The sequence below is a fragment of the Azolla caroliniana genome, unplaced genomic scaffold (assembly GCF_043228905.1).
Source record: "Azolla caroliniana isolate FFs.n. ecotype wild unplaced genomic scaffold, voAzoCaro1.0.p SCAF_97, whole genome shotgun sequence".
NCBI lineage: Eukaryota > Viridiplantae > Streptophyta > Polypodiopsida > Salviniales > Salviniaceae > Azolla > Azolla caroliniana.
The window spans coordinates 14,986-86,773 of record NW_028230532.1 but is presented as its reverse complement, the minus strand read 5'-3'; the positions used below and the strand labels follow the sequence as shown (position 1 = coordinate 86,773).

At 45.9% G+C, this 71,788-nt stretch overlaps 2 long non-coding RNA genes, 6 other non-coding genes and 1 pseudogene across 8 annotated transcripts; 5 read left to right on the top strand and 4 right to left on the bottom strand.

The window, feature by feature from the left end:
- Positions 1-24,602: 24,602 nt before the first annotated feature.
- Positions 24,603-24,689, top strand: TRNAS-GGA (transfer RNA serine (anticodon GGA)). The gene has a single exon. It is a non-coding gene; the product is annotated as a tRNA-Ser (tRNA).
- A 3,014-nt stretch (positions 24,690-27,703) lies between these two features.
- TRNAF-GAA (transfer RNA phenylalanine (anticodon GAA)) lies at positions 27,704-27,777 on the top strand. Its single transcript has one exon. It is a non-coding gene; the product is annotated as a tRNA-Phe (tRNA).
- A 5,402-nt stretch (positions 27,778-33,179) lies between these two features.
- Positions 33,180-33,252, bottom strand: TRNAK-UUU (transfer RNA lysine (anticodon UUU)). Its single transcript has one exon. It is a non-coding gene; the product is annotated as a tRNA-Lys (tRNA).
- Positions 33,253-34,052: 800 nt separating this feature from the next.
- TRNAD-GUC (transfer RNA aspartic acid (anticodon GUC)) lies at positions 34,053-34,126 on the bottom strand. The gene has a single exon. It is a non-coding gene; the product is annotated as a tRNA-Asp (tRNA).
- A 2,084-nt stretch (positions 34,127-36,210) lies between these two features.
- On the bottom strand, positions 36,211-36,284 carry TRNAP-UGG (transfer RNA proline (anticodon UGG)). The gene has a single exon. It is a non-coding gene; the product is annotated as a tRNA-Pro (tRNA).
- A 644-nt stretch (positions 36,285-36,928) lies between these two features.
- On the bottom strand, positions 36,929-38,750 carry LOC147849264 (18S ribosomal RNA; annotated as a pseudogene).
- A 6,055-nt stretch (positions 38,751-44,805) lies between these two features.
- On the top strand, positions 44,806-50,091 carry LOC147849263 (uncharacterized). Its single transcript, XR_015531816.1, has 2 exons — positions 44,806-46,022; positions 46,126-50,091. It is a non-coding gene; the product is annotated as an uncharacterized LOC147849263 (long non-coding RNA).
- TRNAR-UCU (transfer RNA arginine (anticodon UCU)) lies at positions 50,092-50,165 on the top strand. Its single transcript has one exon. It is a non-coding gene; the product is annotated as a tRNA-Arg (tRNA).
- Positions 50,166-64,655: 14,490 nt separating this feature from the next.
- Positions 64,656-66,792, top strand: LOC147849261 (uncharacterized). Its single transcript, XR_015531815.1, has 2 exons — positions 64,656-65,303; positions 65,788-66,792. It is a non-coding gene; the product is annotated as an uncharacterized LOC147849261 (long non-coding RNA).
- Positions 66,793-71,788: the final 4,996 nt, after the last annotated feature.

The following is a 71,788-nucleotide window of genomic DNA, read 5'->3' as shown; positions in this document are numbered from 1 at the left end:
TAGGTCTTCCCTCTCTGGTCAGAACCACACGTGCAAGTTTCCCCGCATGTGGCTCGTTTGTGATGACTTCTGCTGGAGATTTACGGGAACAAGCGAACCTTTCAAATCGAACACTGGTTTATGTGTTCAGAGTACGTGGCTTAGTTGCCTGAATTCAAGTTCTATTTACTATGTCTAGACGCGAGTTCGCTTCAAAATTACCAACCGACCTTGCTTGTGTCCTTCATTCAGCAAAAGTTTCACCCACGCCCTTCACTCTACGAAAGAAGGCCGAAGGTCCGTATTTTGAACCAAAGATTCCCGGACGATTATTTGACTACGGAAGTCCCGCTGGCTCCATTTGGCTTTCAGCGAGTTCGGGTCTCTGGAAGGCTAGCCGTGTTGCTTTACCATACCGCACTACTCTAGGACTTATAGTGAGGCTCGTCAGGGGGGAATCCAGTCGCAATGCATCTTGCTCAGCGAGTCAAGCGTAGCTATCCACTTCTTTCTTGCTTGTTGGGGGAAGTATAGAATGTCTATTGTTGTGTGTCCAGGGCTTACGTTTAGGACAATCCTGGCTTGGCTTGGCTTGGCTTGGCTTGGCTTGGCTGGAGAAGTTTTGTTTGCGAGCGGCTCGACTTGCTAGTCTGACTACAAGAGTGACCTACTTACCACCACTGTATAGGTCGGAGAGCAAGTTCCGGAGCGTATATTCTCTATGACTCACAGGAGTAGGTATCTCCATTTCGCCCATTCCATTTGCTAAGGTTCCATCGTCCGCCGGTTCCTCGGCTGTAGAAGTAGCCAGCCCCAAAGCAGCAAGCAGCTTACTCCAGTTGTCTCATATGAGATTCGGTCGGGAAATTTCCCAGTCTGTCAACTGCATTCTCCTAATTCGCTTATCCCACCACGTACGATTTCTTTCTTTTTCGCTAGGTGTAGTACACCTGTCGGGGACGCTTCTGCGTGTCCGTTTACAGAATATCACACTATCATCTACCTCCCTTTCCTCGGAGCTCTTCATGGGGGCATTGTCGCATGCTCGACTTGGGTTGCCTGGTGTAATTTCCGGAGTACATTACGACAGGATCTTTCACCCGTACGGGCCAGCAAAGCCTCGATCTTTAAGGATTGGGCGGCTATGCTCTACTTATATTGAAGTCAATCTTTATAGAGTCCATTCGGGTGATCCCTAGGTTGCGCGTCTGGTAGTTGACTCGCCGTTTGGTACTGCGTACACAGAACCTGCTTATTACAGTTACTCTCGGAGGGTTGGTCGCACATGAATAATAGCGTTCGGACTCAAGTGCCTCCCGGAACATTCTACAAACTGGGGGAGTTACCTTGCTCCTGTTGCGTACGACTAGCCCTGCGGCGAGCGGATAGTCCCCATGCTATGGTTTTTGGCAGCAGTCCGATCCCTGCCAGTTAGGGAGTCCATCCGAGCGATGGCTTTCAACCCCCGCATCCCAGAACGTGCCTTCCTAGGCACATAACACTAGGTAAACCGAGCCAACCCACGTTACATACTAGCAGTAGATAATCATATTATTTGAAAGTACTAAACAAAACTCCATGAATGGGCAAAATAATAGTTGCGTTAACAGGAAAGATCTCTAGAAGAAGCGCGAAAGAATCATGCTCAAATATTCCTTTCAACGACTTCTAAGTCTGTTCGGTTTTTTCCCTTTTTCTCTCTCCTCCATATGCATGGGAGTTAAAGGTTGGTTCTTCAACAAGTCGCAGCAATGCAATGCAATGCAATGCAATGAAGGCCTTCGCTTTGTCTCGTCGACCGCAAACAAAGCGGCGATGGGCTGGCTTTCCGCGTTTCCGTAAAGAAAATCGAAAGAACTCTGATTGATTCTTATTCGTAGTTGGGATGCAGGGATAGATTTATTTCTTCCTCGAAGAACCGTACGAACGATTAGGCCGCTGCGATTTCCACACGCAGACACGCGGATTCAGCATGAAGGGCGGGCGATTTATTCCCCGATCGAACGAATGAATGAATGAATGAATAGGGTGTCGTTCGCAATGACAAGGAACGTTAGCTGGAAACGCGGTCAACTAACGGGCACAAGTGCAATATTTTCATTTTGGTGTGACTCTTGGTTGGAGAAGGCCACACCACAGTTGGTCTCTTCTCCATAAGCCGGACCGCCAACGTCAAGGCGAGATCACATTGGTCCAGTCCCCGCATAGCCAGTGGAAGGGTGAGGTGCATCCACTCAGATAGCATGGGGAGGTCGAATGACTGCGGCCACGTCAATCCGCTTCTTTTCTTTTCTTGTTGGGCCGCTAGCAATTGTCTAGCTTCTGCTACCAACTCCCCCATCGGGCCGTCTGACTTTACCGTAGCCGATAAGTAGCGTTAATCGTCTTCATCGCGCTGATGAAGCAGCGGGTTCATCCACCACCTTGGTTCTTCCCCGCAAGCAACTTCCGCCGTATTATCCATAGCTGTTCATCAAGAAGGCCTAGAGTTAGTTTTCCGATAAGATTCAAGCTACAATTTCAAACAGCACCTTTTCTTCATGAAGCGCAAGAAAACTGCACTGCGGAAGAAGAAGAAGCGGTAAAAAGTGTAATATAAATGGCTACCAAAGTTCTTCTTTTGAACTTTCAAGAAGGCCTGAATATTCATGGATTATTATACGATAATCTTTAATGCGGCTCAGATTGCGGAAAGAATTGAATGCTGGAATTTCGAAATTCCGTTGGTAAAATTCAGAAGGATCATGCAAGAAGGCAATATCATCTTCTGGCCATAATCTGCGAATCCAGCAAAGCAAAGCAAAGCAGCACTTTTCTTTTCACTTTAAACCGAGCCGGCGGCAATCTTGATGAATCACTGGCAAGAAGATGCTTTGCACTTTTCTTTCCACTTTAAAGCAGCAATCTTTGAACTCGGAAATGGCACTTTTCCCTGCAAGCCTGAAACGCACGCCTTCCCCAAAAGAAAAGCGGAACCACCTAACGAGTATTTTAAACAGCAAGCATGATGAACCGGCATGTTCATCAAACCAAACAGGTTCTTCATGCATGCATGAAGGCCTTCATGATGATGAAAACCGCTTCATTGGAATGTCACCGTCTCATTGACAACACGAATGATAACGAATTGACAATATGAATAGTCACGTTAGTTTCCCATTCTTAAGCATGGATTATTATACAATAATCTTCATTTGCTTTTTTACTGTTGACAACATGTAGTGCGGGGGCAGGGTTTGAACCCGCAGTCTTCAGGTCATGAGCCTGACGAGTTGGCCATTTACTCCACCCCGCAAGCAAGCAAGCAATTGATCTCTCTCTAGCGAATCGGAATTTATTTTAGAAAAAAAGAAGCCGGCCAACTCCTATTCAATCTACTTGTGCGGGGGAATGTTTGCTTGCCCGCAGACCCAACTCCACGTGTTATTGATCGCATTTCCCGCTGTCCGTCCAAATGAACTTGCACTACTGGTTATTAAAGCAGCATTGATGTTACCTTAAAAGCAGCAAGCGCGCAAGAAAAGAAAAGAAAAGAAGCAAAAACTAGCACTCCCTTACCGGCTAGGTCTCTCCCGGCAGGCCACTGCCGCATTCCCAAAAAGCAATGTATGGGTTTCTTCCATCACGTCACTGTCGCATCGCTCGTGCTTCGCACTCGCTCGGAGGAAATGGGATTCGAACCCATGATACAAGAAGATTGTATGTTGATTTAGCAAACCAATGCCTTAAGCCGCTCAGCCATACCTCCGGTTGGGATGGGGGATTCATCAAGCCCCCATCCCGAAGTGCGTGCGTGCGTGCGTGCGTGCGTGCGTGCCTACTTGGGCCAGCATGCACCTATTCTTTCTTTCTTTATCATCTTTATTTCCCAGATCTACAAGGGTATCCCTCTTCTCACCTGCATCTTATTTTTTGGGTTTCCTATTTGTGCGTGCTGCTTTAAGTAGTTTCATCTATCCACTTCTCCAGACACAGTATCTTAAGTACCAATGATGGTGGCCACATCTGCTGGCATGTGATTTTTGAACGTAAAGTCAGGTCCTTGTAAATAGGCGAAGCCAGGTGCTCTTATTTTACAACAATAAAGACGATTAGTTCCATTACTGACTGAGAACACACCAGATTCTCCTTTAAGTACTTCAGCTACAGTATAGATAGAAAAAGCTGGTACAGAAAACCCTTCTGTATAAGGTTTGAAATGGTGAATTGGAGATTCCATAGATTATTTCATTTAAGGTCATGATGAAGGACATGGCTTACGATCATCGGCTTTAATCGTGCCGCTGAGCATTTAATTAGGACGTTATACGATGATTCAAATACTTTATCACGTCTCTTCAATGCGAATACAATAACGATCGTGGCGATCTCCCCTGGTACCCACTAGTACATCGGAATCCGATTAGTCATGAACATCGTGAGGTGCTGCTTTTCACAAATCCCAGCATACTCCCGGTTGGGATAGGTAGGCCCCTTCTAGGGCTTTCCCCCCCTCTGAGCCGTACGTGAAAGTTTCCCTTCATACGGCTCGAATGCATTCCCAGAGGCCCGCCCCTGTAACGCGTCTGCAGGCACTTGGAGATGAAGGGCATTCCTGGTTCATGCGTGAGCGTCCATAGCACCAGATTTTGGATTGATTGGCGGCGATCCGGCTGGCTCATTTTCCGCCAGCACAAACAGAAAAATCTTTTTGCTTGCCTCAGGCCACTTACCGCGTGGCCCGCGGCGGGCGGAGAGCGACCGTGACCAGTGGAGTCAGAACGCGCGCTACATCCGTAGCAAACAAACAAACAAACAAACAAACAAAAGGGATGTAGTTCCGACGCGCGCGTAGGTTGAGGGCTTTCATCGTGCGTGCGTGCGTGCGTGCGTGCGTGCGTGCTAGGTTGTTGGCCAAGACTAGTTACTAGTCCGCCAATTTCTTTCTAGATCTCCATACTTCCGTACCGTCACAATCTTATGAAAAAAGGCGGCAGGTTGTTCATCTTTCTTAGAGCGCTGCTTTGCCCCTCTGTGCTGCTGCTTAAAGCCTTTATGCTTCCCTCAATTAATCGATTTGTGCCACTTTACCACCTTTCAATTCAATTTGATTCAAAAAGTCAGGTCACGTACTCTTATCTAAGCAGGCTCGGCCCTTGCTTTTCGGGTCTTTCTCCACCCATACCTCGTTACATGCCTAGCCCTTACGGACGCACAGATGAATATGGGCTTACCATGTTCCATCAATGGCATCTAACCTATGCCGATTTCGGCGGACTGTGCTCTACCCCGGTGAACCCATGCGGTTTCGACGTGCCCAGAGGCCAAAGGCGAATCCGTTCACGGTCCGTCAGACTAACCAGTCGAAGATGGCCCTAGCCTTGCCTCGGTCATGCTTTACTAGGCTTATACACATTTGCTTACGCTGTCCCCTCTTCAGCTCACCCCAGCCCCCATCTTGAGGGACGTTGCCCTCAAGGCTTCACACCAAGTCTTTACAGTCAAAGCGTGCTTGAGCAAGGTCAGGCAGAACCGTTGCCCGATGGGAACCTCCCCCATATTGCTATCGATGTCTTCATGTCGCACAACCTCTTAACATTACACCACTGAATCCCCGATCCAAAGCTTACTATGCAGTGACGGTACCGATATCCACTAATCATTATTTCCAGATACGGTTGTTGGTCGGCGTTTCCTCCGATTCGTCAATACGAGAAGCAAATTACTATGTGAATGAAAAAGTGTCTCCACTCAAGCCCAGAGGCAGATCTTATGCCACTCCACCTAGTCATATATAACTAGCGTACATCCTAGCTCCCGAGACCCTTTCATAGGATTCCAAAAGTTTTTCTCGCTCTTCAGAAGCCCACGGAGACAGAGTTGATGCTCCCACGTCCATGACATAAATAGTTAAAGCAGGTAAATAATTTGGGATTCAAGTTGTTTCACAAAATAACACTCATATATATTAAGCTCATAACGGTACCTCACAATTGCAAGGTCTCTCTACAGCTGAAGGATAAGCGTGTTCTTAGGCCATCATGGGAACGTAGATAGGGTTGAAAGTTACTCGATGCCAGCTGTGCTGCTGCTGTGTTGCACACGTTCACTCGCATCACATACACAAGTGCTCTCTGAACCGTGCGGGATGGTCACCCATCACACGGCTCTCCAACTTGAGTTACCCGAAGCGTTATCATGGTTTAGTTTCCGCCTCGCCAAAGAACTCCTGCCCATGAGCATTTAGATGACATCAGGACTAGAGCCTTCGTTTGTGAAGTCAACAAAAAAGCAGCGAACGTGGGTCGAAGGCCCGAAGGGCTGGGGAGAGTGCGGGGCGCGGCAAGCGCTTCTTTACCTCGCAAACAGCAGAATTGGGAGGGAGATAAAGCGGTTCATCAAACCCGCCAACCCCTTTTTCATCCGGTTCATCATGAAGGCGCTGAGCCGTGCTCTGGCCAGGACGGAAGGACCCTGGAAGTCATTCTGGCAACATCTTCGAAGGGTGTGGGGTTGACTGGCCAATTCCCGTTCCGACTGGCACAAACTCTGCCGGATGATGAAAACCGCTTCTTCGGCCGCTTCCCCCGGCGCTGCTCAAGTGTGCGGCGTCGGTCTGTCCGCCAATTTAGGCCCCTTCCCTTCCCTTCCCTTCCCTTCCCTTCCCTTCCCTTCCCTTCTGCGACACTAGCAGCACCCTATGCTTACACGGTTCCCGAAGCAGAAGGTAGGCAGGTACTATGAGCCCTCTGTCCCACACATCTATCCGGAAGTGCGGTTCACCGGTTTCACCGAATGCTCCTATTTCTCTAGCGGTTCATCCGGGTGAAGCGGCAAAGGTCGTGTGAGTGTGTGGTTACGCTTCAGATGTTTGCTATGCCCATATTGAATCCCAGTTTCCCTTATCCCCGGTGCACTCGCTTTGGATCCTCAACACACAGGGAGAGACGCGGTAGGGAGAAAGCCCGGCGCTGCCCAACACGTCCGGCTGATCGTTCCGCTGGCATCTCGCATTCACGATACTCCCCGTTCAACTGCCACTCAAGAGTGTAGTTGGAGATACGCTAAGAGTTGGCTATTCCCGGTTATCTCCTTTTATGACATGCTGTTGCCGTCGTCATATCCTATACGTCGATTAGTAATATCCGCTCTGCCGTGGGTTTTTGCAGTGCCCACAGGAGGACTTCATTCGGTGACTTTTCACGGTCGCCCTCCAAACGATCAGAATGAGGTAAAGCTTAGAAATACGTTTTATACTCGATTAATTTTTCCGTGCCCCTAGTTGGGTAGGCGTCGGTCCCTCGCTGGCCGGATCCCCCCAACGGAACCGTACGTGCAAGTCTCCCCGCATACGGCTCGCGCCATTTTTTATAGGTCAGGTGGGGTTCAGCGGCCCAGCGTTCATTCGCTGGTGAAACGTATCTCGTTTGGTAGCTTATGCGCGTACGATTGGATTGCTGCCCGCCCCCTTGTTTCGTAACTCTCTTCCAGGGTCCCTCTGTTGGTTGTTAAAGAGGATACTTCCCTTGGAGGGAGGGGGAAAGCAAATTATCCTCCCTGTGGGCAGCGCCCGCCGCCTGTCGTCGCACCGTAAACCCGCCAAGGCCCTGGCCTTGGGCCCGGAGGAACCAACCCGTGGGCCTAGCCACGGCGGTAAGGCCGGCTCCTCATTCTCACTCCTTTCTCCAGCAGGCAGCTTGAACAGAAGAAATCGGCCTCCTCATTCCCGTCAAATGACCCGGCCCTCCCGGCTCGACCGCTTGCTTGGTTACGTTTCTGTAGTTTCGTCGGTTCCCGTCCCGGCTTTTCTTGTATGCTTTCGGCAAGCAAAAAAAACGCTAGCGGGCCTACCACGCTTCGCGCCTGCGTCTTTGCCAGACAGTATTTGCCAGTAGTGCCATCCCACCCGACCTGAGGATTTAGTTTGTCCCTTGCTAAAATATCTTTGAAGAACTTGTACTGATTTTCCAGGTCGGTCCTCGCGAGCGGATATGGGCCCTAGAGGATGGTGTAGAAACTCTCTGCCCGTAAGTCGTGCCTGAAAGCGGTTCATCCGGGTGAAGCCGGCGGCGAGGAATTGACTGGTGCTGCGTTCACTGCTTGCTCGAAGGCCCGTATCCGCGCAGGCAGTAAGCAACAGATTGGTTCGTAACAAAAACAGCTTAGAAAAGAAAAAGAATAAAGTTATTTCCTATTAAACTAGTGATTGTAAAGAAAAAAATCCTTCACAACGCCAAGGTATTTTAGCAAGACACTACATAAGACTTTCGCCCTGGATGATATATGGGTTCTCATGAGAAAGAATGGTCGGTTTCCTTTTAATGAAGTAAAATCCACACCTTGACGCCCGGAATCCCGTAACGAGTGAATGTTTATTAGGAACCGAACTGATGGGCTTTCCCTAAAGTAACACCAAAAGTCTACCTCCTTTCGTGCGTCCTTCGCCTCCTCCTAAATAAATTCACTTTCTCTAAAGTAGCCCAATGGATTGTTAACAAGTTCTACGATATACTTATCTTCAAGCCAACCAAGTACTTTAGCACCTTATTGCATACATGTTCGAACTCAACTCCAGGTCGCGTATAATCACTCTCATTGCAATCAACCATGGCTACTCCAATATTAATTAATTTTGGCTTTCTTTCTATAAACTTTCGTTCCAGCCAGGGAAACGGTGAAGGATAGTGATTTACGGCATGACTGTACAGTTTAGCCGTCACCACTTGTAATTTGAGTCGATAGCCAAACACGGATTATGCCCTCTACGCAGACAGAGAACCGCCCAACCTAGCTGCGCAAATTGCTTGCTTGCTTGCTTGCTTGCTTGCCCCCTTCTTGCGGATGCGGAAGAACTTGCTTGCTGCTAAGTTTTATTAGCGCAGGTGAAGGCCTTTCCGCTGTCTGTGAGGCGGATAACGGGCAATCTCACTCATTGCGCTGTTTTATTGACTTCGCCACGGCACCACTTTTTTGGCGGATAAACGGCCTTCATGCTGCCGTTAGTCGAGGCGGCCCGATGAACCAGTGCAGCAGAAAAGAATTTCGGTTATAGAATGGCCGGTCTCTTTCACTTGCTTCTGATCAAAGGCCGGCAGAGAAGTAGCCGTACAGATAGCATAGGCTGCGGCCTATTCTTGCAGAGAAAACAACTTCGAGAATGATAACCCGTAGGTACCGGTGGGTTCGATCAGTCCCTGGAGTTCGCTAGGTGATATCTATACGGCAAGGAGGATATGAAGCTATCCCTACGGAATCCAATCCCTGTGGTCCTAGATCGGTCCCGAAGCACTAGTCCGGTACCTGCTGCAATCAGTCCCTATGGTACTTGCTGCAACCAGTCCCGAACCCAAAGGTTTGCTACGCTGCCGCTGTAGGCATAGTTGGTACCGATGTTCACTGAGATTGGGAATCCCCGCTTCGTGCTGATCGTATCGTATTCTCTTCGCTTATTGCAGCTGTGGTAATCGAGGCTTTGCTTTGTATTCTCGAAGTACGAACGCTAGCTGATCGCTTCGTATCCTTTCAACCGTTGAGGAGCTGCAACTGCTTGGCGTTGTCTATGGCCATGATTGTATCGCGGTTGGTTCGGGCGGGAATCAATCAAATCGCCACTTTTCACGCGCCCGCCGGTTCATCCCGGAGGAACCGCACAGGAGTAATTCAGACTGTTTCTCTAGTCAATTTCGCGTGACCGTAAGACGCAATTCTGCAAGCGGAAAAAGGGACTCGAACCCTCAACTCCAGCCTTGGCAAGGCTATACTCTACCATTAAGCTATTTCCGCCAGCGGAACCAGAGCCGAGTGCGGTTCTTCCCCCGTAGAGAAAGCGCTATAGCTTTCGGGGGAAGAACCGCAATGAAGACTTCATTGCGGTTCCCTTGGAACTATTGACTTGAGACTTCGATGACTCATCGATAGGTCCATGCCCGGAGAGATTCGAACTATCCCGGATTCGAAGTTTGGTGCTCGAGCTACAGGCACAAGTTGACCTTACAGACCGAACAGAGGCTAGTAAAATCTAACGCTTAGCTTAGAAGGTCGTAAGATCAGACCAGACTTCGCCCGGAAAACGAACGTAAAGCATTGAAAGAGCGTTGCTTAGTGGCTGGCTTTGGCCGCCTTTACGACCCAAAGACGAATCTCCGGGTCCCAGCTTATTATCCTGCAATGTTACGGATTGACTGTTACTGGTGCTAGGTAAGGAGTTTCAGTTTTGGGCGTCACTTTCGAAATATCTCGAGTAATGGGTTCATGTGAGTGCATGAACAATCCAACTACTCTACTAGGCTGCTTCCCGCCCTGTTTCGCAGCTTGCTCCCCTTCGGCGGCACGGCACGGCACGGCACGGCACGGCACGGCACGGCACGCACGCACCTGTCTTCCCGCATTCCGTCCGCTGAGCGCAAAGCGTCGACAAAGAAAGCAGCTACCTTTTCATTATTATACTGTAATCCCAGCGCAAACAAAAAAACTGCCATGAATATCGAGAACGGAACAAGAAGCCACAACGAAATCAAGTCAAGTCTACGGAAGCTTAATCCGTTTGTTCTTCGTAAACAATTGGATACAAAGTCAGTACTAACCCATAAGGCTCTGTTTCAGATTCAAAACTAGGGTTCAGCTATGAGATTTGACTCTAGGTCACGCCTTCGGTTTGTGTTTTCCGCTTGAAACATAATATCACTCGTTGTACCGGAACGGATCCCTGAAAAGTTACTTAATCCGCTGTTAGCGTCAAAAATTGTAAACCCCCTGAAGTTCTGCTTAACTCTGTTTGTTTGTGAAATCAACAATTGCGGCTTACATCCGACACGGGTCCCGCCCATTCTCCCATCTGGCACCCTCTCATAATGTATCACTCTTGGCATGCCCACGGCCGGGTAGGCGCGAATTCTTCCAGTCTATGCCGCCGCCCTATCATATAGTCTGTTACATATATATAGGTGAATGCTCGCGGGAAACAGCGGCGTTCTCTGCCCAAGCACTATGAACAAACTGCCATGAGTACCGAGGACGGAAAGGTAATGGACAGAAACAGATATGTTGGCATCAGGATCCAAAATTCGTCGTTAGATGAGAGAAAACGTTTGGCATAAAAAACTCAATCCGAGAAAGAGAGCCCTTATTCGGGAGTGGGGATTTCCCTTTATTTGAAAAGAGAGGCTTTTGACAAAATCGTGGAAAAGAGGGAAATCTGGGAATCTGGCCGACCTAATTCTGGGGTTCTCCTCTTCCCGAAAGGAGCTCCGGAAAAGACCATTCGAAAGATGAAAATCTGAAGATTTCTCTGAAAAATCACATGCTTCGTGAAAGTCGTCCCTCTCTTACGGATTACCCATGAAAGGAAAGATATAGAGGCTCGAACCGTTACTAAAAACTATTAAAGAGAAACACATCAATCTTTTACCCTTTCTAGAAAAAAGATTGGACGTTATTCCGGTTTGCATTCCCTTTCGCGAACATATTCTCTAAGCCAGATAGCCAATAAATCATAAACATATTTATGCCAATCCCAAAGTAGTCAATATTCTCGGTTCCACGGTACCCTGCGGTGATCTTACACCCATTAAAGAAGCTTCTTGAGATCTTACCAAACTAAACATAGTGTAATGCAGAGGAAAAAAAGAATGAATTAGAAAATCGATAGAATAACTGAAATAAAGAAAATGATCTCTTTCAAGGCCTCTCTCCTATCTCTTCATTCATAAAGATTCTTCCTATTATCCTTCCAGTCACAAAGGTTATTGGATACCTGAGAAGTATCCTCTTTTCTGAAAAAAAACTTCTCTTTTTTCTTTTCATTGTCTAGACTATTACTACCCACATTATCTGGAGGTTGAGTATGAAAAACCTAATGTTGTGGTATTCCCCGAACCTCACCATAATTATCTGAAACTTTCCTATAAGAATAAAATAGAGAAACACTGTCTTCCCCAAAACAGGAAAACAAAGTAGCTCGAATAGATCTTGTAAATCATTCATTGGCGGAGCAATTTAATTGCTAACTCCTATTGTTCCCTCTCAATACATATGTGATCAGTACTGTGTATGTGATATTTCAATTCACACACAATAGATTATTTGCCTCGCCGGCAAGGCGGCTATTCGCCTCAAACGCCGCCGGCGAGGCAAACGCCGCTTTCTTTGCGCCTGCCGTGAAATGGGCGTTCAGAAAGAAATTAGTCTAGGTCACTCAGAGCTGGAATCGGTCAAGTGCCCTTCCCCTGCAGTTCCAAACGTCAAGTTCCATGCCAAGGGTAGACCAATATGTTAGGGAATGCAAGAGAGAGATAAGCAATCTTGAGAAGAACTTATTGAAAGAAATGAAAGGGTTGTCCTATCAATCACAAATTGAATCAATTCGTGAGAAGTGGGACACTATAAAGGAAGAAGGTGCGGTGGTGGATTCTGCCTACTCAAATAATGTCAATGTTGGGCGGAGTGAGACTGATGAGGACCTACCCAATGATCAGTGCGTGAGAAAAGGAATAGAGCGCAAAGAGAAGGGTAAAGGGACCGAATAACCACGCCTAGATACTGAGACCATAGCGCCACCTGACTGAGAGGGGGAACCCCTATAGAAAGAGAAGCCCTGGAGGGCCGGCCGGCCGGCCTGAGAGCCGCCGTTCGGGTCCGGGATGGCCAACTGACTGAAGAGAGCATCCTCATTCTCCGCCGCTAGCAACCTTGGGCCGGTTCGTTAGGCCTAGCAAAGAGTTTTTCATCACCATACCATTTTTCACGAGAAATGAGAAGAGAGGAGCCCGCAAGTGATATGAAGACGACCAGCCGCCCGCGCTACATGATTCTAAGACTGATGGGCAAGGACACATGGAGAGGCTGGAAACGGCGGAAAACCACCTTATCATTCAGCAATGTGCATTGAAGAATACGTCCGGGAATATACAGAAAGCAAATGGATCAACAGGAAAAATGAAAAAAGAGGTCGACGCAACAACTTCTTTATTGCTGCAGCAGAAAGATGCTTTGCTGCATTGGGCTCATAAAACAAAGCACGAAAGCCACCCATTCCCCTTTGGTTTCCGGTGGGAGAGATAGGAGGCGGCACCCAACAGATAGAAGGGCCAAGGCCTAGCTCTGTGCTTGGCTTTTTAACAGGATGGCGGAAAGGAAGGAAGTTATTGGATTTGAGGAGGAAAAGTAGAGCCGGGAGCCAAGGATTTGTGATAGTAAATATCGCAGCACGCCCAACGAATCTTAGCAGGGTCCCTCGGTTCCGCGATGCTCTAGATGTTAAGAAGATAAGTTCCTCGAGTTTGGGAGTAAAGTCTCTTCCGGGGCTGGTGTTAGATTTCATTCTTTTGCTCTTCGGAGAAGTCCTTCATTTAAGTAAGCTTGCCCTCTAACTCATTTCCTAGTGGAATCGCGCGCGGAGAATCTCGAGTTGACCCGGGCCGCCTATCCAGTCGTTAGGCTGAGCTTCCTTTATATAGTAAATTCTCTTTTTTTTATCGCACTCTGTATACTAAACTCGGGTAATACGTAGTTGAGTTCTGTCACCAATTATGCCAGCAGGGGCGCCGGGCAGAGGTAGTGGCTGGTACAAGGGCCAAGCCATTGAAGTATACCTGGATCCCAAAGAGAAGCAATCCGATATTAGGAGTCGGAGCAATTCGAGGTGTTCCCTCGACCTCTCGGTTTGAGAATTCCCTTTGATTCTTGTCTTTCATTCGGTAAGCCAGATGCTTTGTGGACTGTAGAAGTAGTCCGGTGCGTTTCGTTGCACTTCCACCACCTGTTAGATTAGAAGAGGTCAACGCCCGTACCTGTCAGGTACAGACTCTGAGTCGCTTATCTTATGACTGGTGTAGCAGGAAGTCGTGAAGCAACCGCCCGCCGTCTAGGCTGACCTAGACACCATGAAACAGTCCTCATAGTTTTGTCATTAAAGTTAGCTATACACACTGTTAGGTCCAGCTCAGGGGCTGACCGAGCTAGCACTGGACGCTCCCTAACCACCCTGAGGATAGAACTGTACCTGGCCTGTGTAGGGTAAGGATATGGCCTGGTTAGACTGAGCGGCAGCTATCAAGGTGAGGGTCTGTCCCTCTAGACAAAGGGCACTAAGGAGAAGAAGGTTGACAGTTGCTCAGACAGAGTATCAGTGATGCCTTTCACATTGAGCCTCTTCCTTTGGCCTACCAAACCTATAGCGACACTGTCCACGTAGTGGCGCCGGGCTAGGCCTAATAAGTGAGCCAGAGGATATGGACAAGCAGGCCACCTTAACCGACTCTACGATGTGTAGTGTAGGCCCATTAGCCTCCCCGTCAAAGGTAATGTTAAGTAGGTCAGACAACGGCTTAAGGTCTCTCTGACCCAGTCGTCGTCTAAAGTAAAGGAGACACCTATACGGACGGTGCAGCAGTCATCTCCTGTGGGTACAAGCTCACTTAGAGCGCAGCAAACAAAGTCCGTACAATAGCTGAAGTGTTAGCACCGCAACACCGTTAGCTATCTTTCTGGCCTTCCCAGCCTCTTGGAAGTAAGCCGTATACGAACAGCACAGTACTCCTGCCGAAAGCAGGATTGGTTCACATAGCTCCCAGCGCTCACTGGACAGCCACCAATCCCATCATGAAACCCCTTTTCGCCGGCTTCATCCGGCCCATTCTGTCCACTATAAACAATACAACACCACATAAACAATGCATTTTGTCCACGTCCACTATGACAAGAAGGCTATATATAATGAGAGAAACAACAATACCAATAAATAAGTCTTCTTAATCCAAATAAAGTTATCTTTCTATGAGAAAATCTAACACTAGGCCTAGTGTTGTAAGTTGATAACGCATATTAAATTAAGCAGTTTCATTGTGCATTTCAACTTTTTTTTGAAAAATAGCATGAACTGCTTTATACAACCCGTCGCACAGACACTAGTTTATAGGGTGAGATGGGGGATTCATTAAGCCCCCATCCCGAAGTGCCTACTTGGGCCAGCATGCACCTATTCTTTCTTTCTTTATCAATGAGATACAAAGGAAATTAATCCACCGGAGTCACACATACGTAATCGGGATTGCGATAAAGTTGCTTGCACATTCGGTCGGGACCGTGGTCCAAGCTTGCTTGTCGAGACGTACTTCGGTTTCTCGATCGAATGAAACTCTTGGAATTGCGCTTCATAACCTTTGGCGGCATAGAGGTTGATTTTTCCCGCAACAGATAATGGTGGTTTGGTTTCTCTTTCAAAAAAAGAGAGACCTCTAATCTAATCTAGAAGGAGACGACACCAGCATTATTGATGATTGCATTACTGTTTACTGACCGGATACCCACTCCAGATAATCATTCTTAGAAACAACTTCCACGACAGTAAGCGTAAACGCATAATTAGTTCCACAGATCTCGCTGCGCTAACCATGGTAAACTCCCTCTCATTATGTAAAAATGGAAGTCTGATTCGAACAACCGGGTACAGCATCACATTTAGCACCTGGGAAAGGTACAGCCCGACTATAAAGTACATCAGCCAAAGTTATAATCATACATAAATAAGTCTTGGCTAGTACAACTACTCAATTGTCCACTTCTGGTAGACGTGATTAACCTAATTCCAGATCATCCTCCGAAATCATATAACTGTCAAAAGTTAATGACTATTCATCGGAACTGTTATAGTCTGAATACTCATAAGGTTGGGTCGGCGGCCAGCCCTTCTTTAGGTTCATTCGCCTCCCTCCAAACTGTACTTGCAAGTTTCCCTGCAGACAGCTCTCCACGCCTATTAACACTTGAAGAGTATACTGTTGCTAGGTCCGTCCTTCTCGAGCGAGTCTTTCAGGCAGGGATAGACCGTCTCTGGCGGATCGAACGATGATATTCCTGGCAAGCTAGGAGTCTGTTTCCCGTTCAATCAAGCCATGATCCTAGTCTTTTTCGTTCGACAGGGTGACTTTCCAAACAAGGAGACTAATATGTCTTACCTGAAATAATACTTACATTTTCATTTACGGTCAATTCTCTGTGATCTTTGAGTTTCCACTGAATTTCGCAACGTTCCTTACTGCGAGCAGTTGAGACCCGACCCAAAAAAAGGGGGGTGGAGTATAAGCGCTGGTCCCCTTCGGTAAAGTGCTTGTGCTCGCTGTTACCTACTGTGGGACCTCCGTACCCGAGGAAGGCAGAGCAGGAACAGTCAACCTTCGGCCTCGCTCCTCCTCTGGTAGTTTTGTAACCACTGTGGTTGCTTGCTTGCTTGCTTGCTTGCTTGCTTGCTTGCTGCCAACACGTCGGGAATCCCCCATTCCAGAGATGACGGGGTCAGGCCCGTTAGGTCCGAAGTTGTATGCCACTAGCTGTAGTGCCGATAGACTTATTACTTCAGCGCCGTCATTGAACATCGCAAGCTGAGCATCCATTTCCTGTACATTGCCTATACTGGAAGCGGGAATGCGTACCTCCAACGACTCCGAGAATGGAACCATAGGCTTCTCATTGGCTAGGGGAGCCTTCTCAATGCATAGGTAGCACCTCAACTTCCCGTTTCTGGCACGCTCTAGTCTCTTGAGTCTCCCGACGTCAGACGAGAATTTCCCTTGATTCTCGTCTCTCATTTGGTAAGCCAGATACTTTGTGGACTGTAGAGGTAGTCCGGTGCGTTTTGTTGCACTTCCATCACCTTCGTCAAAGGGCGCACTCCGATACCGTTAATGTCCAATAGCTTTGATGATAATGGCTAGATCTACCACCTAGTCCATCAAATATAATAAAGCGAAAGATAGTATAACAATAAACATCAGAACGAAACTGAGAGGAATGGTCCAAATAATCTCTGTAGTAGTTCCGTGAACCATTCTTTCAGGAATGGGGTTTCTTCGATAATGGAAATGCCATAAAGTGCGGACCAACATCCATAGTACGAAGATCAGAATAATGATTAAGAGGACCGGAATATCGTGATGTGAGTCAATTATTCCTTACATCATAGGTATGGCTGCGTCCTAAAATCCCAATTACCAAGGTTCTGCGGCGTCACGAGGAGCAATTGGGACGAATAGCTACCAAAAAAGGGTTCTCGAAATCACTAAGAGGCGTGTGCCCATTACGAAAGAATCATGCTCAAATATTCCTTTCAACGACTTCTAAGTCTGTTCGGTTTTTTCCCTTTTTCTCTCTCCTCCATATGCATGGGAGTTAAAGGTTGGTTCTTCAACAAGTCGCAGCAATGCAATGCAATGCAATGCAATGAAGGCCTTCGCTTTGTCTCGTCGACCGCAAACAAAGCGGCGATGGGCTGGCTTTCCGCGTTTCCGTAAAGAAAATCGAAAGAACTCTGATTGATTCTTATTCGTAGTTGGGATGCAGGGATAGATTTATTTCTTCCTCGAAGAACCGTACGAACGATTAGGCCGCTGCGATTTCCACACGCAGACACGCGGATTCAGCATGAAGGGCGGGCGATTTATTCCCCGATCGAACGAATGAATGAATGAATGAATAGGGTGTCGTTCGCAATGACAAGGAACGTTAGCTGGAAACGCGGTCAACTAACGGGCACAAGTGCAATATTTTCATTTTGGTGTGACTCTTGGTTGGAGAAGGCCACACCACAGTTGGTCTCTTCTCCATAAGCCGGACCGCCAACGTCAAGGCGAGATCACATTGGTCCAGTCCCCGCATAGCCAGTGGAAGGGTGAGGTGCATCCACTCAGATAGCATGGGGAGGTCGAATGACTGCGGCCACGTCAATCCGCTTCTTTTCTTTTCTTGTTGGGCCGCTAGCAATTGTCTAGCTTCTGCTACCAACTCCCCCATCGGGCCGTCTGACTTTACCGTAGCCGATAAGTAGCGTTAATCGTCTTCATCGCGCTGATGAAGCAGCGGGTTCATCCACCACCTTGGTTCTTCCCCGCAAGCAACTTCCGCCGTATTATCCATAGCTGTTCATCAAGAAGGCCTAGAGTTAGTTTTCCGATAAGATTCAAGCTACAATTTCAAACAGCACCTTTTCTTCATGAAGCGCAAGAAAACTGCACTGCGGAAGAAGAAGAAGCGGTAAAAAGTGTAATATAAATGGCTACCAAAGTTCTTCTTTTGAACTTTCAAGAAGGCCTGAATATTCATGGATTATTATACGATAATCTTTAATGCGGCTCAGATTGCGGAAAGAATTGAATGCTGGAATTTCGAAATTCCGTTGGTAAAATTCAGAAGGATCATGCAAGAAGGCAATATCATCTTCTGGCCATAATCTGCGAATCCAGCAAAGCAAAGCAAAGCAGCACTTTTCTTTTCACTTTAAACCGAGCCGGCGGCAATCTTGATGAATCACTGGCAAGAAGATGCTTTGCACTTTTCTTTCCACTTTAAAGCAGCAATCTTTGAACTCGGAAATGGCACTTTTCCCTGCAAGCCTGAAACGCACGCCTTCCCCAAAAGAAAAGCGGAACCACCTAACGAGTATTTTAAACAGCAAGCATGATGAACCGGCATGTTCATCAAACCAAACAGGTTCTTCATGCATGCATGAAGGCCTTCATGATGATGAAAACCGCTTCATTGGAATGTCACCGTCTCATTGACAACACGAATGATAACGAATTGACAATATGAATAGTCACGTTAGTTTCCCATTCTTAAGCATGGATTATTATACAATAATCTTCATTTGCTTTTTTACTGTTGACAACATGTAGTGCGGGGGCAGGGTTTGAACCCGCAGTCTTCAGGTCATGAGCCTGACGAGTTGGCCATTTACTCCACCCCGCAAGCAAGCAAGCAATTGATCTCTCTCTAGCGAATCGGAATTTATTTTAGAAAAAAAGAAGCCAGAAAATAGATTGCCATAGCCATGGGTTCAAACCTTTCCCCGAAGCTGCCGGCCGAAATCAACCGTTGCCAGTCGTTGTGTCCAACGAAGCTACGCGTAATGACTGTCCCTACCAAAAGACAAACAAACAAAGCATTTCTATAGGAGGTAACTGGGCCAATTCCCGCAAACCACCTATAGGTTAGGTGGCGGTGATCTATCGGCTTGTTCAATTCCCGCCGTTATCCGCTCACCCGCCTAACGCTCCTACAAACAAAAGGGAGGGTCTCCTTAGTAATTACGTGAGGGGGCCTCCTTCCCCATCTCTTGAACTAGACTGAACCAGTTGTTACTGATGATAGAGAACTGGCAATTTTTTAGCGGAACGTAGCCGGATTTTTCTACACCTCTTCACTCAATAGCTTTTACTCCTTGATACCCTCAAGTATGTGTGGTTTGATTTTGTCGGGGAGTTCCTTCTCATATTAAGCGATCTATGTCAAAGGGATCTAGTCCGGGAACCCATTGACCGCCGCGAGGATAACTACAATCTGTCATTCGATAGGGATCAGGGGATATTATAGTTATTTAAGTACCTCGGTAAGCCTAGCGCCGCAATATGGCGAATACTAAATAGCGGGATCGAGGTCTGACCCAAATTACGCAGAAGCGGCAACTTCACGATGTTATGCCGGCTCCAATTTTAAGGTGCCACGAAGTGCTTTCATAGCTTTCGGCTAAGCGGCAGACCCAACACAACTAACGAGTAATCCTACGTTAATAACGAGCCAAACTCCGCGATAGAGAGGTTCAGTTTCCGGGAGGATTTATCCATCTGTAATGAGAATGACATTGATAAGAGTATAAACAGAAACGTCTCCAGCTTATATTTCAATGACGAGTGAAGCAATCGAGCTACCTACACCAGTCTAGTCTAACCTTTTGGCGGCTCTTTCCGATGAACAGAGATATGAATAGAAGACATCTCCGAGGGAAACCTCACAACCTAGTAGTCAACGTGGCGATAATGACATTTATCAATATGCCACTGATTACTTACTGGGATCGTCATAGATGATTAATGCGTGCATTCCATGATCTCTAGAAGACTCTCCCGTAGCACGACCAGGATGTAGTGCCGGGAATTACAGGAGAGCAGAATCCGAAGCCGTGACTACAACAATAATGAGATATTCCAGAGCACCGGCTTCCGGGGGAATCTTAACCGATTATGCCACGGTTGAACGTTTTTATCCAATCACTACGTACACGCGAAACAATTTTTCACTATCGAAGGTGCCCTATGCGTTGATTGGTTTCTAGTTCAGAATGGTATCAATAGCTATAGCAGTCTTTCCAGTTTGTCGGTCGCCGATTATCAGTTCCCGTTGACCACGACCTATAGGGACTAGGCTATCCACCGCTTTTAACCCTGTTTACATAGGTTCGTGGACAGATTTACGTGCAATAATCCCAGAGACTTTGACTTCTACACGTCTTCATTCTACCGCGCTCAAAGATAGAGTCAAGCTTCTGCCGAGGAGAAGTGATCGTAGTTGTGCTCTCCGAACCGTGCGGAATAGTCGCCCATTACACGGCTCTCTAACTTGACTTTATCTGGGTCTTGTTTAACCCCAGAGGCCGAAAGGAGGGTGGAAACTTCCTCACAAGTTCCCTCCTCCTTTCCTCCTTGGGGACCCACTTTGTGATTTCCTGAAGTCCACTCTCTCCTGGAGTTTGCAGAGAGGAAAATGGCTTTTCAGTTAAGTCAGGTAAAACTTGCTTGCCTTTTCGCCGAAAAAGCAATAGAAAAAAGTTATGAATACAAGAAAGAAGAAACCGCAACCGCAGCCCTGGATGATTCTTCCTGAAGTAAGTTCTAAAGAATGCCCTAACCAGATTGATTTATCCATTTCACGTAATTCGGTCGGTTACGTGTTTTTCATAGCACCTTTCATGTCGTGCCACATAAAGATGGATTACCTAAAATCAGTTGAATTCCTAAATCATGAAAACAACTTTCACACGACGGCATCAAACGGGGCAAATCATCCATCTAGGAAGAACAGGATGTGGTTCCCAAAGAATGCTTTGACACCAGTGTTTCCTTCCTGTACTCCAGTGTTTTCGGAGCATCCTAATGGTTACACAAAATGGTCAAAACCTTAAAGACTTTGGGATTATTAGAAACGAATACTTCCCACACGTGTTCTCTAGGAGAGATTAGTCTCCCGCGAGTGCCTAAAGAATAGACAATCGACACTTTCTTTTTCAACGAAGGGAGTCCTTCACATTCCCATAGCCCTTTCTCTCTAGCTTTCTCTTGCTATACCGTCGCCGTTGCTGTTCTCAACCCTTTCATAATGTTACGCGGGCAGGAGAGCACTGAGGTAAAGTAACGGACGAGGGGGCACTATGATGGGTGGAAGGGGCGGGCCGGTGATTTTCAAGAGCGGATACGGAAGGAGAAAGGATGCGACTCCTCTCCTGCGTCGTCCATTCGAAATGATCGTTTAGTCAAGGTGTAGGGAGAATTTCACTAAATCCCGGGCTAGGTGATGAGGAAATAAAAGTTCAATACTCCAACACCCCAAAAAGAAAGCATACAACGTTTAAGACCCGTAAAATCTATCACTAGCTAAACAATCATTCGGTCATGTCACTCGTTCCATCAGTCTTTCACGATCCGATTCTGGTTCTATCTGCTTTAGGGGTGGCCTACAGCACAGGTCCTGCAGGGGTCGCCCCCCACGGTTTCATAGCTGCTTTCGAGACTCGATTCAAAGGCAAAGGGAAAGGCAAAGCCACGGCAGGTTTGGTCCGCCGGAACGGCGATCCGACCGGCATGGCCTGCGGAAACTAAACCGACATTCTATCATCGAAATGTTTGTTCTGTGCCGGCACTTAACCGCAGGCAGTTTCCGCCACGTTTACAGTAATGGGGAATCGACCGAAAGTCAAAGCCAGAACTGTACGGTGCAGGCAAACCAGCTATTCAGCAGTTCTCAACCCCATTCTTTTCGTTGTCGAAGGATCTGGAAAACGACCTGTCTCTCCTCCTATAACTTAGATAGAATTTATAGATTACTTTGCTGCTTGCTTTTTGGTAGAAATTGAATGACCAGAAAGGGACCCTCTTTACCTTCCACCTAAGCCGCCCGCGCAAGAAAGAAGAGCTCGAAGCCAATCCCACAGCGGGAACAGTGAAGCAGGTCTTTCCGTCCAAAAAGAATAATACGGCTATTCTCACAAACGAATTGTTCCCTTTTAGAGAAAAGAAGTTAGTAGAAGTCTACTCAGGGGAGGATAAAAGAATATGAGACGAGCGGCGCTTCGCCCAGGAAGAATATGAGCTAAAAATGAGCTGCTTTATCAGATGCTTCACCAGGTTTTTTGCCTCGCAGGACATTTATAATCTAAAGGGATTCCCATTCACTAAACCCTAAAACCTTACTTGAAACAAAATCGTTATGGATACGAAGAACGAGCAGGAGAGGGACGTCTGACCTCTTCGGGCAGGTTAACGCCTAGCCTACTAATTAGACCTAAACACTAAATAAAAAAGCACATGCAAAGGCTCAATAACTATCTATTCGTTAATTTTACCAACATCGTCAGTAGAAGAGGAAGTGCTGCAAGCACAGCAGACACCGCTGAAGCATTAGATCAACCGCACATCAATGAGCGTGTAACTCAGACTGAGGGTACGGAAGATATTGAGCGGATTGAAGAACTCGACTCCCTGATGAAGGGAGCTTACGCTAAATACGAATGGCGCAGAGCTATACAATTAATGCGGCGTTTTATAATCCAATAAGATTATTTCGGCCGAAGAATCCTTACCTATATCGCAGTATACCATAGAACACAACTCACCCTACGAGGATGCCGCAGAAAGCAGCAACGCGCCTATGATGCGGGCCGCCGCAGAAGACGACAATTTACCGCCCATCGATTCACCTACGAGGGCAGAGGCGGAAAGCTGAATTTCCACGTTCGCCGGCATACTATTTTTAGTGTAAATGAGGCGGAAGTAGCAGGTGGGTGCTTCTAAAATAAAGCAAAGTAGAAGAAAGAGGAAGAACCAGATAGAAGTCAAAGGTCTAGCTCTAGTAGATACAAGACCCTACCGGGTGCTTCTAAAGTGAAAGAAATGGAAAGAGAAGAATTGGATCAGTAAGGTAGGATATTAATCGTAAAAGATAACATGAATAATTTCCAATATTAAAGTTTACCTTGTTTTTTGTGTTTTAGGCAAGCAAGAGCTCTACTTACTTTACTGATTTCTTTTGATGTACTGAGAGCTAACGGAGCTCCTTGCATAAGGTTCAACTCCTCATCAGTGCATGTTAGCTTCGGCAACGAGCAGGGATGAGCACGGTCTTGGTTCGTAGTTTAGCTTCCCGGTTGGCTGGCTTGGCTGGCAAATCGTCTCTGTGGTTCATCGTTTCATGCCGCATCACAGCAAGCAGAAAAAACGGATTGATATACGCGGGCACAGCCAACAGCTGAACCTAATCATCGGGGTTTACTAATGGCTTGTAGTCTAGCTTCACTGTAGTCTGTTAGCTGCCGCTTTACGTTTGTCTCGCAGCTCCACCAAAGGTGCGCAGCATGGCTGCAGTCCGGCTGGCTGCTTTTCGTGTTCGTAATTCTGATACTTGGTGTAACAGATTCTTCCCGAATTTCACAATTCTTCACGCTCCGTCCGCAGTTCAGCTCTACACCGCATCTTCCTGGAAGTGGCTTCTGCTATATGCAGCTGTTTTTTTTGTAGAAACAGGTCATCCGCTGCTTCTGGCGGCTTCTGCTATACCCTCTGTTGGCCGTGTTCATATCTGCTCGTTTGTCCTTTTCTTTTTTTTTGCTCGTCTTTGGTTTCTAGGTCTGGCGCATTTTTGTTGCTGGCTGCATCCCTGCCTGCCTGCCTGCCTGCCTGCCTGCCTGCTGTTGGCAGCTTTCTGCCGGCCGGTTCTAGCTTTCTAGCTGGCTGCAACTTTCAAGCAAGGTCTGGTGCATCTCTTCTCTGCGGTTCCTCCGGGATGAACCGGCGCGCGCGCGCGGCGGAAGAAGCGGGCACGCACGCCTTTGTATCTCTGGGTCTGGCACGTCTTCTCCATGTGTGATTGCTGCTTAGCTGCCGGCTAATGAGCTCACAGTCAATGCGCAGCCGCGTGCAGCGGTAGTAATAAGGACTTGAACCCCAGCGAATCAGCAAGAAGGGCAACAACTCTTCCTCGGGAAATGAAAGAAGCCTCAGCGCGGCACCACCACCTTCGGCCCGGGACCACCATCTTCGGCCTCGACGGGACCACCATTATCTTCGGCCCCAGCGACGGTCTATCCGTAGCGGGCTTCTGATCAGTTCGCGCTAGAAATGAAATCCTGCCTGAGAAATTCAAGATTCTCTTCGCCGATTCTTGGGTTTCAGGATACGAAGCATAGCCTCGACAAAAAACCATGCTAGGCTTTGATTTTGTCAATTCGAACTTGCGTACAATGTTGTAGTCCCTACAATGCTGCAATAGCGTTCTCCGCTCCTATTGCCATTTCCGTCTCTGTATTCTTAATATACCCTGCTTGCTTGCTTGCTTGCTTGCTTGCTTGCTTGCTGCCAAAAAGCTATCGACTTGAAGGGGTCCCTGCCAATGCTAGGCCATGTAGTTAATCTGTGTTTGCGGTCCACTAACGCATGAACCGCCGGCTTCACCCGGCCGCATTTGGTCCCTGTGACGCTGTTAGCGCTAGGTAAGCTTCTAACCACCGGCGGAGGTCTGAATTATTCTAAATTTGTTCTATAACCCGAAATTTCGTATATAGAAAGATCGTTGGCAATTGCCTTTGTTCCATGGCTTTCTCTCTCTGAGGAAGGGTGGCCGAGCGGTTTAAAGTGTAGCACTGGAAATGCTATGTAGACTCTTGTTTACCGAGGGTTCGAATCCCTCCCCTTCCTTGCCATGAATACCCCATCCACGATTTGATCGAAAAAAAAACCTAAAGCCGCCGCCTTCAGCAGCAAGTCGACAATTAATTTGGTAAATGAATTCACGATTCTTCAATACTTTCACCCGCCCTATTGACTGGCTCGTTCAGGCATGATTCATCCGGAAACGGTGGCTTTGCGATTCGCACGAGTGATGCAAGGATTATCGTATAATAACAATCCCTGGGATGCCCGTGATGAGAACCTTGGCTTGCTCCTTTCTTTTGGTGTAGGAATGGCTTTAGAGCAAACCCCCCCAGCCGCCGTACTCGGGTATGCGATCTTCCAACGTTGTGAATGAGAAGTTTGCTTCATATGCACAAAACTAGTTGAGAAGATTGGCCCATCAATCGAACCCACCACGGCCCCAGAACCTTTTCGCTTTGGCGCGGATGAAGCGGTTGCCAGCACGCATTCCAAAGCCGCCCATCAAGGAACCCTAACGAAAAGCATATAGAATCTTTGGGTAGGGATCCTTAATTGATGATAAGGCTGCCGGGATACGGCGGAATCTCATGACCGGCCTCGACGCGGTTTCGCTTAAGGTTTCAGCCCTCCGATTAAACAGCCATGATTATAAAGAATCAATGCTCACTACGATTTTTATGAAACCCTGCCTGAACTTTATCATGGCTTGCAGTCCACTTAAATAATTTGCTACTGTTCTATCGGTTTTCAAACGGATACATAGATTTTGAACATCGAAGGAAGAAAGCATATTATGCGCCACTCCGGACTATCCATTTTAATTCCTGTGGTTTTCGAGGTATCATATCAATATACGTCTTGGAATTCCGATCGATACTCGCGGAGTTGATTATCCTTCTCAAAAATGAAGATTCGGAGTAGTCTATAACTCACCAAGCATTTGATATAACCCATGCATTCGTGTACGAATTGGTGTAGATGAAATCACTTCTGCAAGTTTGGTAATCAGTATATCCCTATCAGCCGGCCGGTGGGAGCGAGAAGTGCGGGATACGTCTGGTTTACATTCTCCTAATTATCCTGATTTACGCCGTACATTAACCGATTACGGTTTCGAGGGTCATTTATTATGAAAAGACTTCCTCTTAAGTGGATACGTGGAAGTACGTCACGATGATCTGGAGAAATGTGTGGTTCCTGAACTGATGGAGATGGTTCAAGAATTTTGCTATTCTGATTTGGCCAGTCCTTGGCGACTAATGCCGCCCAGATCCTTTTGTAATTTTGCCAGTCCTTGGCGACTAACGCCGCCCAGATCTTTTAGTACTAACCGCCGAGGCGGCTCGGAAGCCCTCCGAATCCGAAATCAGTTCATTGTAAACCGACGAGCGGTCGGGATAAAGAAAGAAAGAATAGGTGCATGCTGGCCCAAGTAGGCACGCACGCACGCACGCACGCACGCACGCACTTCGGGATGGGGGCTTGATGAATCCCCCATCCCAACCGGAGGTATGGCTGAGCGGCTTAAGGCATTGGTTTGCTAAATCAACATACAATCTTCTTGTATCATGGGTTCGAATCCCATTTCCTCCGAGCGAGTGCGAAGCACGAGCGATGCGACAGTGACGTGATGGAAGAAACCCATACATTGCTTTTTGGGAATGCGGCAGTGGCCTGCCGGGAGAGACCTAGCCGGTAAGGGAGTGCTAGTTTTTGCTTCTTTTCTTTTCTTTTCTTGCGCGCTTGCTGCTTTTAAGGTAACATCAATGCTGCTTTAATAACCAGTAGTGCAAGTTCATTTGGACGGACAGCGGGAAATGCGATCAATAACACGTGGAGTTGGGTCTGCGGGCAAGCAAACATTCCCCCGCACAAGTAGATTGAATAGGAGTTGGCCGGCTTCTTTTTTTCTAAAATAAATTCCGATTCGCTAGAGAGAGATCAATTGCTTGCTTGCTTGCGGGGTGGAGTAAATGGCCAACTCGTCAGGCTCATGACCTGAAGACTGCGGGTTCAAACCCTGCCCCCGCACTACATGTTGTCAACAGTAAAAAAGCAAATGAAGATTATTGTATAATAATCCATGCTTAAGAATGGGAAACTAACGTGACTATTCATATTGTCAATTCGTTATCATTCGTGTTGTCAATGAGACGGTGACATTCCAATGAAGCGGTTTTCATCATCATGAAGGCCTTCATGCATGCATGAAGAACCTGTTTGGTTTGATGAACATGCCGGTTCATCATGCTTGCTGTTTAAAATACTCGTTAGGTGGTTCCGCTTTTCTTTTGGGGAAGGCGTGCGTTTCAGGCTTGCAGGGAAAAGTGCCATTTCCGAGTTCAAAGATTGCTGCTTTAAAGTGGAAAGAAAAGTGCAAAGCATCTTCTTGCCAGTGATTCATCAAGATTGCCGCCGGCTCGGTTTAAAGTGAAAAGAAAAGTGCTGCTTTGCTTTGCTTTGCTGGATTCGCAGATTATGGCCAGAAGATGATATTGCCTTCTTGCATGATCCTTCTGAATTTTACCAACGGAATTTCGAAATTCCAGCATTCAATTCTTTCCGCAATCTGAGCCGCATTAAAGATTATCGTATAATAATCCATGAATATTCAGGCCTTCTTGAAAGTTCAAAAGAAGAACTTTGGTAGCCATTTATATTACACTTTTTACCGCTTCTTCTTCTTCCGCAGTGCAGTTTTCTTGCGCTTCATGAAGAAAAGGTGCTGTTTGAAATTGTAGCTTGAATCTTATCGGAAAACTAACTCTAGGCCTTCTTGATGAACAGCTATGGATAATACGGCGGAAGTTGCTTGCGGGGAAGAACCAAGGTGGTGGATGAACCCGCTGCTTCATCAGCGCGATGAAGACGATTAACGCTACTTATCGGCTACGGTAAAGTCAGACGGCCCTCAATCAACCAAAAAACATTACTGAAGATGGCCTGCGTAGCGCATACGATCTCCAATCACTAAGAGATGCAAAAGAAATTGGCTACTTCTCTGACCAAAGAGGGCAATGACGACGTAGTAATAGTTGGTAGTGACTCCTCTCATGGTTTAGGTAGCTCAGTTGGTTAGAGCAAAGGACTGAAAATCCTTGGGTCAGTGGTTCAAATCCACTCCTAAACAGCGAATTATTAGGTTCAAATCTCAATTATGCGCTAGATGCAACTAAAACCCGAAACCTCTTTGAGCTAGAGCCACAGAGCTCTCTATCTGTCCGATCTTAGCACCAACCCTGAGCAAATGGTGTGGCCTACCTGCTCCGGACGAGTGGCTCGAGAATAGCGCAAAACCAAATTATGGAAATTTCGCGTAAAGTGTGGTGGACAGCCTGCCCCCTGTGGATAGGTTTTTGGGTAATATTTGTTTTTCAGATTTCCCTTCCCTTCCCTTCCCTTCCCTTCCCTGTACGCACGCGGGATCTTAATTGGAGACGTAAGCGTCGCGGAAGGGCGGGCGGCATTCTCCCCACGCACGACGGTACCCCGTTTCTTTATAAACACGTAATCAGGGATTGGCTCTCTTTCGCGAACTTTCTATACTCCGAAAGACGACAAAGAATAAGACCAGTTCTTGTTCCAACCTGAGCTTCAATGCTCGCACCTACTCTCCGCCTTTACTCAAGGATACCGCCTTTCCTTTCCTTTCCTTTCCTTTCCTTTCCTTTCCTTTCCTTTCCTTTCCTTTCCTCTCAAGGCTTCTGTGCGCTTTCTTTTTGCTCGTGGTTTTGATCCTACTGAACACTTATTCTTACTATTAGAGTATGAAATTCCACCTTTTTCTATTTATAAAGGGATTTATTGGAGGGAAGGAAGGGAGGTCACTACGCTAAAGCGCCTTCGCGGCGGAAGGGAGGTTTGAAAGGTCAATTCCCCTTTCCTGAAGTGCGTTTTGTCAGGCTAAGAAAAGGGTAAATAGAAGTCTCGGTTGCCCGCCCTTTATATCCCTTTATAGAAGTCTTTAAGCGAACAAGCTTTCTCTTCCCTTCCATTTCCGCAACAATGGATAGAGCCGTCATACTACCTTCACCTAATTGGAGACTTGATTTAGCCGCTCTTTCCAAAAGACAAGAATGTAAATGAAAAACATCTCCCGGATATGCTTCTTGCTAGATGGTCTTCTTAGTAACAGAGAGATTTGTCGATAAGCTTGGGCTTGTTTAGAAAGATCATCGTGAATAATCAAGGATGGCTGTTTACGATGGACTGTCCTCTCCTGAACAGATTCGCAGTTGGGCCGAAAGAGAGTTACCTAATGGAATGGAGACCTGGGCAAGTTGATTAACCTTCTACGTTGCATTACAAGACTCATAAACCAGAGAAAGATGGTTCATTTCGTGAAAGAATATTCGGGGGCGGAAACTACCGATCTGTCGATAATGAAGAAGAATATTCCAATTCTCGTAAGCATTGTGGAGTCAAGTTTACCGACTCTCGGGTTCGAAGATATCGAATGGGATACATCAAACTAGCATGTCCAGTAACCCACGCCAAAACGAATTCCCAAAAAGTTACATTGCAAATCGCTAAACCCCGAACTAGAAAGCCCAGTATATTGCGATGCGTGACTCGGGAAACCAACCTATGGGTTCTTTCATCAATTATTGGAGCTTGCTTGAAATAAGCACGATAGTTCATTCTTCACTGATTGATGGGCTATAGTCCAACGTGATTTGATTTGGCATATGAGTGAAAGACAACCGCTTCTTCCGCTTCCGCTTCCGCTTCCGCTTCCGCTTCCGCTTCCGCATGATGAAAACCGCTTCTTTTCTTCGGCCGGCTTCTTCCGGAAATGGGTAAATCTCCCCGCTTCATCCGCGGAAGCAGGATTTGAACCGTAGACCAATCGCGGATGAAGCGGTTAACAGCGCGCGCTGAGCCACCAACAAAAAAAATGTACGGTTAGTATCATATACATTCTTTGACTCTTGTTACTTGAGCCGCCTCTGAATTTGCAAAACGTTAAGCCGACATTTCCTAAACTTTACGTACACCCTAACTCTTATTATAGGAAGAAGCGGCAGCGATAGCAATCCTATTTTTATAGAGCCCCTGACCTACATTTTGTTTGGTGACATGTTGGAGGATTCTATACGCTCTAAAGGATACAGAGACGTGATAGCGAAGGGGAGAGCACAAGGTTTGGTGGTTATAGGACTTACCTTAGACGAGACAGGAGCACCGTTGAAGAGAGATATGAGATCTTCTCTTGTGTTGCAGATGATGGAGATGGACCCCGCCCGCCCTGGGAGGAGCCGACCAACTCAATTTCTTGATATTTGCAAGGGAAACATTTCTCATAATCTCGGAGGGGAAAGGGGGCGGACATTTGCTCTCGGGGGAAGACCCGCTCCGATAGAGAATAAGGGAATTAATCCCCTAAAGCAACCAACTAGGTAAAGTTCAGCTACTGCCAGCTGAATTATTCTCTAAAGATGACCAAACCAAATATGCCTTAGTGCTTTTTTTTATTTGGACAATATCAGCAATTTCATTGCATTCTTCTTTTCTTTTTTGTATTTTGTGGTAATATCGATATTCATTTATGTATGCGACGGACAATTGCTTGCTGTCGGGGGAAGACCCGCTCCGATAGAGAATAAGGCAAGGTTGCTCGCCTAAAGCAACCAACTTTCGTTGCTCTAATTTAGTTTAGCGCAGAAGGTTAGGTTGATACAACTAAATTTCGGGGGCGGACCCTGCCCCGAAGTATTATAGGATCGAAAATGACAAGAACAGAAGAAAAGTTTTTACGGAAAAGAACGGTAACAGCTCCGCGTCGTTCTCTCGAAGAATCGCCATGATGAATCCTCGTGCAATTCATTCTGTAAACGAACTAAGTTTATGATAATGTCTTCGTCAAACTGCCTGCCTGCCTGCCTGCCTGCCTGCTGTAATCTTTCCAATTTGTTCTGTATTCTTTCCAGTTCGTTCTGTAAACTTTTTGATAATGTCCATGTTTTATCTAATCTGTTTCGTGAGATTCCCTTCTTTTCTTGTATTTATAGCTTTTTGCTTTTCTTCTCAATAAGATGGTCATATAACCCTTAGTGCTTTTTGCTTTTCTTCTCAATAAGATGATCATATGACCCTTAGTGCTTTTTGCTTTGCAAAAGAAAACTCATTTTTATTGATCTCTATGGGAATCGCTACCACCCTGTACTAGGATTGGTCCTTTAGAAATCCCATTGGTCCAGTACTTCCCCGGGACTGCACGGATGACGCTTCGCCTACCCTGAAGGATAAGCTTCCGATATCTTTTGACGTAACGTTTATTCAATTACCCTTTTCCCAGCAGATGCTATGTATGCCTCGGACTCAGCGATAATTATGTCCCTAACATACCAAAACTAGCAGTAGCACCACTCGTAGTTAGATAGGTGGGAACTGATATATAGAATAATCTTCTCTGAACTTGATGGATCTGTAGAACGGCTTGACGGCCGGCGCGGCGGAAATCTCGGCCATTTGCATTAGGCTCAACGTCCCTTCTTGCATACGTGCCCCTTCGAAAGCACAGACAATGATTATTAGCAAAGACTTATCCGTGGCATATTCAATTAAGCGAGTGATCTTCTTACCTAAAACGGAACCCATACTACCTCCCATGAATTAAAAGTCCATGACACCAAGCGCTATACTATACCCCATTGAAATATTCTATACCTGTTTGAACAGCATCAGTTAAACCTGTTCTTCTCTGGGAAGCAGTAATACGATTCTGATGAGAATCCTCAGCGGCGGGGCGGTTCATGCGGCGGAGAAACTTGGAACATCTCATGCAGTCATGTCTTCATCCATTAGGAAATCGATAGAATAATGGCAGGTTATTCCGGTAGACTGTAAGCCGTGATGAATTGAAGGGTTTTGTTCCAACATGCATGAAAGAGGGTTGTTCTTAACGTTTATCAATTTTTCGGACTAGCTCTGTTGAAGAGCTCGTATGAGAGTTGGCTCAACCTAGCCCCAACAATGGCAGAATATTTCCGAGATGTCAACGAGCAAGCTGTACCTTTATTCATTGACAACATCTTCCGCTTCGCCCAAAATCGCGGAATCAGAAGTCTCTGCTTTCTTTTTGGCAGGTAGAATGCCGATGAAAACCGCTTCTTCGGCCGTCAAGCAAGCAAGCAAGCAAGCAAGCAAGCAAGCCGTGGGTTATCAACTGGTTCTTCCCGGCCGGCCAGGTCTCTATAGGAAAGAATTCCAGATCAATAACTTCCATTCAAGCGCACCTGCGGATGATCTGACTGACCTAGCCCCCGCTACAACCATTTGCACACCTAGATGCTACTACTGCGCCGCTTTCGAGAAGATTAGCAGAAGAATATCTATGCGGCCCATTCATTCGTCTTCATGAGGCGGTGAGGGCCAAAAAAAAAGCCAAGACAGCTTCGGAGCGAACTCTGTTACCAGAGCCGAGAACAGCTTTAGACAATTCCGTCAGGCACCACGAAGGGCTGGCTTGAGAAGTATCGCAAGACTTGACTTTCTGCGCCCTACTCTCAATGAGTCAAACTCTCCGTATCCATTACTCTTTTACAATCGATTATTTGATAGATCTGGAATGTGATGAGATACACTCTAATCATCTCATAGGACCGCCCCGATGAAAACCAGCAGACCTAATCACCTTACGATGGTTAGCGGAATTCTCTCTCGGTAAATTGGGTCAATGAGACCATCGGCGTTCGTTTCAGAATCGGATAGTTACACGTCCCACATCCACTAGTCGCCGGGCCACCGAACATTGCTTCAACCATAAGGCAGCCAGAAAATTGGACCTTTAGTTTAGTTAGGTTTTCATCGCTTTCCGCACGCCTGGTAGAAAGCGGGTCGACCTTCCCCCCATTTACTTTATTTCATAGAAGCAATAGCGGCATGTATAGTGCTCGGTCTATCTAATTTGTATCGGAACGAAAGCAGCAGCAATGAACCGCTTCATCCGCGAGTCTTCCATCGACAAAGGACTGGCTCTGGCTCACGACGAATGCAAGCTGGAAAACACGGAACTCGGTACTTGGTTAGTGAAACCATGCATGAAAAATCAAGTTACCTACTACTGGATTCGAACCAATGACTTTCGCCGTATGAAAGCGATACTCTAACCCCTGAGTTAAGTAGGTTGGGCAGTTTCATAGCAGCCAGCCCGTTTCATCGAGCCTCGGAAGTCAAGGCGGCCATTCTATCTACAAGATTTTCTGTCAATTCCTTTCGAAAACAACAACTTTTTTTGCTCTGCCTTTCTGACATTTTCAAACAAAAAAGAGGCAGCTCCAATCTTAGCTCTATAGGAGGGTACTACGGGCGGAAAAGCAAGCCAGCTTTTTCCCTCGTCCTCGAGCGGTTCAGCGAGCGCGCTTTCGAATGGATGATGTCGAGGCGTAAGGTGAGTGCAAGGGGCAACTTAACTGTACAGCCTAGCCACGTTTACAGATGGCCCCTTCAACAACACAACTGGGCCGAAGCGGAGTGATCTTTGAAGTACACTTTCTTTTGTAATCATGTAATTACTATAAGTCTCAAGTCTGGGTGTAGCAGGACTTGAACCTGCGACCATTAGATTAAAAGCCCAATGCTCTACCAACTGAGCTATACACCCAAATGTATTGTATTACTATTACTAATTATAAGATAGATTTCTATGTGGTAATTGAACGAAAAAGAACAACTCTGACCCGGTTCGCCGGGCATATCGCGATGGCATTATATTAGTATATATAAATGAATGTTATATAGGTAACTATCCTTTGATTCAGACGCTTCATTTGCTTCATGCCAACCATTAATACCCTTCTTCGCCTTTCCATGGGCTATTTTCAAAATATTCCTCTGTCGTCGTCTTAGGCAGGCTTTCACATTCCATTTGAGTTCTGATAATTGAAAGATTGCATTCTCAAGCAAGCAAGCAAGCAAGCAAGCAAGTTGGAAGGTTTTCTGGATTCAAACGATTGACTTGGTACATCACACTCTCCCATGGAGGCCTACCTGGTACTGCAAAGCCTTGCCCTTTCGTGGCCGAAAACCCCACCCATGATTTCCATGCCGAGCCTGCTTAGATAAGAGTACGTGACCTGACTTTTTGAATCAAATTGAATTGAAAGGTGGTAAAGTGGCACAAATCGATTAATTGAGGGAAGCATAAAGGCTTTAAGCAGCAGCCAAGCCAGCACGGAGGGGCAAAGAATGAGCCAACCGCCACAGAATGGGCTCTAAATGACCTAAACTAATGTTTGAACACTACGCTAAACGAGAAAAGGCATAGCCTGTGTAAAAAGGGTAGAGACTGACAAGGTTGGTTTTTCCGCTACATGCTCTACTCGGAGGGCAGAGGTGGTCGGGCTTCTTTTCCATCAATATCATCAACTCCGACTTGAGAAAACAAACTTGGCATGATGCTAACGGGGAAAACGGGGCTCGAACCCGCGACTTCTGGCGTGACAAACCAGCACTCTAACCAACTGAGCTATTTCCCCTGGAAATGGGGGATTCATCAAGCCCCCCATCCCGTACGTAGGTACAACCTATTTGTTCTCCTTTGTTTTCTCGAGATACGAATGATGTTGAAAAGGCCATCGTCGAAGCAGACGGGACGATAACTTCTGTTAAGGCAAAGCCTGGAGTAACATAACCGAATGATTATTTGGCTAATAAGAGATTTCACGCCACAAAGGTTGTCGAAGGACTAGATACGTTTCCAGTACCTGCTACTGCTCCCGCTGAGGCAATGATAGCCGCTCCTACTCCAATTAATTTCGCACCTTCTAGCGTAACTAACTATTGGGTGTCTGTTAGGGTCACGAGAGAGACTATAATGCGCTGCCAAGGGTCACTTACAAGGCGGTTCATCAAACCCGCCAACCTTTTTCATCATGAAGGCCTTCATGATGAACCGGTTCATGATGAACGGGGAGCCAGCCGGAGGTATGACTGAGCGGCTTAAGGCATTGGTTTGCGGGTGAAATAGTTGTCCCTGGCAGAATTGGCTATCGACTCCAAATAACAGGTGACGGGAACATCTGGAAATTTAGTAAATAGGCAGTCCGCATTGCTTCCCTTTTGCTTTACGGAGGTTCCTTGGCTCTACCTTCAGGCAGGCAGGGTTTCTCTTTCTTCTTTTTACGCAGGCTATGTATGTAGTTCGGCTGAATCTCTCTTTCTTTGCACGCACTTTCTCTAGCCTGTTCATCGTTCAACATGTCGATTTCCATTCTAGTTCTCCACCCACTTTTGGCTTCGGTTTGCGACTGAAGGGACGAGCGCCGATCTCTTTCTGAAAGGTTAACTCGATGAAAGCGGATCTGCATTCCTTTTCGAGGGTTTATCTTGCCTTTTTTTCTCCTCAAGAGAAGAGATTGGCGGGTCGACCGGCGATGAGGATTTTGATATGCTGTGGGGAACCGATGAAGCGGGTCTGATATAATGAACCGGCTTCTAGGCGGTAAGCCTGGGCGCTCCATGTGAAGTCTCCCCTCTCGTCCCTTACAAGTCCTAGGTTTGCTTGCTTGCTTGCTTGCTTGCTTGCTTGCTCGTCAGAGTTTGATTCGCTCTCATCAGTCGAAGGGGGATCTCCGGCACGCACCTTCGCTACTCCTCCAGTGACTCTTCCGGCGCACTTGTCTCGTTGACATGAGCACGCTTTCGGTCACAAGAGTTAGATTGTGCACAAAATAAAAACTACGCGAATTGACCGCCCGCCGTTGAGTGACGAATTTGTTCATCCGGATGAAAAGGCTCGCGCGCGGGGAAGGGGAATGCCGCGGTGCATATGGTCTCGTTCGTTCGTTGGCCCATCGTTGGTTGGTTGTTGAGAACGTCAGTCAGCCGGCAAGCAAAATTTCAACTGAACCCCCCAATCGCTCAAGACTTCGATCAACGAACAGATTGTCTTGTCGTCGGCAATTCAGAAAGTGTTAAGACACCCACATGAGACGATGCGGTGGGTTCAGCGGGGGATGTTTACATTCTGAACCACGAGAAACCAGCCCTCACTCATCGTGGGGACTACGGGACCTTGGGGTCCTGTGGACCTCTTGCTCAACCCTCTAACGAAGAGGCTAGGGACCTTTTGCTAGCCTCCCCAAGCAAGCAAGCAAGCAAGCAAGCAAGCAAGCAAGAAAGTTATCCCTTACGGGAATCGAACCCGTTTCTTCGACATGAAAAGACGATGTCCTAACCACTAGACGAAAGGGACTTGGCTTTGAAAACCTGATGAAGACGTGCTTGAATCAACTCTACACCCAGCCAGATGCTTATGGCAAGAGGTTAAAGCACTACGATCTGTAGTACCTCCTCTCAATCCTAGGACCTTCGGGTTAACCATTTCCTACTATCTATAGGAGGCATAGTCTTCACAACTCTATATACGAAATTTCCGGGTTTCAAAATGAATGCCTAGATGACTCAGAAGGTCATGTCTTCAGAGAAGTTTCAGGCAGGCAGGTTACAATGCTTGTTTGATCCGTGGACAGAGTTATGCCACAAGAAGCCGCAAGAAGCGCAGAGAAAGACGTGGAAAAAGGACGGAGCGAAAGGTTACCCGCCCAGTACACGGCAATAATCGAGGTGACAGGATTCGAACCTATGGCCCTCTGTACCCAAAACAGATGCGCTACCAGACTGCGCTACACCTCGTGCTTGCTTGCTTGCTTGCTTGCTTGCTTGCTTGCTGCGTGGGCCATCCCCAGCAGTAATGGTTGAGGGCCGGCGTAAGCTATCGATTAGCGCCTAAGCCGCTTGGTTGGCACCCGATCTCTCATCACTCAATCTCGGGAAGGGAAAAGGGCCTAGAAAGAAAGTCTTATGTCCTTGCAGCAAGCAAGTCGCAGCAATGCAATGAAGGCCTTCGCTTTGTCGTCGTCTTTCGATCTATACGTTTTTCGAACTCCAATGCTTGCTTGCTTGCTTGCTTGCTTGCTTGCTGCTTTAGGCTTTAGCGAGGTTCATGAAATCTCGAAGAAAGCAGCAAGCAGCTGGGGTCTTTGAATAGTTAACGTCTCACAGGTCATGAGGCGGCTCGAAAGTCAAAGAATGTATATGATACTAACCGTACATTTTCCCTTCCCGCGCTGGTAGCTCAACTGTTAACCGCTTCATCCGCGATTGGTCTACGGTTTCAATCCCTTCATGCGCTTCATGAAGAAGCGCTTCCTCCTCGCGCATAGCGCTTCATCCGGCCGGGCCGGGCCGGGCCGGGCCGGGCCGGCATTTACCCAACTTGGAATTAACTTCATCAAGTCAGTACAGTTAACGAAAGGACGCTGGCGCTTCCCTTTGAGATTCCCTCCAGCCACAGGTTCCCCTACGACTACCATGTTACGACTTCACCCCAGTCACTGACCCAACCGTGATATGCGCCAAGAAGACCACCAATACCAAAATGGGCCACACTCAACGGCGGCATGGAACACTTTAGTAATGGGTGATCTCTGGTCGATGCTTCGGGCGAAACCAATTCCCAGGGTGTGACGGGCGGTGTGTACGGGGCCCGAGTACATATTCACCGCGGCATGCTGATCCGCGATTACTAGCGATTCCAACTTCATGTTCTCGAGTTGCAGAGAACAATCCGAACTGAGGCAATCTTTCTGGATTCGCTCCGCCTTACGGCCCTGCTTCCTATTGTAATTGCCATTGTAGCACGTGTGTAGCCCAGCCCATAAGGGCCATGCGGACTTGACGTCATCCTCACCTTCCTCCATAGTAGAACTACGGGCAGTCTCTTGTGAGTGCAACATCGGCACAGAGGGAGTGTCATCAATCCTGGCTAACCGCTGACTGAACACAGATTCATGGGCAGGTACCGATGAAGCGGCTCACTTACCACCGGCTCGCTCGTCGGAACCTCAAGTTCGTCGGAAGCCAGCCCATGTTCTATGTTCCTGCTTGCCGAGGGTGAATGATGACATTGATCCTCTGGGAGCAGCATATCTTAGCAACACAAAACGAGGGTTTCGCTCGTTATAGGAGTTAACCAAAAACGTCTCACGACACGAGCTGACGACAGCCATGCAGCACCTGTATGAATTTTCGTTTCATCCCGTTAAGGACAAGCACACCGGTTCATATGTCAAGTGTTCATACGTCAAGTGTTCATATGTCAAGGGCTGGTAAGGTTTTGCGCGTTGTATCGAATTAAACCACATGCTCCACCGCTTGTGCAGGCCCCCGTCAATTCCTTTGAGTTTCAGTCTTGCGACCGTACTCCCCAGGCGGAGTGTTTAACGCGTTAGCTGGGCCCCCGATCCGCGGACCAAGGACGAACACTCATCGTTTACGGCATGGACTACCAGGGTATCTAATCCTGTTTGCTCCCCAAGCTTTCGCACCTCAGCGTCAGTAGAGACCCAGAAAGCTGCCTTCGCTACTTCGGCGTTCCTTCGTATATCTCCGGATTTTATCCCTACACACGAAATTCCACTCCCCTCTGTCCCACTCGAGTAAATTGGTTTTGAAAGCATTCCGCCAGTTGAGCTGGCGCCTTTGACTTTCAACCTGATTCACTGCCTACGTGCCCTTTACGCCCAGTCATTCCGAATAACACTTGCCCCCCCCGTCTTACCGCGGCTGCTGGCACGGAGTTAGCCGGGGCTTCTTCTTCGAGTCTTGTCATAATCGCGTACTCGACGAAAGAGCTTTACAAGCGGCATTGCCCTTCCTCGCGTTAGCGACGTTTTTCACTCACTCACGCGATATTGCTGGATCGGGCTTTCGCCCATTGTCCGATATTCCCCACTGCTGCCTCCCTACGGAGTCTGGGCCGTGTCTCAGTCCCAGTGTGGCTGATCGTCCGAAAAGATCAGCTAAGCATCTGCGGCTTGGTCAGCCTTTACCCAACCAACTACCTAATACTACGCAGGCTCATCAAACAGCGCTTTTTAGCTTTATCGAAAAGCAGCAAGCAAGCAAGCAAGCAAGCAAGCAAGCAGCAAAGCTGCTTTCGTTTCTTTGGGATTCGGCCCAAACTGTTTGGCAGATTCCCACGCGTTACGCACCCGTTCGCCACTTTGTCTTCAACTGTTCTATAGACGAAAACAACGTTCGACTTGCATGTGTTAAGCATATCGCTAGCGTTCATTCTGAGCCAGGATCAAACTCGGTTTTTTGGTCAATTTCTGCCATACGAGGCAGGTTGATGAATTCATGTGCAATATTTGAATTTTGGTGTGACTCTTGGTTGGAGAAGGCCACACCACAGTTGGTCTCTTCTCCATAAGCCGGACCGCCAACGTCAAGGCGAGATCACATTGGTCCAGTCCCCGCATAGCCAGTGGAAGGGTGAGGTGCATCCACTCAGATAGCATGGGGAGGTCGAATGACTGCGGCCACGTCAATCCGCTTCTTTTCTTTTCTTGTTGGGCCGCTAGCAATTGTCTAGCTTCTGCTACCAACTCCCCCATCGGGCCGTCTGACTTTACCGTAGCCGATAAGTAGCGTTAATCGTCTTCATCGCGCTGATGAAGCAGCGGGTTCATCCACCACCTTGGTTCTTCCCCGCAAGCAACTTCCGCCGTATTATCCATAGCTGTTCATCAAGAAGGCCTAGAGTTAGTTTTCCGATAAGATTCAAGCTACAATTTCAAACAGCACCTTTTCTTCATGAAGCGCAAGAAAACTGCACTGCGGAAGAAGAAGAAGCGGTAAAAAGTGTAATATAAATGGCTACCAAAGTTCTTCTTTTGAACTTTCAAGAAGGCCTGAATATTCATGGATTATTATACGATAATCTTTAATGCGGCTCAGATTGCGGAAAGAATTGAATGCTGGAATTTCGAAATTCCGTTGGTAAAATTCAGAAGGATCATGCAAGAAGGCAATATCATCTTCTGGCCATAATCTGCGAATCCAGCAAAGCAAAGCAAAGCAGCACTTTTCTTTTCACTTTAAACCGAGCCGGCGGCAATCTTGATGAATCACTGGCAAGAAGATGCTTTGCACTTTTCTTTCCACTTTAAAGCAGCAATCTTTTCACTCGGAAATGGCAAAAGAGCTTGGAAGAAGAATAGGCTAGGGACGGAGTCGAACCGTCATTCCAGGATTTGCAGTCCAATACATTGCCATTATGTTACCCAGCCAGCAGAACGTTTTTCCCGCTTAAATGAAGAGAGGCGGGACTCTCATTTAAGGGGGGTGACCTTAGGCCACCCTTTGAAATAATCTAAAGCCTTACAATCAATTTCTGCGATGCCATAAAATGTGAACCAACGACAACGATTTTGGGCAAAATAAGAATTAGTGATTGAAAAAGACCCGCAGCTTGCTTGTGAAGCCGACCAGCGTACTGCCAACACGACTTGTTTATGCCTATTAAAGAACCTTTTAATGCTAATTCACAGAAAACTATACGAAGCATACAAAATAACTAATATACGAAACGGAAGCGACCGATGGAAATACGTCAGTTTCTTACTCATGTAAATAAACTATTTCTTGCTGCTGTTGGTGCTTAGGAAGAGACTGCTGGTTAGGGGGCGGCTTTCGATTCAATGGTGCTTTTTCTTTTCTGAAACTAGCGCAGCACGAATCTCTTCTTTTACCGCAATATTACGCTTTATTGGGTTCGTGTTCAGAATTCTGGATGTCCTACTTCTGCAGAATGTCTCATTTCTGCTTCTGCGAAACTTTAGACCTTTGTTTCCAAATTTCCCACTTCTGCTTTTATTCTTGTGGAACCTAAATTTTCTACTTTTGTAAAATTTCTTCTTTTTGTGGAACCTCTCACTCTCATTTTTGCGAAAGGGACTCCTGAAAAGGAAAGCCACGAACCCTGCAGTAACTGCGGCATACCCACCCTTCATTAAATTGAAAATCAACCCTTTGACCTTGTCGCGGTCACGCCAAATCTTGGTTAGTTCAATCCGAACTATTTTCTTGTTCAATGGTTTTGACAAAATAATTTCCGGTTTACGTGGTTCTGGCAAAATAATTTTTGGTTCACGAAGCTCTTCCACTTTTTCCAGATTCGAATCTTCGATCCCAACAGAATTAAACTTTGCTTACTTGGTGATTGGCGCTCTTGCTGTCACTTCATGTTTTAAAAGGATTACAGGAGTTTTCAGTCCTGTATTCACCAAGATCATATTCTGCGGGTGTAACAGTTTGATTAAACCTCTGTCCCCATCATGACTTTTGTCCCTGTATTATAATGGTTTCACTGAATATTATAGAGCGCCTTCACGTAGTAAAGTGGGACTAGAATTATACAGTTAACCTAAGCCGCACCATTACTGCTGGGGCTTGGCTCCCGAACCGTGCATGAGCTATAGGCCTCACACGGCTCTTCCCGTCATGCTGGCATCTCCTCCCCGTATTTAGCTATGACGGAAGGCGTTTCGAGTTATGGTATGATTTCACTCCAAATTGCAGGCAGGCAGGCAGGCAGGCAGGCAGGCAGTTAGGACGGTGATTTAACGCGAGTTTGAATACCTTACGTATGATTCGCTGTCATCTACGATCCAATTTGAAGAAGTTAATGGGTCCCCGTGTCAGCTCTGGAGCTTGGTGAAGAATCCTATTTCCAAGAGCATACAGCCTGGCGGGCCTTCCGTTTCCGGAGCTTCATGGGCGTTGCCCCGTTCCCCAACCAGATGCTTGGATGTGAGCTATACTCCGTAAGGGATGCCGCGAGCGTAGATGGTCTGTCTCAGACAGAAGAGCCATCGATAACTTACTTTTCTCGGGCGTCAAGGGATGCTCAATGACAATCCCCAAGTTGTCACTGCCTTGCTCCCTCCCGCTATTACGATAACGAGTCCCGTGGTCAGCACCGTCGATTGGGCCACGAAGCTTACACTCATTCATTGTTCGTCCTGCGCCCCGGGCCTTTTGCTTTTGCAGTTTCGAAGGTAGCCGCCCTTCCATCAAGGCCTGGGAGTCAACTGAACATCTCAGCTACTGGCGGAAAAGATCGGCGATCTCTTTTTGTCCGCTTTTGGTTGAAGTTCACGTTATTAATAGCGTGAGCCGTTTTGCAGATATTGCTTAGGGCTAACAGATCACACTGGGGAATAATTAACCAAAGCTCGTTCTGCTTTCTCTTATTCTTGTTCTGTTTCTCGTTTCGAGGTCTGTTTCTAATATCTATGGGAGTTTGTGAGAGGTCCCTCAGGTGAAAGCAGCTTACATGGGAATGAAAGGGATCCTCTTAGCGGCATCTCTAGTAAGAGATGAAGCTAGGAGGTGGGCTGTCTAGTCCCTTAGCCTTCACCGAACCCATTATGCTCAGATGCATACAAAGGCTTATGGTTCCTGGCGAACTTAACACCCGAGGCCAAACCTCGCCTCGAATGTAGGAGCTGCTATAAGTCACTTTATATAGAGACCTTCTTTCAGGGATCAAAAGGCCCCCACGACTCAAGCAGTTGGATGGTTGGATGGGGTGTTCTAAGACCTTTTTCATAGCGTCATACTACCCATACACGATTCCAAATCGGAATCTTTCCCGTCGCTACCGTCTTCGGTGGGTTAGGGGAGGTGGAGATCGGGCTCGGAAAAGATCCAGAACAGGGTCTCCTCTAATCAATCCCGAACAAGTTCTCGAAGCTGTAATCTTACGTAATGTCGTGTGATCAATTCAAGAACCGCTTCTGTTCTGCGCCGATAATCTCAGGATCGCCGCACATTGTTTCTAGTTCGGAGAGAGACACGATCGCCTCTCCTTTCTCCAAAATCGATAGATACTGCCCCCGTAACCTCAGAGGCGAATTTTGCCATATACCCAACCCTAACCATGGGAAGGTTTCAGAACTGAGCAAACCAAGGTTCCCATCCCAAGGCGGCAGAGGTAAAACACCTGCTTGCTTGCTTGCTTGCTTGCTGGGGATGTTAGAACCAACCAGTGCCGATGAACCGGTTCATCATGAAGGCCGGCCCGGCCCGGCCCGGCCCGGCCGTTTTCACGCATGAGGAGAAAGGTAGCCTTCTACCGCCCGCCGCCGAGAGAGCACCTCACGCGAAACCCGCTCCGCAACAACAAAGTCGAGCTAATTCGCCGAAGGCCTCTCGGAACTCAGAGAATCTGCAGAACAAGGGAACGGTCTGAGAAGTCACCTTAGCACTGCTGACGAGAGAGAATGATACCGAGGAAAGGAAAGGAAAGGAAAGGAAAGGAAAGGAAACATTTCTCCCTTTCCAGGAGAATCGGGGGGCGGGCAGATTCCAAGCTAACGACCGAGATGAAGGAAAATAAAAATGGGAAAGGGTAGTAAGTGGGAAACAGGAGGAATGGATGATGATGGAACGGTGATGTATCAGATAAGGTGGACCAGCGCTGATAGACAACGGAGAGTAGAACCTGAACCCGACTCTATCGTTGGGTATTCGACCCCTGAACCTTTGGCCGGGTACTCATCTAATGCATTCCGAAAAATACAGTAGGAATTGGACCTACCGAGCACCGTATAGAATCGTAAAAGGAAGACAACTAGGTGATTCGTCGAGCCCCAACCGGCCGGATCCCCTGCCCTTGATGTTATAAGCCCACCTTCAAAGCAAAGCTGGCCCGCTGAACCCCACAACGTCAGGCTTTTCAACCAGTCAAGTTTCCATTGACCTGCATTCTGCTTGGGGAAGGGCAAGGCCCATACCTTGTTGTCATAAGCCCCCCCACCAATAGATAGGGACAGATGGAAATGACCGAACCACGTCCACAGAATGCCGGTACCGAGCAGCTGCTTCGAAGCCGAAGTGATGCGAAGGACTAAAATGACCTATATATTAACAAATACCGCGTATCGTCGAGAGAATGGTCCCTGTAGTAACGTAGGACCCATAAGACCCGATGGCTAAGAGGAAAGTAAAACCATAAATACCGTCGGAAATGATGAAGAGTGCTTCGTAATATTCCATTCCCTAAAACCCGGTGGGAACTGGAGCCAGCCGAACGATAGCTACTAAAGCGTGAACCGCTTATTATTTTAAACCTGCGAGTATGGCATGATGAGCCCAAGTCACGGCAGCTCCAGAGGAAAGGAGAATAAGGGTATTTAGAAAAGGGATTCCCCAGGGATTTAAAACCTCAACTCCTTTGGGGGGCCGAATAGCTCCGATCTCTACCGCGAGTGCCAAAGATAAATAAAAGAAAGCCCAAAAAAAGGCTAGAAGAGACATAACCTCCGAGACGATAAACAAGAGAAAACCGTAGCGAAGCCCTAATTATACCACTTTGGTATGACGTCCTTCGTAAGTAAATTCACATGTAACATCGCGCCGCCATACAAACATGGTGTATAAGATCAAGCTTAGGCCTAAAGTGAGGAGTGTTCCGTCTCCCGCGAATGAATGCATATACATAACAGCACCGATGGTGCTTGCTAAGGCTCCGAGTAACCCCAGGAGAGACCATGGACTTGAATCCACCGGATGATAGGGATGCTCTTAGGAGACACTCGTGTTATTTATTTAATGAATTCACACGAAACGGTTTGTACATGAAAGAGTCTTGGCTACTATAATCAATGTAAGGGAGATGAATCCTATTGCAAATACAATCGGAATGAAGAAATCCTAAAATCCAATAATCAGTTCCACAACCGAAGAGACTTCTAGATCTTTCAGGATTTCTAGGCCACCCGAAAGATCGGGTAGTGTATTCTACGACAGATTGAGGAGCACCTGCGGGAACAACTCTTCGTTGTTATTTTAAAGAGTTGCGATGTCCTCGTGCAATTCGGTCTATAATCTTTCTAAGCTGTTTATGACTATGGGCATGTCTTATCCAATCTGTTTCTTTTCCTCGGTGCTTTATACCTAGGGCAGTCTCCTGCATTCATGGCAGTTCCTATGGTTGCAAAAACAACAAGGAGTCGGTTCCCGTATATACCCGGCTTTTCTTGTATGCTTTCGGCAAGCAAAAAAAACGCTAGCGGGCCTACCACGCTTCGCGCCTGCGTCTTTGCCAGACAGTATTTGCCAGTAGTGCCATCCCACCCGACCTGAGGATTTAGTTTGTCCCTTGCTAAAATATCTTTGAAGAACTTGTACTGATTTTCCAGGTCGGTCCTCGCGAGCGGATATGGGCCCTAGAGGATGGTGTAGAAACTCTCTGCCCGTAAGTCGTGCCTGAAAGCGGTTCATCCGGGTGAAGCCGGCGGCGAGGAATTGACTGGTGCTGCGTTCACTGCTTGCTCGAAGGCCCGTATCCGCGCAGGCAGTAAGCAACAGATTGGTTCGTAACAAAAACAGCTTAGAAAAGAAAAAGAATAAAGTTATTTCCTATTAAACTAGTGATTGTAAAGAAAAAAATCCTTCACAACGCCAAGGTATTTTAGCAAGACACTACATAAGACTTTCGCCCTGGATGATATATGGGTTCTCATGAGAAAGAATGGTCGGTTTCCTTTTAATGAAGTAAAATCCACACCTTGACGCCCGGAATCCCGTAACGAGTGAATGTTTATTAGGAACCGAACTGATGGGCTTTCCCTAAAGTAACACCAAAAGTCTACCTCCTTTCGTGCGTCCTTCGCCTCCTCCTAAATAAATTCACTTTCTCTAAAGTAGCCCAATGGATTGTTAACAAGTTCTACGATATACTTATCTTCAAGCCAACCAAGTACTTTAGCACCTTATTGCATACATGTTCGAACTCAACTCCAGGTCGCGTATAATCACTCTCATTGCAATCAACCATGGCTACTCCAATATTAATTAATTTTGGCTTTCTTTCTATAAACTTTCGTTCCAGCCAGGGAAACGGTGAAGGATAGTGATTTACGGCATGACTGTACAGTTTAGCCGTCACCACTTGTAATTTGAGTCGATAGCCAAACACGGATTATGCCCTCTACGCAGACAGAGAACCGCCCAACCTAGCTGCGCAAATTGCTTGCTTGCTTGCTTGCTTGCTTGCCCCCTTCTTGCGGATGCGGAAGAACTTGCTTGCTGCTAAGTTTTATTAGCGCAGGTGAAGGCCTTTCCGCTGTCTGTGAGGCGGATAACGGGCAATCTCACTCATTGCGCTGTTTTATTGACTTCGCCACGGCACCACTTTTTTGGCGGATAAACGGCCTTCATGCTGCCGTTAGTCGAGGCGGCCCGATGAACCAGTGCAGCAGAAAAGAATTTCGGTTATAGAATGGCCGGTCTCTTTCACTTGCTTCTGATCAAAGGCCGGCAGAGAAGTAGCCGTACAGATAGCATAGGCTGCGGCCTATTCTTGCAGAGAAAACAACTTCGAGAATGATAACCCGTAGGTACCGGTGGGTTCGATCAGTCCCTGGAGTTCGCTAGGTGATATCTATACGGCAAGGAGGATATGAAGCTATCCCTACGGAATCCAATCCCTGTGGTCCTAGATCGGTCCCGAAGCACTAGTCCGGTACCTGCTGCAATCAGTCCCTATGGTACTTGCTGCAACCAGTCCCGAACCCAAAGGTTTGCTACGCTGCCGCTGTAGGCATAGTTGGTACCGATGTTCACTGAGATTGGGAATCCCCGCTTCGTGCTGATCGTATCGTATTCTCTTCGCTTATTGCAGCTGTGGTAATCGAGGCTTTGCTTTGTATTCTCGAAGTACGAACGCTAGCTGATCGCTTCGTATCCTTTCAACCGTTGAGGAGCTGCAACTGCTTGGCGTTGTCTATGGCCATGATTGTATCGCGGTTGGTTCGGGCGGGAATCAATCAAATCGCCACTTTTCACGCGCCCGCCGGTTCATCCCGGAGGAACCGCACAGGAGTAATTCAGACTGTTTCTCTAGTCAATTTCGCGTGACCGTAAGACGCAATTCTGCAAGCGGAAAAAGGGACTCGAACCCTCAACTCCAGCCTTGGCAAGGCTATACTCTACCATTAAGCTATTTCCGCCAGCGGAACCAGAGCCGAGTGCGGTTCTTCCCCCGTAGAGAAAGCGCTATAGCTTTCGGGGGAAGAACCGCAATGAAGACTTCATTGCGGTTCCCTTGGAACTATTGACTTGAGACTTCGATGACTCATCGATAGGTCCATGCCCGGAGAGATTCGAACTATCCCGGATTCGAAGTTTGGTGCTCGAGCTACAGGCACAAGTTGACCTTACAGACCGAACAGAGGCTAGTAAAATCTAACGCTTAGCTTAGAAGGTCGTAAGATCAGACCAGACTTCGCCCGGAAAACGAACGTAAAGCATTGAAAGAGCGTTGCTTAGTGGCTGGCTTTGGCCGCCTTTACGACCCAAAGACGAATCTCCGGGTCCCAGCTTATTATCCTGCAATGTTACGGATTGACTGTTACTGGTGCTAGGTAAGGAGTTTCAGTTTTGGGCGTCACTTTCGAAATATCTCGAGTAATGGGTTCATGTGAGTGCATGAACAATCCAACTACTCTACTAGGCTGCTTCCCGCCCTGTTTCGCAGCTTGCTCCCCTTCGGCGGCACGGCACGGCACGGCACGGCACGGCACGGCACGGCACGCACGCACCTGTCTTCCCGCATTCCGTCCGCTGAGCGCAAAGCGTCGACAAAGAAAGCAGCTACCTTTTCATTATTATACTGTAATCCCAGCGCAAACAAAAAAACTGCCATGAATATCGAGAACGGAACAAGAAGCCACAACGAAATCAAGTCAAGTCTACGGAAGCTTAATCCGTTTGTTCTTCGTAAACAATTGGATACAAAGTCAGTACTAACCCATAAGGCTCTGTTTCAGATTCAAAACTAGGGTTCAGCTATGAGATTTGACTCTAGGTCACGCCTTCGGTTTGTGTTTTCCGCTTGAAACATAATATCACTCGTTGTACCGGAACGGATCCCTGAAAAGTTACTTAATCCGCTGTTAGCGTCAAAAATTGTAAACCCCCTGAAGTTCATAAAGGAAGAGGTATAAAATATTGAAATGAAATTATACGTAGAAAACAAGGAGAAAAGAAACAAATCGCGTCATATATTCCAGGAACCAAATCAGTTTCCAATAAATAAGTCAGACTTGCCTCAACCTAAATCTCCGGAACTGGACCCAAAAAAGCCACTTGGGTTTGTGATTAATCAGGTCCCGGCGATAACACTAAGGTTAGTAATCTGACTCGGCACTAAATTGACCAGATTAGCATAATAGTACGTTGAAACAATTTCCTAGTTGATTCGGAATTAAAGAGAGAAATTTAGTAATATATCAAATGATTAATTAATATCAGCCGTTACCGCGGATTCCGTCACAAAGCAGGATTGCCATTACGTGGTTAATGAACCTACAGCAATGTTAAGATCTGTCGCAAGTCAAGAAAAGTTTCAATCAATCAACGAAAGAAGAATAATTCGTTTTTCATTCACAAAAATGAGAGAAGGCAAGACGCCAGGAAGAAAACGAAACCGAAGGAATAGAAATGAAGAATACAATTATGTAAAAGCAGCCTTCTGAACACTAGTAATAGTAGCCGCGCCGCTAACAGAAATGGGGAAAACACCACTAAAAGCCAAGAAAGCACCACGGTATTGCCCATACTTAACCAACTTTTAGTAATACTTTCATTATCATAATAAATTGCAAGGGAGATGAAAGAACAGGGTCCTCCTCAGGTTGTTCAAGAGGGTTTAAGGGTTTCCGTCGCTCGGACAAGTATGCAGCTTAAGCAACTGCGGAACGTGTCGCGTAAGCTGCCACTTAACCCGAAATTAGGTCAGTTGAAGTGAAAATAAAAGGAATTGGTCTTGTAAGAAAGGGATTTTCGCCGAAAAGTTCAAAAGAGGGAGGTCCTGTTACTATCAGAATTCACGACGTAATCCCAATGCTACATAATGGATGCTGACCCCCTAAAAAACGTCGTGTCTAAATACCACCATAGAGCTATTTGTCTCTACTCACCAACGTCAGAAGGTTTGGATTGGTCCTACAGCCCAGCAGGTCATGGAAGGCTTGGCTCGAGCAAGGCGAAGGAATAAACCCGAATAGAGCAGCGAAGCGGGGAGATGGAATGGAAAAAGTCGACTCAAATTAGAATAATTGCAGTTTAGTTAATACCTTACTCGTCTATTCGTTCATCCAATTTCTCCATACGACAAATATCCATTTTTTTTTGCCAATCGATCGAAAGAGTCGGCTCCGCGAAAGGTAGTTGCACTGCGGGGCTCACTCTGGAATTTGATCCTATGATTTAGAGCTATGTGGATGCCCTCCCTCCGCGTAGTCCCTCACCTTTCAGTTGTATATATCTATTTCTCTCCGTCTCTGCATAGCTACGGATACACGGCTTTAGCGCTTCATTCACCCAGTCTATTCTGTCAAAACTTACTTTCTTTATAATGCAAACCAACACTGGGGGAAGGTCCGATCCCTCCCCTCTATATCAATGACATGGTTCACCTCGTCGTGAGGTTACTTCCCTTTCCCATCTCTTTCTTGCTAGGAACTGCCATGAATGCAGGAGACTGCCCTGGGTATAAAGTGCCGAGGAAAGGGATTCGACGGAAGAGAAAGGGAACGAGATTGTTTAAAGCTAGAGCAACGGAATAACCATCTACTATCTCGGAAGAAAGAATTACCAACTATCACACCAAATTGCCAGTGGATGAGATCGGTTGAGTGGTATCGGTTGGGGATGGAATTGCACGTGTTTATGGATCGAACAAGATTCAAGCAGGAGAAATGGTAGAATTCGCCAGCGGTGTGAAAGGAATGGCTTCGAATTCTGAGAATGAGAATGTAGGAATTGTTATATCCGGTAGTGATACCGCCATTAAAGAAGGAGATATGGTCAAGCGCACTGGATCTATTGTGGACGTTCTTGTAGGAAAGGCCATGCCGGGTTGTGTAGTTGATGCGTTAGGAGTACTCATTGATGGAAAAGGTGGGGCGGCCGTTAGATCATCTGCGGTCGAAAAAGGTTGCATACAGGCATGAGACTAACCAGAACCCGCGAAGGGAGGCCGAGACCATAGCATGTCGCAAAAGAAAGCACGATTGAAGGCAAAGCGGACGAATGAAAATCATCGTGCAGCCCGGTAGTTTGGTGAAAGATGAGGCCGAAAGCAGCAAATCGGAGTCTTTTTCGGGTGACCATGCCCTATTCGTTCGTTCGACGTGTTGCCAGATAGACGCGGATATGCTCCCTGCCTGCTATAGGCACATTATGGTCAGGCCCGATTGAGTGCCACTTCTCCCGCCCGTAAACGAAAGTTTACAGCAAGCATGAGAGCGGATTACCTATCTATTCTATTGGGGACGGAAGACTGAACGACATCCCGGCAAGCCAAGCAAAGTGGGACCTTTCAACTCTTATCTTATTATGGTCCCAACCATCCGCAGGTAAAACCGGCGAGATCTTCGGCGGGAGGAAAGCCCCGGAAAGAAGTCAGAGGGCCCATACCACCTGCCTACCCTCCTAAGGCGGAACCGGCACTTGGTGAATGCCAAGTAGAAAACGGGAAGGAGCCTATGCATTTGTCATGCCCGGAGTTCGAAACAGAATAACGAAAAGGCAAGCAAGTTTTACCTGACTTAACTGAAAAGCCTAGAAGTGTTTGTAATGCACAGCATCCTTAGCTCAGTCGGATAGAGCAACAACCTTCTAAGTTGAAGGTCACAGGTTCAAGTCCTGTAGGATGCGGAAAGTGCACATTAGATTATATACCTACGGAATGCTTTGCCCTTGTTCAGGGCGGGCTAGCGGGTTCTTCCTTTCAACCGAACCTGCATCATGCTTCGGTCACTTTTCGCTATATTGGTATATGGGATTACTTGCCCCTTTTCACTTCTTTTTAAACAGCCATGATTATAAAGAACCAATCTCACTACGATTTTTATGAAACGAAGAAAGACTTTTTCTTACGGATCTGGTCAAATATTTGACATTTTCCATGATTTCCTCTCTTTCAGGTATTCAGGGAATTCTCTCAAATAGAAGGAATATTACTATTATGCCGACGCTAATTGAGTTAATGTTATTGGCTGTCAATTTGAACTCTCCGGTATTTTCTGTCTATTCGGATGATATGATGGGTTAATCACTCACTTTACTAGTGTTAACGGTGGCAGTTGCGGAATTCGCAATTGGGCTGGCCATTCCGGTGGTAACTTCTCGAATTCGCGGGACCATTGCCGTGGAATTTCCTAATCGCATGAAAGGTCGAGCACCATTAAACTCATTGCACTTCGTTTTTCCTTCTTGAATACGAAGTATACTTTGGCATTAAGGGAGGAGATACGATTCGAATCTCTCTTTTGAAAGCGGATTTACTGAAATCAAACGCTTTTTTCATTCGGCCACTTCCCGCTTCGACTTTCCGAGCCAAGATTAGGGTTTATTTTGATATATGAACCCGGGCATATACGGGCTTTATGAGGTTTTTTCATAAAACGAAATACTCCCGATAGAAAAGTAGGGTCCCATTCACCTTATTCGCTTGCACCACCGGCTTGCTAGAGGCTCTACCGTTTCCGAAGTAATAACTTTTAATATATTAAGAAGAACAAAATAGAATCACCATGGCTAATACTTACTCTTTTACAGTCTGTCAGACTTTAAACGGCTTCTTTTCTTTTCTTTTCTTTTCTTTCGGGCCTCGCCCAAGAAAGAAAGCCGGATCAAGCCAGTTATAGGCTATAAACGTAACAATTGTTATTTGGATTTTCTTATTTACACGCCTGAAGTATCAGGCAACTGTTTGAGGTCCCACGCAGCAGCAGCACGGTCTCGCTGATTTGTTTAGTCGAACGAAAAGGTGTCGCAAAAGAGTTTGATGAGGTCCAATGGCCTCGTATATTTTGCTTATTCAACACTCACTGGAAGATCCTGCTACGCTACCGAGGCTGTGGGCATTGCTAATTCTTTGCCTCTTTGGAGTTCCCCTTCTTGCTTGCTTGCTTGCTTGCTTGCTTGCTTGCTTGCTTGCGCGGGCGGAAGAATGGGCACATGTCATTACAGCAGCGGAAGTGAAACCGGAGACCTGGCGGGAGATTACACCCATTACTGCAAACACTACTAACGAAAAGGTTGGGCAAGAAGACTCAACGATGAAGCGGCACAAAATAACGTAACGAGGGCTACGAGCAGTACAACAGCTACAGGCTGTATACATTCTAACCATCCATAGTGTTGGAAGCAAAAACGACGACTATCTCAATTATTGGGGGGAAAGGGGGTATATTTTATTTTGCAAAAAGGGGATCACGGCAAACAAAGAATCTGAGTCAAGAGTCAGTGTTGCTTGCTGTCACGAAGGGCATGGAGGATGTTGATCATTGCGTTGATGGAGATTCCGGCCGGAGAAAGCGGTGTCGTGGATTGTAGTCTAAGTTGGTTAAACTGCCTGCCTGCGTGCGCACTTGGATTTTTTAAATGACATCGAGATACAGAAACCCCCGCCCGACCGCATGAACCGCTTCATCGAAAACCCTTCATTTTCATGCTGCGTGAGATAAGCAATTTACGGCTCAACCTCCCATGACGAGTATGATTACTACGTAGACACCGCTATAGACACTTCACAAAGTACAGAAATTGATGACGATGTACTAGAGCTTGATCCGTAGGATCGCTATGATTTAGACTTTGAGGAGGATGACGGATTAGTGAACCAAAAAGAAAGAGTTGTTGAACAAAAGGCTAGATTGAAAAAAATCAGAAAAGAAAACCCTAAATGTTCCGCAAATACGTCCAAAGCGTATGCTTTGTTTTGGAAGAAACGAATGTTACTATGCAGAATGCGGGCCTAGCGAATATAACGAGCGAAAACTACTTTTTTATTTTGCAGATTTTAGTCCCGCAGGACAGGATTTGGCCAAACCAAAGTTGTGTCATTCTGAAAGGATGATTTGTTGTAGCACATGTCGTCTTTTTCATGGCTAATCTGCGGCGTGTTTTTCATAGTAGGGTCACGAGAGAGACTGTAAAGCCGAGAAACCCCTGTAGAACAGGGAACCAGCGGTACGACCGAATATAATGTTAGCGCTATTTTCCCACTGAAAACGATTTCTATACTCATTAAGAGGGCAACTTCCGTATCTATAACATCATTGGCAGGGAACCCGGTAGCCAATCATACCATCTAAAACGAACGATCTAGAAGAAATTTGGTAGATTCAAATATATGGTTTAATCATCTACAGTCCAATCAGAATGACAGAGCCAGGGAAGTCTTCGCTAGGTTTCTTCCGCCGCGCGCGCGCGCCGGGAATCCGCTTACCCTTATCGAACCTGCAACAAGTTCAATCTAAGACATGCTCAAATCAACGATTGGCCTATTTTGTTTGTCAAATCGATTCTGGATCAATTGGCGAAAGGTCTTTGAGGAATAATAGTCCGATCGTTGATTTCCTCAGCAGAGCCGCCGTTCTTGAACAACAAGACTAAAGCAGCCATTCGACCAACAGGAACGGACTGCAAGGAAGCAACAAAAACAACAGGTTGTAGAGAACCCACGCCAGCTGTTGAGAAGCTGCGAGAACAGCCAAGAAGCCACCAACAGATAGAAATAGAGGGCGAGATCTATCGATACGAGGACCACCAACTGCTACGTTAGCTTAGCTGGAACCTGCATACTTATCATCAATTCCCGTGACATCACTCCTGTACCCCTTGTGACTAACGTTTACGGATTAACCTGCTTGCTGTTTCTTCAAGCACCATGAATGAAGGTGCCGGCTTTTTCTGGGATAGAACTACTGCAATCTGGGTAAGGTATACCTTCTACAAGAACTACAAGAAGGTAGCTCTTCTGTTAGGAGGAATACACAGCTCACTGTAGGTCTTTGGGGAATTTACAGGTCTATCGCTCTTGCAGCAAATTCAATCTAAGACTGGCACTGAAGAGGCCAAAGGGGAACTAAGGCTAACGTCAACGATTCCTTTTTAGTTTAGTGCGATGGAAAAAAAAACAATCTCTTGGTGGAGCCCTTATCCGTATTGAAATGTGAATCATATTGCTTATTCTATTATTCATACTCTTCAGGAAATTACTGTTTTAAACAATATTTTCGGATCGGAAATGAAACCTGTTGATAATCTCTCGCTCGGTTAGTTACTGCCTCTCGCCAATAACTAACCGGGAGCGGAACGGCCATCGGCAAGGCGGATCATCATCTTACGTCTTGGGCGTGGGCGGGGGCGGACCCCGCCCCGACGTATACATTCCATTACCTGAAGAGAAAAACACTACAGAAGCCATTTATTCACCATTTATTCAATAGTAACGTGCGGTGCCTTCACTTATCCAACCATTCATTAAGCCCCCATCCTGGTACAACCTATTTGTTTTCCAAACCAAAGACGTTGCGTGCAATTGTAGGAGTAATATATGCAGAATTCAATATAGCCCTGGTCATCATATTTCACTTTGCCTTCCCTGCACTTTTCTTAAAGCCGCTCCATGAGAAATAAGTCTCCCCTTCTGTGTTGGCTGAAGTGATGATAATTACTTTGAACTCTCAAAGATGCGCAAGAGTCTCAGAATTCTCTTTCAATTACGGAAGTTCCTTTGACAAGAAAGTTGTGGCCATTGAGAAATGGAATTCAATAGAGTTTCTTCATATTTCGACTAGGTAATAGGGGGAGATAATCATACTGAGTTTCTCCAAAAGTTTGTACATAATGTGCCCTCACAAAACGCTCTATGCTAAGTGAGTGACGTACGCTTTTCTCTCTGACTCTTAGCTTAGTAAAGATTTGTTAAATTAAAACAATTTTTTGGTCAAAGCTCCACTTCACGTCTTTATGCGTTTTTAACCACGAGGATTCTCTGTAGCTAATTTGACACTTTCAAGTGAGTTGGAGGGTGCCCCTAGAACTAAAATGGTTTTACACAATCTAAAAACTTCCAGAACATGGGTATAATCAGATTTTGATGGGAAATCTTAGCATAATACGTTTCTGTAATGAAAACGGAGTATACTTGGAGTGAACGTAGGCAAGCTGTGTGTCTTTTCGTGCAGAAACTAAGGTAGAAATGGAAGCACTTTTTGCTATTCGCCTCACGAGCGGGCTCTTATCACTCCGCTCGCGTAGTGAACGGAACGGAAGGGCGTTAAAGAAAAGAAACGTTAGCCGCCCGCTCTTCCATTTCCTAAAAACCCTCAATATGACTAATTGTGTTAGTAGCGGCACTAAATATTTGAATAGGAGAGAAGAGCTAACGTGCTCAGCAACCGCCCGCCCGTTTAATAATTTATTCATTTTTTGAGCAGGTATATTGTCATAATCTGTCTCGATTTGACGGCATCTTGCTATTGAAATATTTAGTTATCCAACCTAATATAATATTAAAAACTAGAATTAGAGAACATCAAATAGATCAAATTATTATATATGATAAAAAGAAACTGAAAACACCGCTATTATATATACGGGACTCTCTAAAACTATTACCTTCGTTGAAATCTCTAGCTGAGACAATGCGTCCAGAGCTGAGTAGTAAAGGTTCAATTCCGCATAAAGAATCGAACAAGTTAAATATTAGAGATAAACAATATGAATTAATAAAGTATCTAAAACAGGATATAATGATATTAGCTGGAGTGCTTAAGCAAAGTATAAGAAAAATACTGCTTGCTTGCTGGGATCGGTTTAGTATAGATATAACGAAATGTCTGACAGTGTCGTCGATGGCAATGAAGATCTATCGTACTCACTACTATCCAAAAGCATATCCAATATACAGGCCTGATGCTAACAAAGCATCATTTATTCGACGAGCGAGGTTGGGTTGGTGGCCACACTGATGTATACAAGCCGTATGGTAAGGAAATGTATTATTATGACGTGAACTCGTTATACCCTTACGTAATGACAAAGCCTATGCCAGGGGGAAAACCTGTATGGAGACTTGTCAGGCAGCGATATGGAGCATCTATTTGGCTGCTTTGTGGAAGCGAATGCCCTGATACAATTAAAATACCATTACTACCCTATAAAGATCCTTACATTACAAGGGAACATATTTCCTACAGGGACGTTTACAGGCGTCTACTTTACGGAAGAGTTAAAATATGCTATAAGATTGGGTTACAAAGTAGAAGTTAAGCATGGGTATTTATTTGAAAGGAAAGAAACTTTTATTGAATTTGTAAGCGAGATATATAAAGAGAGGCAGGAAGCAAAAAAGAGAGGCGACATGGTGACGTCATCTCTGCACAAATTGACAATGAACTCTCTGTACGGAAGGTTTGGTATAAAACCAGAAATGAATATAACAGAGATCTGTGATCAAGAAAGACTTGACAAGATAATGTCAATATATCCATATGGTATAGCTGAAGCTATAAATAATACGCATTATATATTGACTTATACAACACAAATGCAGCAGAAACTGAGAAATGAGGATTGTAAAGACGATTCATTTAGATCGATGATTCATTGGATGGACTCACGGAACGCCGGCTCTTCCTCAGCTGTACAGATGTCGGCAGCAATAACAGCATATGCTCGAATACACATGTATCCCTATATTTCCCGGGTTCCTACTATACCGATACAGACTCTGTAGTACTAGACAAACCGTTGCCTCCGGAGTTAGTATCTTCGAGTTGGGTAAATTTAAGCTTGAATATAAAAAAGTAATAGAGGGTTATTTCTTAGCACCTAAATGTTATGCATTTAAAATTGAGGATGGTGATATGGTAAGATACAAAGGTGCAGCCAAGAAATTGGTAAATTTTAAGCGAGGAACAATATCAAAACCTTGAACGAGTACAAACCTTCTAACAGCTAACTTTCATATAAATTGGAAAGATCTCAGTCAGCATTTACCGCAAAGAAATGATGCTTAATGTGGGTATTGATCCCTCTCTCAAGCAAGCAAGAGATAATTGGTATTCAAGGATGGGCTGTGGGTAGATACAAACCCTAAAAAGAAAGGTTGAAGAACCAACCCGTCCCGTGGCTTCACCTAATAAAGTAGCAGCTGTAGAACCTACGCCGCAGAAGCGCAAGAAGAGGAAAGCTACGAGTCGTGAAGAAGTGTTACAACGTCGTGAAAAGAAGATGTTACAAGAGAAAATACAGAAGCTCGAAGAAAATGTATTGAGCGATTAAAACGCACGACAATCGAAGAAATGTTACAGCTTGAGCTTCCAAAGTTCTTCGAAAAGCTACAGAAAAAAGAATAACTTCAATTATATAAAATGGTCAAAAACAAAGAAGAAGATCTTTGGAAGACAACCCATAAAGAAGAGGATAATGGTCTAAAACAGCAAGCAGCAGTTCACGGAATGTACTGGTGGCATAGTCGCTGCACAGGCCAACAACGACATCAAAGTTACATCGAAAAAAAAGGATCAAGCTACTGCCTGCGAAGAACGCCGACTCGCAGCATTATGCTACTCCAACAACATCGAAGATAAGTGAAGAATATAATATAAGTAAGGGCACTCCTCCTTGACTTGATAAATAAGTTGCAGAGAGGAAGGAAGGAACAGGATTGAAACATGCCTCAAAATCTATTCATCATTTCCTAGGCAGAAATCAACGATTGGGCGTTTACCCATCCATCCTAACGGCCGGCAGATTAGACTCTTTAAAGCAATGCTTTATAATAGATAGAGCTGCTGCATTGTTTCTTCTTTAACAACTTTATTAGTTGCGGGAGGTTGATAGAATAATTGTTCTTGTCTGCTTGCGTAGACGACATATTGAAAAGGATTGGACCCTCTAGCCGTAACCGTTAAGACAGGTGCTGCTCTCCCAGCAAGCAGAGTTGGTGGGCGGGATCTCGCTGCATCGAAAGATCAGTCTAATGCGAAGACCGCCCGCCAAAACAAAAACAAAATTGCATGATGCAGCTACTCGGCAGGCAAAAATGTCTGCATCGACACTACGTGAAGAACGGGTTCAGCGTGCGTGGGAAGAACCGCAGCAGAGTGAAGCAGGATTGAACTCTTCATCCAATGCCATTTCCTAGGCAGAAATCAACGATTGAACCTGAGACGTTTACCCATCCATCCTCTAAAAGATTAGACTGCGGCTTTCAATATTAATTTATAGAATAGCATAGAAATGAAAAAAACTCTGCACTGTGGGCTTCATTGTCGCAGCAGATTCGGCATGCTGATGTAGCGGGGAGGACTCTCTTTCACCATTACTGCCTGCCTGCGCGAAAGGAAAGCAGCTAATCTCAGAATTTTTTTGAGGTGGTGGTAGTGTTCGGCGGCGAAGAAAGTGGTTCATGGTGATATTCTTATTCATCATTTATAAAAGGATCATCCATAAGAGGATTATCATATGCAGTATAACTATGTAACCGGGCGGAGAAGGCAGTTGAAGCTAGATTTTCATCTGTCGCTGCTTCTTTCTGTCGTCGAAGAACGGCGACTTCCCCTACGAGATAGGTCTGTATCAGTTTGTGTTTCGGCATCAGTTGGCCTTTCTTCAGTTTGTGTTTCGACATGTTTTGATCAACGGGAGGTACAAGAACCTCATCAGCACTGTCAGTGGTAAGAAGATTTGTATTTTCCACGTAAACCTGTTGGGAGGTATAATATCACTGTCACTCTCACTACTATTGGTTAATAGCGATGGACGATTTATGACTGAAACTGAATAACTTTCAGGCAGGATATAGAACAGTATGCATTCCGTTGTTTCTAATAGTAGTTATTGGAGGTATATCAGATGCAGTAAGATAGGAATTAATTTGTAAATAAATTTCAGTGAGTGTCTGAAATACCCAATAATGATGATTCCCTGCTATTAAAAGATAATAATCTTTCCACCCACAATAGTGTTAATTTCGCTTTCTGAAGGCCTGGTATCTAGCCGCATACCACGCTGAATGCGCTCATGTACCAATCTTATACAAATTCAATAAAGAAAACCTTTCAGGTTGCTTGCTGTAAAGGATACTGAATTGACATGTAGAATTCGTTGCTGTTATGAAGCAGATAATCTAATGCATACGACGCGCTTTCCATTATTCTACCTGTTGAATTTACAGAGTCTATTTCGTTTAAAGCGGTAAATTAAGTCTGTTATGTGGAGGTCTCAGCCAATTATATAGATATAAGAAGGGATTGGATTCACCTATTATGCTACTAGCAGACGGGCTACTGTCACTGCTACCTCCACCACTACTACCGCCAAAGATATAGGTTATTACACATATATTTATAGTAGTGAGTACCACTCCCCAAAAAGACTTATTTTTATACATTGGTTCTTTATTTGTAGCGTCACCCGATTCTCCTAAGACCTGCGCAAGCAACATTTCCCGAGCGAGACCTGCGCAAGCAACATTTTCCGAGCGAGACCTGCCTGCGATTCTACTCCTTCTCTAGCAGAACCTGTTGATATTTTAACTGATTCCGAAGAATAATAATTTAGCTCTCTGTCGTCCTTCACTACACGCTCAGCCGAGAATCTTCTCTCGCAGCAAGCAAGCAAGCAAGCAAGCAAGCAAGCAAGCAAGCACTTGAACTACTATCAGCCGTAGTTTTAGAGCCTTCTTCCGGTACATGCTTAGGCTGCACACTAGCCCCACCATTTTCGGTTGGTTGCTGAGGAAGAAGAAGGTTGCGTGCTGACCGCAGAACCAACCTCGAGATGCTTCTATATCTTCTCCGGCTGAAGACATAAAACATTCTAAAACATACCTATAACATCTATTTGATCTTTTATTAATGGAAGATCTATCACGCCTATAAGGTACCATGTTAGACCACCTAACAGTAAGACTTGCGCATTCGCATATAACTTCTTTTTTGTTTGTAATAGTTCCATTCTTTTTTACACTCACCAGTGATAGAATCATACTAGTTATCCCACTTATTCCCAATAGATAGAATAATTGATTACTGTCACCAGCTATAAACTTGTTTGTTGCCTTCTGGTCTAAAAAGAATTACCATTATATAACCTAAAAGATGCATACAAACAGCTGTTGTCCAAGTTGAGAGCAAATGATATCTTAAATCTATTAATAATTTTTTTGGATCGACCGATCCTGTCAGCATATGTAATCTTTTTGATAAACAAATTTAAAGACTTATATATCAAATACTTATAAACTCCATCATAAAATGATGATATTCTTTTTAGTACTTTATATTTCTTCTTATTCCTTGACAAAAAAGCTTCGTAATTCATGTTGCCTGAAGTCAGTCGTAGACCCTGCCGCCGGACTGCAGGTCTGGTTTCAACGAACTTTCAGGCTCTAAAAGATACATTGAATCACGGTTTAGTTTACAAAGCAGCACTGCTTTGGTCTCTGCGGCCGGCGGAAGAAGCGTTGAAGGATTGCTTTGATTCATTGTCTGCAGACAGGCCTGGATGCAAGCAACAATTGTGAGCTGACAGGAAGAAATAGGTGATCTCCCAGCTGCTGCTTTTGATTGTGTATTTGATTGTGTACTTGATGAAGGCCTTTTTTGCTGCTGTTTATAACCCTTTCTTTGTTTCTTCGACCCACTCATCAATATATCTTCCTGCTCTGCACCTTCCAGCTGGGTAGAGTGCTTTTTATATGTCGTTTTCGGGCGGGCCTTACTCAACCGCATTCTTAGCGATAGTAAATATCAATAGGCTCGGTCAAATAACCACCACTCAAAGTAACTGTTTCACATTCTTTCTATTCTTTCTATTTTATAACCCAAAGTACTAGCAGAACAACCATTGGTAAGTTCAACTTGACAGGTAAGAGATTTCTAATATTGTATAAACATCGAACATAGAGTCTTTTTTTCTTAAAAAATCCTCCTTCCTGCAGAACAAATAACTGGTTGTTCATCCATGTTTGGATTCTCCATAAGTTTTACTAACTCTTTATCAATTAACAATTCCAAAATGTAACATCCCAAAACATTAAACATTTTTTATCTAAATTGTTTTCAATAATATTATTCTATTCCTCATTAAAACCACCTTCACAACAAGTACTAAAAGTTAGTTCACAACAAGTACTAGAAGGCTCAATCCTGTTCTTTTTTATTAGAAAATCAGTTTATCTATAAGCGTTGCGGCCTTTATTTATTTTCTTATATTAGCGGTTCTGGCTGGGGTAATAAACTGGCATAGCGAAGTGCCGACCTATCGTGGCATCGTCGGCATTCATTATTAATCTGGCTTCTATTTGGCCAAGAATGGGCGTGATAGCAGAATAAGAGGAAAACACTACAAAAGCCATTTATCCAATAGTAACGTGCGGTGCCTCCACTGGTTAACATCCAATCCAACCTAAAAGTAAGCAATCGGCCAAAGGCAACCGAAACATTCTTTAGTAAATTAGTCAAGAACTTAAACTCCGTACTGCGGAAGTGTTAAGGAAAAGTGGGGCCAGTGATGACACAAAAACTGGTCCTGTAGCGGCCACTCCTCCTAATTTGTTGAGGATACTTCACGGAATAGCATAGATTGATAAGGGATACCATTCTAATACAATATAAGCCAGAGTGAACATCGGATTCGCAGGCATATAATTGTCGGAGTATCCCAAGACATTAGGTGCATAGAAGAGCCGGATGGAGAAGAAAATGGCAAATGCTACCCGACCCACCAAATCCTTGGCGTAAAGATAGAGATGAAAAGCAATTTTATCCACAGAAGAATTTATGCCCAATGGATTGTTGAATCCGTATTAATATAACGCAGCCGGATAGATAGGACTAGCGCCTGCAATTACGAAAAGGAGTGAGTGATAAGGACTGGAGAAACGATTTAGGGTGGCATTGTCTACGGAGAAACCACCCCAAAGCCGAGTGACTATGGTATCTCCTACTATAAATACGACACTAGCTGAGCTGGTAGTTACTATAGCTCCCCGAAAGCTCATTTAACCCCGGAAGAGTACATGGCCTGTGAAAGCGGTAACGATCGTTGATAGAAGGGTGACAACTCCGAGACACCGAATGAATTCTCTGAGACTGATATAGCTTCCATGATACGGACCGCAGAAAATATAGATATGAACTGCAGTGAAGAACATACTGGCCCCATTGGCATACATGTAACAAAGCAACCAGCCTCCCTTCACATCTCTCATAATGTGTTCTACGCTGTTGAGAGCCAGATCGACATGAGGTGTATAATACATAGCTGAAAAGACGCCGATAATGATCTAAATGACTGGACGAAGACCGGCTAACAAACCAAACCCCCACCGATGACTTATATTGCTCAGAATTAGATGATCTATCGAATGCTAGTTAAGTATAGAAAATAAAGGCTATTTAAGAATTGGAAGTCACCTGGCCATGATAGTAATAGTAGTATTCGGTTCATTCTGTGTTTTTCCTTCTGCGTGCGGCCCCGAAAAGCGTTCATCATGCATCTGCCTTGATGGGGCCTGACTCTTCAGTGTCGGTTACTCCCAGTCCAGAGCGCCCTTTTTCCATTCATGAAGAGATCCAATGGTCGGAATCCGTACAAACACCATCATAGACCGAAATCCAAACCAACCAATCTTGTTCGAGGATACTGCCCGGGGAAACGAGAGGGTCACTTCCGAATCGAAGATAATAAATGAAGGGGAGACCGAATAAGGTCATGTATCAAAACGACTTCTGACATCACCAAGTAGGTCAGAACCGCGTTCGTGAGCTGACAATTTATCCGGATAGGCCGAACCTTTCAAAGCAAATGCGAAAAAAGCACCAATTGGGATCAGGGAAGGTAGCAAACTGATGACTAGGTAGAAAGAAATAGGGGCAAATTCGAAAATGAGAAGAAAAGTCTTTACGGAAAAGAATGGCATTCTTTAGAACTTACTTCAGGAAGAATCATCCAGGGCTGCGGTTGCGGTTTCTTCTTTCTTGTATTCATAACTTTTTTCTATTGCTTTTTCGGCGAAAAGGCAAGCAAGTTTTACCTGACTTAACTGAAAAGCCATTTTCCTCTCTGCAAACTCCAGGAGAGAGTGGACTTCAGGAAATCACAAAGTGGGTCCCCAAGGAGGAAAGGAGGAGGGAACTTGTGAGGAAGTTTCCACCCTCCTTTCGGCCTCTGGGGTTAAACAAGACCCAGATAAAGTCAAGTTAGAGAGCCGTGTAATGGGCGACTATTCCGCACGGTTCGGAGAGCACAACTACGATCACTTCTCCTCGGCAGAAGCTTGACTCTATCTTTGAGCGCGGTAGAATGAAGACGTGTAGAAGTCAAAGTCTCTGGGATTATTGCACGTAAATCTGTCCACGAACCTATGTAAACAGGGTTAAAAGCGGTGGATAGCCTAGTCCCTATAGGTCGTGGTCAACGGGAACTGATAATCGGCGACCGACAAACTGGAAAGACTGCTATAGCTATTGATACCATTCTGAACTAGAAACCAATCAACGCATAGGGCACCTTCGATAGTGAAAAATTGTTTCGCGTGTACGTAGTGATTGGATAAAAACGTTCAACCGTGGCATAATCGGTTAAGATTCCCCCGGAAGCCGGTGCTCTGGAATATCTCATTATTGTTGTAGTCACGGCTTCGGATTCTGCTCTCCTGTAATTCCCGGCACTACATCCTGGTCGTGCTACGGGAGAGTCTTCTAGAGATCATGGAATGCACGCATTAATCATCTATGACGATCCCAGTAAGTAATCAGTGGCATATTGATAAATGTCATTATCGCCACGTTGACTACTAGGTTGTGAGGTTTCCCTCGGAGATGTCTTCTATTCATATCTCTGTTCATCGGAAAGAGCCGCCAAAAGGTTAGACTAGACTGGTGTAGGTAGCTCGATTGCTTCACTCGTCATTGAAATATAAGCTGGAGACGTTTCTGTTTATACTCTTATCAATGTCATTCTCATTACAGATGGATAAATCCTCCCGGAAACTGAACCTCTCTATCGCGGAGTTTGGCTCGTTATTAACGTAGGATTACTCGTTAGTTGTGTTGGGTCTGCCGCTTAGCCGAAAGCTATGAAAGCACTTCGTGGCACCTTAAAATTGGAGCCGGCATAACATCGTGAAGTTGCCGCTTCTGCGTAATTTGGGTCAGACCTCGATCCCGCTATTTAGTATTCGCCATATTGCGGCGCTAGGCTTACCGAGGTACTTAAATAACTATAATATCCCCTGATCCCTATCGAATGACAGATTGTAGTTATCCTCGCGGCGGTCAATGGGTTCCCGGACTAGATCCCTTTGACATAGATCGCTTAATATGAGAAGGAACTCCCCGACAAAATCAAACCACACATACTTGAGGGTATCAAGGAGTAAAAGCTATTGAGTGAAGAGGTGTAGAAAAATCCGGCTACGTTCCGCTAAAAAATTGCCAGTTCTCTATCATCAGTAACAACTGGTTCAGTCTAGTTCAAGAGATGGGGAAGGAGGCCCCCTCACGTAATTACTAAGGAGACCCTCCCTTTTGTTTGTAGGAGCGTTAGGCGGGTGAGCGGATAACGGCGGGAATTGAACAAGCCGATAGATCACCGCCACCTAACCTATAGGTGGTTTGCGGGAATTGGCCCAGTTACCTCCTATAGAAATGCTTTGTTTGTTTGTCTTTTGGTAGGGACAGTCATTACGCGTAGCTTCGTTGGACACAACGACTGGCAACGGTTGATTTCGGCCGGCAGCTTCGGGGAAAGGTTTGAACCCATGGCTATGGCAATCTATTTTCTGGCTTCTTTTTTTCTAAAATAAATTCCGATTCGCTAGAGAGAGATCAATTGCTTGCTTGCTTGCGGGGTGGAGTAAATGGCCAACTCGTCAGGCTCATGACCTGAAGACTGCGGGTTCAAACCCTGCCCCCGCACTACATGTTGTCAACAGTAAAAAAGCAAATGAAGATTATTGTATAATAATCCATGCTTAAGAATGGGAAACTAACGTGACTATTCATATTGTCAATTCGTTATCATTCGTGTTGTCAATGAGACGGTGACATTCCAATGAAGCGGTTTTCATCATCATGAAGGCCTTCATGCATGCATGAAGAACCTGTTTGGTTTGATGAACATGCCGGTTCATCATGCTTGCTGTTTAAAATACTCGTTAGGTGGTTCCGCTTTTCTTTTGGGGAAGGCGTGCGTTTCAGGCTTGCAGGGAAAAGTGCCATTTCCGAGTTCAAAGATTGCTGCTTTAAAGTGGAAAGAAAAGTGCAAAGCATCTTCTTGCCAGTGATTCATCAAGATTGCCGCCGGCTCGGTTTAAAGTGAAAAGAAAAGTGCTGCTTTGCTTTGCTTTGCTGGATTCGCAGATTATGGCCAGAAGATGATATTGCCTTCTTGCATGATCCTTCTGAATTTTACCAACGGAATTTCGAAATTCCAGCATTCAATTCTTTCCGCAATCTGAGCCGCATTAAAGATTATCGTATAATAATCCATGAATATTCAGGCCTTCTTGAAAGTTCAAAAGAAGAACTTTGGTTTGGTAGCCATTTATATTACACTTTTTACTTAATAACCACCTGCGAATTGATGACATCCTTGTGAGGTTGGTAGCGATCGAAGGCTAAGTACCAGCTGTATTTGCACTTTCCCTGCTTGCTTGCTTGCTTGCTTGCTTGCTTGCTTGCTGTTCGGCGCCCGCCGCTTTTGTCGTTAGCACTCTTTTGTTCATTAATCAAGCGTTTCGTTCCGTCCGGGCATCTTTGTAAGACGTGAAACACCCGATCCCATTCCGACCTCGATATGTGAAAAGCGTTTTCTGCCATATGTACTGATAATTTTCGGGAGACGTGGTTCGACAGCCCGGACCCTTTCAAATCGTATATGCGATTGCCTAAAGGTCAGATGCGAATCTGATATCAGCCAGAAACAATGAAAAGGCGTACGACAACGCAAAAAAGCAAGCTATGGATGTGAAGACAGATTAGAACGGTAAACACACAATACCAATGATGCGTAAATCCCTGGCTGGCATGCATTATCGGAAAATCTGTTCCTCAACTCTTACGCTCGAGAGAGCTAGGGAACTTGTCAGGGAAATCTAAAGTGTTTAGTTAAACGAGACGCTAAGAAAGGAGGAAGGACGAAGCCCTTCTTGCTTGCTTGCTTGCTTGCTTGCTTGCTTGCTTGCTGCGGATTGTACAAACTTCGTATCGCACAGCACGGAAAGAGAACTCAAGAGCGTAAAGGAAAAAACAGAGGATGCAGGGTCATTTGGTAGACGTTTTCGTCGAAACAATGAATCCTCTGTCCAAGTACTCGACCAATTCTTTCCGCGCTTCTTCCGCATTTTACAAACGTCCGAAGATTATTGTATAATAATCTATGCGGGCTTCTTTTTGTCTCGGTTTTAAGCAGTCACAGGTTGAGTGGCGATCGCAGAACACTCATTAAGATTTTGTACGGTGTTCGGTAGGTTCAACTCCTACTGCATCGAAAAGAATGCATTGGATGGATGCCTGGGCATTGAGAGGGAAGGACGCTTCCAAAGGCGAAAGGCCATGGGGAGATACCGTCTGTGATCCATGGGTTTCCAATCGGGAAACCGTATCCAAGCTTGCCGGGCATGCCGTGTGCTGCGGCTCTGCCTCGGACTTGAGAAACTTAGCGAACTGAAACATCATTGTAGCTAAAGGAAAGGAAATCAACTGAGACTCCGTTAGTAGCGGCGAGCGAAAGCGGATTAGGCAAAGAAAAGGGAAGGGGCCCCAGCCCAGAAGGGCCGCTTTCCCTGGCCCCGTGCGGGGGAGAACTTGCAGTAGAGGGAAGGGTGGGAACCCTTCCTCAAGGAATTCTGAAAAGGTTGGAAGATCTGGCCAAAGAAGGTGATAGCCCCGTAGATCTTTCCTGGCAAGTTTGATTACCATTACAAAACGCGGATACCGTGTTTGAATAATGATCGCTTTACGTGACTAAGGGGGACCACCCCCGCGCCTAAGTATTCCTCAATGACCGATAGCGTACCACAAGTACCGTGAGGGAAAAGTGAAAAGACCCCGCCGTATGCCGGGAGTGCAATAGAAAACCTGAAATCCGATGCAAACTATCAGTCGGAAGAGCGAAGCTGAGAAAATGCGGCAAAGCCACTAATGTTCGATGGAACGCATACGCGAAGCTGAGAAAGCGCTGTAGCTTTCGGAGGCAAAGCCACTAATGTTCGCATACGCGAACCCTTGAGCGAAGCTTCGCGTTGTCGGCTCTCGCTTTAGCACTTTCCACCCTAACGGCGTACCTTTTGCATAATGGGTCAGCGAGTGAATGGGAACAGCGGCTTAAGCCATTAGGTGTAGGCGCAACGAGGTTGAATCTTCGGCGTTGTTTCTATTTGACCCGAAACCGATTGATCTAGCCACGAGCAGGTTGAATCGAGCTCTCCACAGAGGCCTTGGAGGACCGAACTCACGTATGTGGCAAAATACGGGGATGACTCGTGGCTAGGGGTGAATCAAAGAGCTACGACTCCGCCGTTCCTTTGTTGAAGTCCGAAGGACCACAAGAAGAGGGAAAAGGAGTCCTCCTCTGGCCTTTCGCCCCACAAGCGTGCGAACGCTTTTTCAATAACTGGCTCATAACGGTGAAACCAGCTTACCCTTTGAGAGTAATGGCCACACCGTGGGAAGTCGTGAAAGCTTCTCTCCCTTTATTGCGGTCGAGTGCCCCAGCAAGCAAGCAAGCAAGCAAGCAAGCACGCCCTCAACGACGAGGAATAAAGCGGGTCAGGCCCCAAGATGAAAGCAGGTCAAGTTTGGTAGGCGGTTAGCTAACGCCAACCCGGGTTCAGCAAGCAAGCAAGCAAGCAAGAATGCGCCAGGATAGGTGCCCCGGGACCAACACTTAAACAGTCCAGGGTCCCACCACCAAAAGGTCTTGTTCCCACTGTCCTCGTTGCTTTATCTCGTATTCCAGAACCACCTTGTTCTTAGGGAATCTCTCTCGTAGCTACGAGCTAGCTCATTGACCCCGTAACGACTGATTCGAAAGATGAGAGCATGATTGTTAATGCCAACACGCCGGTTCTCACTCCCTTCGGCCGAATCCATCTCGAACCAAAGGTTGGTTCTCCGGCCATATGCACCAGTGTATCGAGAGCTGCTGCTTTTCAGCGAAGAAAAAAACTAAACTTTAGACGGGCTTCGTGATGTTTATGCTTTTTCATTGGAGCATCTATGAACATGTGAACACTGCTGCTGGCCCGACTGAAATTCACTTACGTAACCTTCTAGCCGAGGTCAATTTTGTCACTGAGATTGTTGTTCTAGCTAGGCCTTCTTGCTCTCTGGAGCCAAGTGAAGCGCAGTGATCATTGGAATGCAAGGCCATGAACATGACGTAAGGGAAGGCCGAATCCATCTCGAACCAAAGGTTGGTTCTCCGGCCATATGCACCGGTTCATCGTAACCGTTCGAGAGCGAAAAAAAAAACTAAACGCAGAAGCTAGACAATTGCTAGCGGCCCAACAAGAAAAGAAAAGAAGCGGATTGACGTGGCCGCAGTCATTCGACCTCCCCATGCTATCTGAGTGGATGCACCTCACCCTTCCACTGGCTATGCGGGGACTGGACCAATGTGATCTCGCCTTGACGTTGGCGGTCCGGCTTATGGAGAAGAGACCAACTGTGGTGTGGCCTTCTCCAACCAAGAGTCACACCAAAATGAAAATATTGCACTTGTGCCCGTTAGTTGACCGCGTTTCCAGCTAACGTTCCTTGTCATTGCGAACGACACCCTATTCATTCATTCATTCATTCGTTCGATCGGGGAATAAATCGCCCGCCCTTCATGCTGAATCCGCGTGTCTGCGTGTGGAAATCGCAGCGGCCTAATCGTTCGTACGGTTCTTCGAGGAAGAAATAAATCTATCCCTGCATCCCAACTACGAATAAGAATCAATCAGAGTTCTTTCGATTTTCTTTACGGAAACGCGGAAAGCCAGCCCATCGCCGCTTTGTTTGCGGTCGACGAGACAAAGCGAAGGCCTTCATTGCATTGCATTGCATTGCATTGCTGCGACTTGTTGAAGAACCAACCTTTAACTCCCATGCATATGGAGGAGAGAGAAAAAGGGAAAAAACCGAACAGACTTATTAAATTAAAAGATGATGTTATTAGCGGAATCCCATCTCAGTGGTCTCACCCTATGTTCTCCGTTGGGAAGCATTATTTCTTCGGTTTTTCTCGATTTCGGAATATGACGGATATGAATCACTGGTCTGTGCGCTTTTTTGATGATTTTCTCGTATTTTTCAGTTTTTCGGACATGATCCGATAATTCTACAGCCAAATTTTAATTTGCGGAAACTATTTGATGGCTTCCCCATTCAAACATCAATTTCATCATAGGTATAGACGGTACTCTCCTATCTTTAGCAGTCTCGACCATGTCTTCAGTTTCCATTTGCATTTTAGTAGGTTGGTCCAGTATCGAAAGTTTTAAGAAAGAGTATATAATAGCATTTTCAATTGGTGAATCTTTTACGATTGCTGTGTCTCGCATGCTGGATATTTTACTTTTTTATGTTTTTTTCGAAAGCGTGTTAATCTTTATGTTTATTATTATAGGGGTATGGGGTTCTAGATAAAGAAAAATATGAGCGGCACATTAGTTTCTCTTATATACCTTGCTTGGATCTGTCTTCATGCTCTTAGCTATCTTATTGATTTTCTTTCAGACGGGAACTATCGATTTGCATATATTATTAACCACAGAGTCTAGTGAATGGCGCTAAATCTTGCTATGGCTCGCCTTTTTCGCTTCTTTCTCTGTAAAAGTGCCTATGGTACCAGTTCATATTTGGTTACCCGAAGCTCATGTAGAGGTACTTACAGCTGGATTTGTAATCTTGGCAGGAATTTTTTTAAAACTGGGAACCTATGGTTTTTTAAGATTTTCTGTACTCATGTTTCCTGGAGTGATACTTTATTTTACTCTTTTTATTTATACTCTAAGCGTGATTGCTATTATATACACTCTCCTGACTACTATAAGATAAATTGATCTGAAAAAGATTATTGCCTACCCTTTAGTAGCCTATATGAATTTTGTAACTATTGGTATGTCTAGTCGGGCGGCCGTAAGGTCACCTATAGTTAAGTTATGAACACGCAAGGCCAAAAAAAACCTGTATGCCGGACGTGCGACCAATTAACCTTCTAACCATAGGACAGAAAGCGTAGCATGTCGTAGAAGCAGCTTGATTGAATTTAGCAGGAAGTACTTGTGCTGGATGCGGGGCCTTAGAGGCGGCGTTGTTTCATTTTCTACTTTTCTCATCAAAAGGCGGCAAGGAGAGTAGAGTAGGTGAGGGGACTTCGCTAGCTCTACGAACGAAAATGCGCAGCACGGCTCTACAGAGTAAGAATCAGTTTACCCTCTTCCCTTCGGTTGAGTGGCTAAAGCCCCTGAAAAATGCATAGCGTTCTCTGGGCTCAGAGAGGAAAACTCAAAGTTCACAGCCTTAACGCATTCTCTTCCCTCGCCATCTTCCCGGATTGCCCGATAGTATCATGCAAGTCCGCTAACGTCAAGCGAGTTGAGCCTGAATTGGCGAATTGGAGTCGTTTCCGGAACAATACTTCCTACAGCTGACACGTGTCCAGTACGCGTGGGAAGACGCGCGAACATAAGCTGTTACACTCCCCGCCAGCCATCGAGACTAAGTGCTAAGGCCACAATTGGCAAGGGAGTGGATTACTCATTTCATTGGGGACGGGTGGGGTGCACAAACGACAACTCTAGGCGTCGCAGCCTATAGGTGACACCGGCGAGATTCAGCTGAGCGGCGAACCCTTCATTCATTCTTTCACGAATGAATTTATTCTTTTTATTCATGTCGCTAAAAAGATTTTCAGTATTTTGAACGCGTTTAAAATACTATCAGCCTCCATTCGCTGCTTTGCAAGGGGCGCGTAGCTGGAAGTCAGAAGCCCATAGCACCTGCCCAACTCCCACTAAAGGACCGTGCGAACGGCGGAAAGCGCTGAACGATTCGGCGGAAGGGAAGGGGCCTATGTATCTGCATGACCCTCGCAGCAGATCTTACTCCACGCCGGCTTCACCCGGCCGCCATTTGCGCGCGGAGCCAATCTCCACGGATCCCCTAGCGGATGTGTCTGCCACCACACAGAATGGGATTGATACTTGTGCGAACCGGTTGGTTTCCAGCCCTCGTAACAACAATAAAACTACATGCCACAGTCCGGCTTTCCATGTAACATAGGTTCATAGGTTACTGTCCACCCAAGAGTAAGCCAAAAAAAATAATACAGGCGGACACCTGGCCCTCCTCTCCCTCCTGATGGGAAGGCCATTGACGGCACAATCCTATTCGAGTTAGAGGCTTGCTTTCAGGATACGCCGTTATCGTATCCGGTTCCAGACCCTTTATTTAGTAAGTCCGCAGCCTTACGCATCATCGGGAGCACTTTTCTTTTCTCGGGAAAAAGGTTTTCTAGAGAACCTTCGGTTCAGAGGGCCTCCGGCCCCGCCCGGGAAAGCACTACACGCTTTCTCTCTTTAGGCGGACGGGTGCCGATTTCGGAAGGATACATGCCAACCATGAATAGAAAGCGGGCGGCTTTATGTTCAAAGGGGTTCATTTCAGTAACAGATCTCAGGTACTACCATCGATTGGAAGCAGAACAACCCAATAAGTGGAGTTAGAGAGCCGTATGATAGGTAACTACCTCGTACGGTTCAGGGAGGAATCGGCGTACTCGGGGAGAAGATTTCACTCTATCAAACATATAGGGAATTGAAGGTAGCATTTTACCCACGTCAAGTTATGGACTGGTTCTTTTAGCCCTTTTCTCATGCGTTGGTGCTCCATACGACTGATATAAGACCCGACCTGTTAGGTATTACGGAGGTCTAGCAAGCACCATGCTAAATTTCTTCACCATTCCATTACTTTCTACTCCAGCTAATATGAGTTTACCCGGCACTAGCAGCTCCATTGGGGAATTTCCTATTCTAGTGGGAGCTTCTTAAAAAAATAGCTTAGTGGCCACATCGGCGGCACTTGGGATGATTTTAGGCGCAGCCTATCCTCTTTGGCTATATAATCGTGTGGTTTTTGGGAATTCGAAACCCAAATTCCTCCATAAATTCTCCGATTTGAATAGAAGAGAAGTTCTAACATTTTTACCTTCCATTCCTGGAGAGGCGACCGTTAAACCACCAAGTAAATGTATTACTAAACAATGTAATCACAACATTGTAGGTGCTCGCGATGAGACGGAGGCAACTTACCTTAATAAATAGGGAACATAGCCTGTTGCGAAAGGAAAGAGCGAGGCCAGCCACTTTCGGCCCTCACTTTCCGACCGTGTCTCCGAAAGACAGTTGAATGGGTTACTCATGAATGCGAGGTTGGACGAGCCAATGACTCGAACGCGCGCTCGGTTAGGTTATTGAGCAA